This window comes from Jatropha curcas, chromosome 8 (genome assembly GCF_041381405.1).
Source record: "Jatropha curcas cultivar XTBG-Jc1 chromosome 8, XTBG_Jcur_1.0, whole genome shotgun sequence".
NCBI classification, from domain to species: Eukaryota; Viridiplantae; Streptophyta; class Magnoliopsida; order Malpighiales; family Euphorbiaceae; genus Jatropha; species Jatropha curcas.
The window spans coordinates 26,380,422-26,432,961 of record NC_143158.1 but is presented as its reverse complement, the minus strand read 5'-3'; the positions used below and the strand labels follow the sequence as shown (position 1 = coordinate 26,432,961).

At 27.2% G+C, this 52,540-nt stretch overlaps 4 protein-coding genes across 5 annotated transcripts; 2 read left to right on the top strand and 2 right to left on the bottom strand.

Annotated features, from left to right (window-relative positions):
* Positions 1-5,579: 5,579 nt before the first annotated feature.
* On the top strand, positions 5,580-7,451 carry LOC105628476 (PTI1-like tyrosine-protein kinase At3g15890). The gene is given in 5 exon segments (XM_012209886.3): positions 5,580-5,629; positions 5,736-5,886; positions 6,225-6,487; positions 6,735-7,420; positions 7,423-7,451. Coding segments are annotated over 5 exon segments (1,179 nt in total).
* Positions 7,452-11,022: 3,571 nt separating this feature from the next.
* On the top strand, positions 11,023-15,635 carry LOC105628477 (Protein kinase superfamily protein). The gene is made up of 8 exons (XM_012209887.4): positions 11,023-11,673; positions 11,979-12,097; positions 12,178-12,296; positions 13,584-14,059; positions 14,153-14,407; positions 14,490-14,647; positions 14,736-14,951; positions 15,207-15,635. The coding sequence occupies exons 1-8, from the start codon at positions 11,541-11,543 to the stop codon at positions 15,501-15,503; spliced, it is 1,773 nt and encodes a 590-aa protein (XP_012065277.1). The 5' UTR covers positions 11,023-11,540; the 3' UTR covers positions 15,504-15,635.
* Positions 15,636-16,941: 1,306 nt separating this feature from the next.
* On the bottom strand, positions 16,942-20,372 carry LOC105628478 (B-box zinc finger protein 25). Of its 2 annotated transcripts, none has more exons than XM_012209889.4 (3): positions 19,710-20,372; positions 17,762-18,064; positions 16,942-17,559 (listed from the first exon to the last, which is right to left on the bottom strand). In XM_012209889.4, the coding sequence occupies exons 1-3, from the start codon at positions 19,890-19,892 to the stop codon at positions 17,329-17,331; spliced, it is 717 nt and encodes a 238-aa protein (XP_012065279.1). In that variant the 5' UTR covers positions 19,893-20,372; the 3' UTR covers positions 16,942-17,328. The 2 variants fall into 2 exon arrangements, with proteins under 2 accessions (XP_012065279.1, XP_012065278.1); XM_012209888.4 differs by having other exon boundaries at positions 16,942-17,562; positions 19,710-20,366.
* An 18,832-nt stretch (positions 20,373-39,204) lies between these two features.
* COL5 (CONSTANS-like 5) lies at positions 39,205-40,842 on the bottom strand. The gene is made up of 2 exons (XM_012209891.4): positions 40,026-40,842; positions 39,205-39,937 (listed from the first exon to the last, which is right to left on the bottom strand). Exons 1-2 carry the CDS (start codon positions 40,746-40,748, stop codon positions 39,557-39,559), a joined length of 1,104 nt encoding a protein of 367 aa, XP_012065281.1. The 5' UTR covers positions 40,749-40,842; the 3' UTR covers positions 39,205-39,556.
* Between the last annotated feature and the right edge of the window lie 11,698 nt (positions 40,843-52,540).

Sequence of the window (52,540 nt, the reverse complement as noted above, 5' to 3'; positions counted from 1 at the left end):
ATTAACTTACGTTTCGTTAATTTTATTTATTAATATAAGTTTAGAGTTCATCTATAAATGCTATAAAATTTGAAAGAATTTAACTAAATATAATTAATTTCAAAAAATTAAAAATTTAAAATTTCGGATGAATTTTTCATTTATACTTAAGACTTTTAGAAATTGATATTATATATCCTTTCACGAGTATAGTTAGACATGACCACAGTTTCAGAACCGCCGATTTCAATATAAAAAAAATGAAATTGAAATCGAACTGTTTTTAGGCGGATTCTAGGAGGGTTTTGCAATCCCTGGTTTGCATTTTGTTATGGTTTCCAACTGAAATTAGAAAATTCATTTCAAGTTTTTTAAATTCTTTTTTAGATTTGTATCTTGAGTAAGTAATGATAATAAATATAATAAATATTACTATTGAAAAAAAAATTAAATCAATTTATTAAAATTTTTTAAAAATTATTTAAAAAATTATAATAAGACAGAAAAAATAGAGTGAAAGTCCTTTTAAAAATTTACTTTTCACAGTTTAATACCGAAACCGTCAGTTTTAAATCAAAATCATCTTTTTCAGTTTCAAAAAATGGAGAATTGGGACCGAACTTTAACTATACGATTTTGGCTACGATTTGGAATCAAAAATTATTGACTAGAGTTTAATAACGATTTTGACTTGTTAGATTTCGATTTAAAATCAAACCATGATCATGGCTATAATAATATTATCAACACTGAGGGGAGAAGAAGTTGCAAAGGCCCAACTCTAGAGATGAGAAGTGAATGGAGGCCCTATCCTTATTGAGCCCACATATCATTTTTTTTCTTTCTTTCTTTCTTTCTTTCTTCTTCTCGAGAAGTTTGCTTTGTCAAAAGTGTGGCTTAAAAGCACCATTAAAAAATTATTTTATATTTTATTTATCAATAAAGTGTAAATTAATTTTGATGGGAAAGTTTCTGTTTTCTAGAAATAGTATCTTCTTTTATACTAATTTGGTGCCAAACTAGAAAGTACATTTGGATATTTATAATATCTTTTTCCAAATATATTCCCCTTCCAATGCTAGAAAAAGAATAATTTTTGCATAATATGTAGTTTTAAAATTAAAAAGTCTTTCTTTGTTTTAGCAAATATCATAGTTGTTCAAAACTATTACACAAATTTGGAAGTAATCTTAATAAATTTAAGAAAAGATTATGTGAGTTAATTAATAGAAATTCATATTTAGCAATTATATAAATATAAACAGTGAATTGATGATGAACAAAAATCAAATTTGTGATCTTCTTTTAGATTATTTGAAGACGTAATTTAGATTAATGAATTCAGAATTCTAACTTTTCTGTCTGAAAGTCGTAAAGATCTATTAGGCCTGCGTCTGTTAGGATTGTTTAAGAGGATTAGGTACAGGGAGGGCATAGGCCATAAGGAGGACATCACAGTCAATTTGATCCTGTTAATCTCTCATCTCAATGGAGGCTAGGCACCTATGGCTGAAATGAATTGTCTTTTCTATGCAATTGCAAATATGAAGTCTTCGTATCTTATTAGCAAACTCCCTTATTATAGATGGAATGCCTCTGCTATCAGACTCAAGGCAATGATAATTGACAACCTCTTACTGATAGAAAGGGGAAAAATGTAGTCATGGGTTGAAAAAAAGAAAGGAGGTGAAAAAGAGAAAAAAAAGATGAGAAACGGAAATAAAATGTTTCACGCGTTCGAGTTCGATTAGTGCACTCTAAGAAAAGTAAAGATATCTTTTAGCTAGTGTAAATTGATCAATTCAGTTTCAATTGTATTGAATTAGTATAAATTGAATTTTTTTTATTAAAAAATCAGATCAAATCAAATTATTTATAAAATTATACGGAATCAAATGAACTCGGTTCAGATTTTAGATTTTTGACTTAATTTTTTAAATCATTTTTGTTTTTAGGATTTGAATTTTTTCCGGTTTGTAATAACAAAAATTGAACCAAATCAAAATTTCTTTAATTTTTTATTAAAACTGAAACCACTTGAATTTTAAAAAATTAAAATCAAGACCAGTCAATTTATTTGGGTTCGATTGATTTTGTATGGTCAGCCCTAATTATTATTATATTACTCTTCTTTCGTCCATATATATATGATTATATGCTTGTAGTCTTTGTGGTAGTGTGGCTTTGACTAACAAGGTGAAGCCAAATGGCAAGATAGTGTGAGATGTTATTGAATATTATAAGGTAATGAATATATTATGTATTTTTCTGTTAAAATATTGAAAAAAAAAAACATTAATTGATTAATTTTTCATTTTTTTTTTCATATGATAGCTAATTTTTCAGTTTCTTGTTCATTATTTTTGCTCCAATTGTCAGCATTTTGCTTGTGGAAAGTGATGGTTTGAGCATCATTAATTTTTATTTTATCAATTATTGAGAAAATGAGAATTGAAAAGTGATGGTAGGGATAATTTTAATAATATGTTAGATTATTGATTAAAAAAAAAAAGTGCAAAGCTACTTCCAGATCCATCTTCTTGCCATTCCAAAAGAAGGTAGCCTTATTACATTTATAGTAATTATTGCTAATTGACAATGTGATTGTAAGTCTCTAATAAAATTAATTATTTCGTTATTTATTCTAACAATTATCAGTTGTTTTTTATATAGAAACCTAATAATTGATCATGGAATATCTGCTCTATTGCTCTGTCTTTTGCTCTGTCTTTTCATGAACAAAACAACCAGCCAACCGTTTTAACTGGAAAAAGATAAAGTTTAAAACTTTTGATTGCATTCTTTTTTTTTTTTAAAACCGAAAAAAAAGGACTATTAGGTATATTAGTCACTGCTTCTGTCGATTTAAATCGCGGATCAAGTGTTTAACGTCCCAATTTAAGACACTCTTATAGGACTCACTGATGGTTTAATCCAGTGTCTTCTTATATAATTTTGCTGATTCATGTGTTTTCTATGCTTGGATTCACTTTTTAGAACAAAACCTTTTGCCAGATCAATAGGATTCGATTACTGCTTTTCTTGTATTTTTCATTTATTTTTTAAACAAGGAATATATATATATATATATATATATATATATATATATATATATATGGATTTTTGGTCTGATTTTTATTTATTTATTATTTAAATACTTGTGTTATAAAATTTGTTTCCCTTTTAATTCAAACAATCCATTTTGCATTTGTTTTTATGGAGTCCACTTTTACATTATTTTAATAAAATTATAGTATTAATATATTTTTAAAGTGAAATTGCTACATATCAATAAGTTTAGGGTACCTTAGTTCAAATTAAGAGTGCAATTGCATTCTAAAAAAAAAGGATATAATTGTAACTAGATTAATAAATTTAGAATGCCAAAGAACAAAAATCAATTTAAAATGAAATTACAACTACTCAAACAGTTTAGGATTAAGAACTCTATATAGGGTGCGAAGTAGTAATGATAATTAATATATATTCTAATAACTAATTAAGCCCAATGTTGTATTAGTTTAATGGTAAATATGAAATAACTAAATCCACTCTTATATTATAGATTTTAACAATATGCTCACAAGTTTATTCTACTGATTCTATGCATATCAATTTTTGTAGAATCCAAACTTCCAATTTTCTTGCCCAATATTAAAAAAAAGGAAAAAAAAAAAACACACCATAATATTAGTCTGACGGTCTGAAAACGTATTATTATCAATCGATAAATCTTAATTTAGGCCTCGTTTTTATAAAATAACTAGCAGAAAAATATTTTAAACAATTTTCTATTGTTTGGGGCAATCAGGAAAAACGGAAAATACTTTTCATTAAAGTAGATATAATTTTAATTCATCACTTTATATTTGCACCCAAAAATTACTCTCTTCATGTTTGTCTTAGTAGGTAAATTATAGTTGATATTTTAAAATATCTAATTTTTTTGTATGCTAAAATTTTTAAAATATTATTTACTATTTGTTCATTATTTTATTGACAAAATACATGTGCAAACAAATTAGGATAAATATCTTATCGGAATAAAAATAGTGATGCTCATATATCTTGACATGATTTTGTAAAATATCTTCCGTGAATTTTATGGTTCATAATCATAGTTATATATTATTTTATAGAGTGCAAATATAAAACGGCAGAGTATAAACCTCCCCATCTATTTCAAGCCTAATATATTAAAATATTCCGAATGTAATATCATTTTATTTTGACTTTTCTGTCAATTTTATTATAATTTCGATCTTTTATAGCAATATCACCATCACTTATAATTAAGGATGAAATTACTAATAAAAAATATTTCCATCAATTTTTAGGTCATTATGTGATGCTAATAGTAATTTGGAACATAAAAATTTTCAAAACATTTTCATTAATCTATCCAATTAATATCACACAAATAAAATTTTTAAATTTTAAAATAAAAGTACTAAGTAATTAATTAATTAATAAATTTTTATTATTTATCTGAAAATCTCAAAGCATGCATAAAAATTAACTTAATAAAATATGATTTTCAATTACTGATTTTATTTTTATATTATATTTATGTTAAGGATCAGAATTTTCTAATTCTTCTAATTTTTTAGGTTGATAATATAATCAAATCACTTTTATCTAATAAAATAAATAAACGATTTCTTAACAATTTTAATTTCACATTTCAAATATTCTATTTTTCAATATATAAATTTATCACCCACTAGATGTGAACATAATTTAATAGTCAAAGAACATTTAATTATTATTATTATTTATTTAACAGTAAGATAATACTTAAAAAGAATGAAACTATTTTTTTATTTACGATCTTATCCTTAATTATAATTGAGTGTGCCAGTGCTATAAAATGTTGAACTTAGAGTGAAATTGATAAAAAATGTTGAACTTAGAGTGAAATTGATAAAAAGATCAAAACAGAAAAAAGTTATAAAAATTTACAAAGTTCAGGTATTCTAATATATTAGACCCGTTCATTATACGGAAGCAATTCATCGGTTGGGTTTCAAATTAAATGGAACCAATAAAACTTAAAACTGAATTTTTTTTAATCAAACTGTGTACAGAATTAAAATGTTCTATCCTAGTTGGTTTTTGGATAATTTTAACTTAATTTCTATAATCGAACTGAAAATCAAAGGCCGAAATTACCCAACGTCATAAATTAAATCAAATCGATTAAACAAGATAACTAAACTGAAATGATTAACCAAAAATTAAATTAAATTAGTTGAGTTCAACTTTTCGGTTTTAACTGCTCAGCCCCTAACTGCGATGACTGTTATTACTGTCATCCTCCCCAGTGCATGTTAATCTTGAAATTAGGAATTAATCTCAAGTTATTAACTTACCTTTCTTGTTAAACAAACAGATTTCGCTTATTTTTTTTAATTACTTGGTTATGTCCGTTCAAACGACTACTTAATAAAAATCTAGCCGGCCGAAGGCGGCTAGGAATGAAATGGAAATGACAAAATTGCCACTTGTCTTGTTTAAAATAGAAACTGATTGCTCCCTTTTAGTGAAGCTCAATTGATAATAAGCTAATTCTAACACTATCAATCTCATAGTTTGCAACTATGGGAGCATCATTAGGTTGCTGTGCCAAAAAGAAGATTGATGATCATGGGTAATTAATCTTGATTAGCACTTGTTATTTTTGCTTTTAAAACTTAATTTTTGTTGTTTTCTTCTAAATAATCATGATATTAATTATATGTTTGATTTATGAATAGGGCTAATGTACTTCCTGGAGGTAGCACTTCATGGAGGATGTTTACATACAAGGAATTGCATATAGCAACTAATGGTTTTAGTGAAGACAATAAGCTCGGAGAAGGCGGATTTGGAAGTGTCTATTGGGGCAAAACTAGTGACGGTATTCAAGTAAGATTACTGTTAATTGTTTTAGTAGCGTTAGTTGTTTGAATAACTTCTCATAAAACGCTAAAAGCTGATTGTTATAAAGGTAATCTTTTATAAAACGATACCTTAAACCTTTAATGATTGTTCAAACGCTATGTTACAAAACACTATGAAAAATAGTGTTTAGCATTTTGGCCGGTCATAACGTTAAAAAACTACTTAAAAAGCTGTTGTCGAATACAACTTTAATTTTTTTAAAGATTCAGTCTATCCGATCCGGAACTATTTTTTGTAAATTATCCAAATATATACAATTAGTTTGTAAATGTGAATAAATTTGGTTTATCATAATTTTGTAGATTGCGGTGAAAAAGTTGAAAGCAATGAATTCAAAAGCAGAAATGGAATTTGCTGTGGAAGTAGAAGTTCTTGGAAGGGTTAGGCACAAGAATTTGTTGGGGCTTAGAGGATATTGTGTCGGAACTGACCAAAGGCTTATAGTGTATGACTATATGCCTAATCTAAGCTTGCTTTCTCATCTTCATGGCCAATTCAGTGGAGATGTCCAATTAGATTGGAGAAGAAGAATGAAGGTCACTATTGGTTCAGCAGAAGGCATACTGTAAGCTACAATAACACCATATCATTTTTTTTTTTTCAGTTCAATTTATTAAATTATTAATTGGATATTAATGCCGAATTGTAGTCACCTGAAGTAACATAAATTGACTGATCAAATAACAATAGTCTTAATTTAATCAATTAGTTTTATAATATTATAATATATTGACACGAATTTTTATATAGTCACAAAAATTAATTTAAATTACTTAATTATAATTTTATATATGCTCTAATGTTATTATTAGGTACTTGCACCATGAAGTCACACCCCACATAATCCACAGGGATATAAAAGCAAGCAATGTACTATTAGATTCAGATTTTGAGCCCTTAGTTGCAGATTTTGGGTTTGCAAAGCTAATTCCAGAAGGTGTAAGTCATATGACCACAAGAGTTAAGGGCACTTTAGGGTATTTAGCACCTGAATATGCAATGTGGGGCAAAGTATCAGAAAGCTGTGACGTTTATAGCTTTGGAATTCTTTTACTTGAGATTCTAACTGGAAAAAAACCAATAGAGAAATTACCTGGTGGAGTTAAACGGACAATAACAGAATGGGCCGAGCCGTTAATCGTTCAAGGTAGGTTTAAAGACCTTGTTGACCCTAAACTTAGAGGAAATTATGATGAAAACCAGCTTAAACAAGCTATTAATGTTGCTGCCTTATGTGTGCAAAATGATCCGGACCGTCGCCCTAACATGAAACAAGTTGTTAGTATGCTTAAAGGTTATGATTTTAAAAACAAGGCTATGCCCACAAGAATTGAAAGTGTTAGATATAATAAAGAATTGCTTGCATTAGACCAAACTAGTGACGATGAGGAGGAGGATGGTGGTTACCGCCGCGGTGATGGTGAGGTTGAGGAAAGTAGTTATGGTGTTTTTGGTGCTATGGAATTGCAGAAAATGCAAGATCCTTGCAGAAAATTTGGGAGAAAATGAAAATGACTCAATATATTTAGGAGACGATATTAATGTATAAGTCTCTTGTTTTTGTCAATATATGAATGTATACATGTTTGCTTTATAGTTTATGGCAAGTGGAAAGTCATGTTCTTATTTTAAATATTATTTGAATATATATTTTTAATGATATTTTTTAAGATATATAAATTAGGTATTATGGATTGTGATTTATTGTTAAAAAGAAAATTCAAAATGAGAAATTTACTCAAAATTTTAGAATTTATTATTAGAATGTGTTAATAGAAATAATGTTTTGTAAATATGAAAACATATATTCAATTTCCATAAATCGTATTTTATTGAAAGGATTAAATGCCTTTATACGGATTACACCTCTTGATTAAAAAAAAAAAAGGAATAATTTTATATGTGAGGCTAACTTGTACTCGGTAGAGAAATGGACAAGACTTAGAACTCAACCGTTGATGTCATTATCTAAAAGAAAAATAAAAAACTTAATGGTTGATCTGAATTTTCAAAATTTAACTATTAGATTATTTAATAATCTATATGTGGCCCATGTGATTAAAGGGTTGGTTCTAATTAAGGTGGCCTAAGATGATGGTTATTGGGCTTAATGAATAAGAGTCAGTTAGGTTTTAATACCTTCCTTTGCCTTATAAAAGTAAAAGGAATCGACAACTTAGGTTGAATACAGAAAGAAAACAAATTAGAGAGTGTGACGACTGCTTCAAACACATACGGTGATAGCTTGTTTGAGAGAGCTTATAAAAGAAACTCCTGTAGCTGTTAATTATTCTCTGGCCATTGAGAAAAAACTTACGGACAAAAGGTCAGAGGAAGAAACATAGATCTGCTGTTACGGTGAGAATCGAATTGCCTCACCGAGATAACCCATAACATAGATTTGCTGTTATGGATCAAGATACACTTCTGCTTATTGTCTATTTCTATCAAACAAATTTTATGAACAATAAATCTGGACTATATTAAAGATCCTCACACTATTTTTGAGTATATAAATCTAAGTTCAAATAGTGTATTTTAAATGGGTAACTAAGTCGTTTCTAAATTTACTCCAATCACCAAATCAATTATCTCACTCTAATATTCACCGTAATGTTAAAACCGAAAACGAATTGAGAAATTTGGCATTGAAAGATATCCTCCTGCAAAAGTATGCAATTATTGCAACTTTTTTCTATACACTTCACAGGAAAATTTGAGATGAAGAAAATGCTCCAAGGTTAGGTAATGTGGTAATGAAAAATAGTAATATGATGAGTGAAGCTTCTAACTAAAGTTGCAGCAAAGCATTGGAAATTGGAGTGTCAATTGTGAGAAAAGCAACCCATCCACTCCAAGAAAACCTACCATATAAATAAATGGCATCATGTGACACACAAGTAGAAGCACGAGCTAGGGTTGAATTGAATGATCAAAATAATGTGTTTTGTAAAACTATTTATCTAAATAATGTGATTTTGAAACTGTTTATCAAAATAATTCAGTTTTTGTTGATACATTTGAACAAAACATGAAAATGTATATAGTATAAGTGGATTCAGTAGAACTAAAAAGCAATTTGTTAAAAATATATTAAAATATTGTAGCTGATTTCGCTTGTTCCTATAAGTAGATTAATGTATTTGACATATATCGAATCTGCTTAGAGTATATACAGATTCAGACTGTGTTCGACAATAGCTTTTTTAAATAGCTTCTATTTGAATTAGCTTTTAGAGATTAAGGTAGCGTTTTATAATAAGTTAATTTATGTAACGTTTAATTTTTAATATTTTATAAAAAATTATTTAAACAGTTAATAATAAACGCTATTAAAATAACTAATAATTAATTTACCAAATAGACGCTCTGTAGCTAACGTTTTAATATATTTTTATACATTTACATATACAAGTGTATACAGGTTTTAATATATTTTTATACATTTACATATACAAGTGTATACAGGTTTTACGTGTAAAAAATATTAAACTATTGCAACCGAACACGCTTGTACTTTAATAGCATTTATTTTAATATTTCTTACACAAATCGCTTTTTGATTACACCGAATCTTCTTGTACTATATATATTTTTATGTTACTCGAATATATGTAAAAAAATGCTAAAAAAATATTAAAATAAAAAATCACAATAATAAAAAATTATTTTTATGATAAATAGTTTTGAGCAAGTTTGACAAAATAAATAAGTAAAATAAGTAAAAATTGAAAAATTGACTTTGTAGAAGGAAAATGGTAGTTTTATCATAAAAAGTTAGAGTACTTAATTTTGTGAAATTCATTAGGAAATTCTACCTATTTTTGTGGAATTTTGTATAATTATATTCAATTCCATAGAATTGAATTCCTAGAATTGAAATATCAAATTTTTCATTCCAAATACAAAAATATGGATTTCTAAATGAATTACACAAAATCATGAAATTCATTTATTTCAAACAAGAAGTTAAATTTTAAAACTGAACTAAACCAAATCAAATTCAAGATTTAGATAGTTTGAGTAAATTTCATATAATTTTTATAAACCCCTATTAGTTTGCTTTGCAAGAAAGCTTTCAAATTGAACTATAAACACTTCTATTATGAGCAACTTCACTTATGGGTGGATAAAAATTAGTCAAAATAATCAAACTGAACCAGACGGTTTGATTCAATTCATTTTTGAAAATATTCCATTTGATTTTTTTTTTGTTTTATATATACCAAGAAAATCAAAATTTTCTCCAATTTGATTCAACTCTAGAAAAATTATAAAAAAATAATTTCTCCCATAAAATTTAACGAATTGAATCGATTTGGTTTATTATCAAACCGACCGGATGCCTAGCTCAAACTTCATATTAAAACCCATAAACGAGTGTTGAAAATCATTTATACAAAATCAATTAGCTTATATGTGTTAGATCTGATTCTCAATAAATTAGAAGTACTTTAATTATTTCATTATGAACAAATACAGATTCACTTCTAAACGTTGACTAAGCTAAAGGATTCACTATAGTTTGAGAGTATCCAAACTGAAAAATCTTGATTTTCTCTTTTCCTTTTCTCCTTCTCCATTGAAAGTTAAGTATAAAGCTCGTCCAATAAAAATGAAGAAAAAGACACATAGAATGTGTACATTTCAAGGATATTTTCTAGATATTATATATAGTCACGTTCTCTTGGAAATATATGAAGGTATCTAGCTATGGTAGTTGCTACTTCACTGTAATGCTTGATATCAAGACAAAAACTATTATGCCATATACTTGGAGTGTATGGTCCTAGACAAACAAAAATTGTCCCACTCTGACATGAAAAAAAGAACATCTCTTGCTCTCCGGGAGTAAAATGGGACGAAATGGATCATTTTTCCCCTTAATCATAGATTTTGAGCTCAAGCCTTCAGTATAGAGTCTCTTTAAACACTTAGAAGGAAATGTTTTTGCCCCCTGTTCAATAATTTTCTTTCACAATGGCCTTTTTATTTTAATTTTTTTGTTGGCTCTTTCAATTATTTGCTTTCAATTCTGTATTTTGATTGTGTTGTATTTTTTTTTTAAAATATATACGTTATTGTTGTTTTTACTGGAGAGCAAACAAAAAAAAAAAAAAAAAAAAAAAAAAACTCTCTTCCTCTCTCTTCCATGTGGAAAGCAAAAGAAACCGTTAGTTTCCTCCCAACGTTTCATAATTCATTAATCGATGATAAAAAGGTAAGGCTTCTTCTCCTTTTTGAGAGGCAAATAACTTCTCCTACCAAATCCAACAAAGCAATACATATTTTTAGGCCAATTTTGAAGTTTTGGCTTAAACACCAAGACTTATCAAATGCATCTCTATCACCTTTGCTTATACCCCAAAGAACCCAACCATAAAACACTTAATTCTACTCTCAATTTCTTTTAAAAAGCCTCACTTTAGCTAATCACTTCCACCCTTCTTTATGCTTCTTGAACAAGAATAATATAACTATATGTTGATTGTGGCCTCACTCTCTCTACTAACCTTAATCATTTTGCTACTCTTCTGTGCTTATTATTAAGCTCTTGAGTTTCAATATATGCCTTCCATTGTCAAAGAAGCTCAAGAAAACCAAATATAACAAAAAGAATGATCTCTTCTTCTCCTGCTAAAATTCTCATAGGCATTCCTTTAGATCCAAATGAGAGTAAAGATCTTCTTTCATGGGCAATTACAGTTCTTGCTCGTCCCAACGATGAGATTATTGCCATTCACATTCTTGGTTAGTATCTTTTTATTTGCTATGATTTAATTTGTTATATTCAGTTCATTTTCTTAGTTTAGGCTGGTTGGGCAACAGCTTTTTAAGTATTTTTTCAGCGCTCTGCAACCTGTTGCCTAGCGTTTAAATTAGTTTTTTAGAGGTTAAAATAGTGTTTTATAAAAAGTTAATCCTTGTAATTTTTAATTTTTAGCATATTTTATGAAAAGCTATAACTACCAGCTACACGCTACTAAAGCAACTAACAGCAATCAAAACAGTTAATTTTGTCTAACAGATCATTAATGTTTATTTAAAAAATGCAGTTGGTGATGGGAGAAAGAAGCCAAAATTGATAAAGAGAAGACAAGAACACATTCGCCAAGCGAAAGCACATGTTATTTCTGTGCTAGGAGAATTTGCCAGGACTTGCCAATCTAAGCAGGTTATACATTATTTTCGTTAACTTGCTTCTTGTTTCTTCAACAATGTCATATGATTTCTTGATTGATAAAGCAATTCCAGGTAAATTTGGAAGCTAGAGTAGGCTTTAGCTCTAGCATTGCTAAAGGCCTAATTGATGAAGCAAAATCCATTTCTGCTGAGTATCTTCTTCTACGCGGCTTGAGAAGCAAATCGAATAGGTGAGAATTAAACCATCAAATTAATTAACCATACCATGCTTGGTTCTGAGAATTCCATTTAATCTTTTATGTGATTTTTTTAAATGATGGATACGTAATTTGCATTAATCATCATCAATGAGATCTAATTATTCAATTTCTGCCATAATCTAAAATCACCGTTAATGGAATCACTCTAAAGATATAACTGTAATAAAAAAATTTTAGGAATCCAGGAATAGAAAGGGAGACTTGAATTACATAGGTGAGAGTAGCCCAAATAATTATCTAGGAATTAAGAATTTTACTAATTAAAGCATGACCTTCCAAATAAATCAACTTCCTTATTAAAATGATTTTTAATCTTTTTCTAATTATAATCCTATACATTCCTTCCTGCACATAAAAATATGTTTGTTTCCTTTTCATTCGTCCCAAATTATAATTTTATTTTCCTCTTTTGAGTGAGGGTATTATTCTACTTTACTCTATTTAATTCGCATCTCTATTAAGAAATACACTACTATTGTCTATTACAATTAATCAAATTGTTAAGAATCTCACATCGTCTAAATACTAAATCTATCAAGAGCATATCACGGTGGCAAGTTAGTTAACTAATTGGTTAGTACTAACCTTTCAGCGTTGGTTGGCTTAAGCTCACATTGCACATTTTCACCTAATAATTAGCTCTAACCTCTTACTCAATTCACCTTTATCCTTTCAACTGTAACACAAATCTTGAAGAAAAAAAAACATTATTATTATTATAATTGCCACTTAGGTTGGTTAGTTCTACGACTTTGATAAATGGATCATTATAATCTAATATAAGGTTTATTAGGAAAATTTTAAGTGGAAAATTATGATTTAGCCATATTATTTATATAAAAGTCAAATTAGGTATACTATTATGATACAAAGGAAGTATATGAAATCATCCATCATATAAGGACATTATGCGAAAAAAAATAATATCAAGATTTAAAATAAAGAAAAAAAAGACCTTATAACAAATTTGTCTACTCTTATGGTCCGAGACAATTTTGTGTCACAATGTAAATGGGTAAATTAATAATTCATGTCAACTGATTCGTTTAAATAAAAAAAAAATCAGTAATTCATGTAAAAGAAAAACAACCTAAAAATTTTAGTTATCTTCAAGTCTTATTTATCCTTTAATAAACAAATTGAATAAAATCAATTTTCTGTGATCCAAATCAGGAAACGTGATGTATTTAATTACATATACTCTAGTGAATTACAATAGCATTAACCCTTTTTGTTTTCTTCTTTGGCATCCATTAGAACTTGGCATGAAGCTTTAAAGTATTGTTTTAAGCATGCCCCGGAAGGCTGTACAGTCGTTTCAATTGGGAAATCAGAACATCCTCGAGAAATTTCAGATTCAGAAAGTTCAAGTTGGTTAAGCAAGAACAATAGCAACGGTGAGAAAGATACAGAATCAAAAATAAAGATTCAGAACCCTTCACCAAGAACTGTACTAGATGAACTAGATGGAGAATCTCACAGCACAGAAGATGATACTATTAGCTTTGAGGGCTCAAGCTCTACAGAATCATCTTCTCCTTCCTTACCTTCAAAGTTAAAACCCGAATCAAAATCAAGAAAACAAATGTATGGATGTAAGATTATCTCTTCTTTCTTTACTTCATCTTTAAGAAAAAGAACTGCAAGTTTTTCGAAAAAAGAAAAGCAACAGCCTTTGCTCAGGTGCTTTAGCTATGAAGAGATTGCAAATGCCACTAATAACTTCCATACAGGTAATTTAATTCTCATTCTTTCTTAATTAATGTAATAAGATGTAATGTAATATTTAGTAATTGACGTTTCTTGGTTGGTTTGAGTGTTGTCAGATAATATAGTAGGGAGAGGAGGGTATGCAGAAGTATACAGAGGAGATCTTTGTGATGGGAGAAGAATTGCAGTGAAAAGATTAGCTAAGGACAACAAAGATGCTACGAAGGAGAAAGAGTTTCTTACAGAATTGGGCATTATTGGACATGTTTGTCATCCTAATACTGCAAGCTTGGTTGGATGTTGCATCGAAAATGGGCTTCATCTAGTTTTCAATTTCTCTCAAAATGGAAATCTGGCCTCTGCTTTGCATGGTAAAATAATTTAGAATCCTACTCTTTTGACATTTACAATTCATAGCTTGTTATAAACAAACTATTTTTGGATGATCATCAGGAAAAACAAGCAAATCCCTGGAGTGGGAAGTGAGATACAAGATAGTACTTGGAGTGGCTAGAGGTTTGCACTATCTTCATAAATGCTGCAAGCACAGAATAATACACAGAGACATCAAAGCCTCTAATGTTCTTCTTGGACCTGATTATGAACCAGAGGTGAATTACTAAAAATTAAATTGGAAGCAAAACTCCTTTTCCTTTCCTTTTTATTTTTTTTTTATTGGGTTTCTTTTTGTTTATGCAGATAACAGATTTTGGGCTTGCAAAATGGCTTCCTAACAAGTGGACTCACCATGCTGTGATACCAATTGAGGGAACATTTGGGTACTTAGCTCCAGAGTATTTCATGCATGGAATTGTTGATGAGAAAACTGATGTTTTTGCATTTGGAGTTCTACTTCTGGAGATTATATCTGGAAGGAGGCCTGTTGATTCATCTAAGCAAAACCTTCTCTTATGGGTATGCAACTGTTCATCCTTCTGCCAATCACCTACTTGGCTCTATAATTAAATATCCAGAGATATACTATCACTAAAAAATGGCTCTAAGAAGGATAAATGTACGCAGTCTTCCTCGAGTTTTTACAGAAAGACTGTTTTCGTAGCAGGAATGACCTCCAGGTCATGAGTAATTTTACTGTTACATCAAAATCGTGCATTAATTTAAGTTAATTGGTTATAATTAAAACGACTTATTTCTATGTATTATGTGTAGGCAAAACCTCTAATGGAATCTGGAAAAATAGCAGAACTAGCTGATCCAAAGCTAGAAGGCAAATTTAATGAAGAAGAAATGTACAGAGTAGTACTAACAGCTTCGTATTGCGTGAGACAATCCTCGATATGGCGTCCATCAATGAGTGAGGTATTAGAGCTTCTAAAGAACGGAAATGATTCTCAAGTTGCAAGAAGTTGGAGAATGCCAAAGTTTGCTTCTGATGAATTAGATGATTACTCCATGGTTTTTGGATATGAGGTTCCTGCTGATATTGCTTTGGAGGATTATTTGTAGTTGCTTTGCTTTGTCTTAGAGATCATTAATTTTCCATTTTAGAAACCCTTTTCAATTGGAAAAGTAGATTTGAGTAATGGGTTTGATTTCTTGTGACAAGAAATATATATATACAGTGGATTTTCAAATGAATATTCTCATGCGGGTTTAGATATGAAATTAATATCGAACTGAATGCTTAAATTTTCTGAAAAACACTTATCTAAACTAGATTTATAGATCTATTAATTAAATAAATCAATAAAACTAAGCATTTTTATTAAAAGGAAATTTTTAATTTCATTTATTTGGTTTATAAGTGGGCCATGACTCGATCTAGGCAAGTTGTTTTTAAAATTGATATATATACTTTTATGACTCTAAAAAGAAATCTGAATCAAGACATTAATCCTAAGGTCTCTCTATCTCTGTTGAAACTCTATGGCTGGTTCAAAAATTTTTTTTTTTCTAAATTTAAATTTCTTTTCTTCAATGGTTGTGAAATTAAAAGTAGTCTCAAATTAAATGAATTTTAGAAGTATAAAGAAAACATTAACTTTTAGTTTTTTTTTTTTTCAAACTTTATTTTATAAACATTAAACAATTGTTTTAATAGAATTTGTTTGACAATAAATTTTTATTTTATTTTTATTTTTTACTTAAGTTTCTTCTCTTTTACATATTTCAGAATCTACCCAATCCAAAGTAGAACATAAATCAAAATTGCTCGAATTGACACTCCTAGTTACAAGCCTAAAATTAATATTACACATACTTGGAGCCTCAGAGAAAAAAAAAATTTATTTGAGCATACATAATTTTTAAAATATTTTTAACTTCATCAAATTAGTCAACTTTAAGTTAAATTTTGTGAAAATAATAATTTTCAAATGAAATACAAATTTTGCATATTCTATTTTAGAATTTATTTATAAATATATGTTTTTAATAAAATTCATTGATGACAATATCAATTTAGATTATTTTTTTATGTTCACAATTTTCCCCTTAAACATCTAGATTGGTTTCATACTTTTACTAAATAATTTTTTATAACAATTACCAAAAAAATTTTATTCATTTTGGATTCCAATTTCAGCAATAATTTTTATTTGTTTTATTTTCCTTATTTCCTAATAAGTTTACAACTTAAATTATATTTTAATAAGTATTCCTAATTTATTTGTTTCCTTGTTGGGTTGTAATTTATTTCCATTTAATTTAGAATATCTAAATCTATAAATACCCATCTTCAAAAAAAAAAAAAATCTATAAATACCCATCTACTATTTGAACTTCTGAGATTAATATAGACTCTGTTATTTATAAACCACAATATCAAACTGACACAAACATAGGAAAGTATAACTACAAAGTAAGCTCAAGCATCAAATAACTTCCAGTAGAGGTCAAATTGCCTTTCCATCTATTAAATCAGGTCTAATGAAGGCTTAAAATCTGAATCAAAATTCTGGTATTAGTGCCATAATGATAGTTTTTGGCAGCCAAAAACTCGAGCAAATGCCAATCCAGAAGAATCGCAATCAAAACTAGTTGAATGTAAAAACCCCCTAAGATACGGTTCAAGACATACCTTTCGACAACCAAAAAGCACTGATCTAGTATCACAACCATTGCTATGGATAACATAATAAGATAAGGTAACAACAGTATAATCCCCGCAGTAGCTTTTATGCTTCTCCTAAATGCCTTTGAATAGCATATGTATGTACATACGTACATGCATACATACATAGAGACGTATCTACATACATCACAGGTATTTATGATAGGAAGTATATATATTTCACTAACCAAACTTCAGCCATAGAGTTTATGACCCGCTTCACCCGAGATCAGGTACAGTGAAGAACTCATCATCTTCATCAGAAATGTCAATTCTAGGCTTCTTATTAGGCATGTGAGACTTGGTAGTTCTGTATGAGTTAACATTGAGTGATGGTGAAACTGTTAGTTGGGGGACTTCAGCTGCTGCTAATGCCTCTTGAGGAAGTTGCTCACCAAAAATGCCCATATCAGCTAACCACTGGAACTCTCCCAATTCAAGTTGCTCTTTCTGCTGCAAGAAGAACCGAAAATGTTAAGAGAATGAGGAATTCAGATTTCAAAAATAATGCTTAATCAGCAGAGAAAAGAAAAACTAGCTTGCATCAGTCAATTCGGAGCTTGACTTGTTAATCACTAGAAATCAAAAACCAAGTGCGGAGCGATGCTTGCATAATTCTTTTACCAGATAATCCATAAATCAATTTTGTTACCTTATCAGTGGAAGATTCAAAATCTGAGAATCCAATCAAGTCATCAACAACCCACGGAGAGCTGCAACTCGATGGCTGTTGAACAGGCAATTTCATGGAAGTTTGTTGTGCACTCTGATTGGGTGGCTCTAAACAACTCTTCTTAGTGTCCTTGGTGCAACTAGAGCCTAAAGCAACTCGGATTCCAGTAGCTAGGAACCGCTGGTGATTTGCAGAGAGGCTACCAGCTGGATGGATAGATTCATCACAATCCTGGCATAAAAGAGCTCTATCTTCAACACAGAAAACAAAAGCTGCCTTTTCCTGTGCATCAAATATAAGAAGGAAACAATCAGTGATATAAAGTTCACAGATTTCCTCTCAAATCCTACACTTCTCAGCTTGATAAATAATAACAATAATAAAAGATCAAATCAAAATATTTGAATAAATTTAGTATCATTTCCGGCTTTTTTTTTTAATCTATACTAAAAGTTTGTATCTTGGAGAACGGGTTGATAACAGAGGAAAGCAACTTCTTATTTCCATGCCTTGTTGTAGCAAACAGTTTTTCTATTTTAAAACACCAAATAACACCAATAAAGATATCTTAATAATAGATTCTCATTTTCACACTAGTGAAAAAGAAAAAACCAAAAACAACAGCAGTATGGATTTGTTTTTACAAAAGAATAAGAATTAAAGATGTTTGAACCATAGTCTAAGGTATAAGTGAGATTATACTACACCTTTTTAATAGGTGAAGTTGGACTCAAACAAGTATCCACATAGAATCATGAATCTATTCAATGTAAAAAGCTATATAGACAAACCCATCTAAATTCATTCATTTCAAATCTTTGCTATAAAAGTACTACCTTGATGCCATAATCCATATTATGGGAGAGGTGGATTTGATGATTATGTGCAAGTGTAATGTTGGATGCACTTGCCATACCAAATAGGCAAGGGGGGTTCCAGCTCTAGATATGGCATGTTGAGGTAATTGTATGAAAACATCATCTTTGAACTGTTACTCTCTCAACAGAAAGATATTTTGATGATGTTAGGCAACTTGCGCTATAATTCTGGCGCTTGTGATGTCACCAAAAACAACTTCAGTCCAATTTAAATAACATTAATCCCATTTATTTATTTTTCACATTGATAAACCCCATCAACGAAGAAGAAGACATAACAGCGAGCAACAAAATGCTGCTTATCACATTCTTATATTGTTAAACAAGTTGTCTCACATAAAAATAAAAATACGGGAGTAAGAAAAGTTGTCTCACATGATTAAATAAGTATTTATTAAGGGACAACAGTATGCATTTTGTTGTTAAGACACCAAGTTACAAATGACCAGATCATAACCGAAGGACATCTGCTGCCTTAAATGACATAAGCTGCTACTACAAAATGATCACTTTTCTTAAAGACCATCTAAATTGCCAAACATGTACAACATAATTTCATGGACACGATATGCAATATACAGACTCTCTCTAGTGGTCAAATTTTTTGTCAAGACATCAATAATAAGAATTTTCAATCTATGGTCATCATTCAAGTGAAAAAGATCTCAATCATGCCTGCTTATGAATGATTACTTATATGTTCTTTTTTAAAAAAAACAAAAAAAAAAAAAGTTGAAATTTGCTCAAGGGAGAGAAAGCTAATGTTTTTCCTTATAGGTTCATATAAGCAAATCCCACTAATTTGGATTTAAGGCTTAGTAAGTAGGCTTCAGAACCCTTATGCCTTTCCCTTATCCGTCTTCTTGGAAAAAAAAGTGCACAAAGCATAACAGGAAACTAAATTTTCTGTTCTAATGACTTCCAACACCAAATCAATAAAACAGGCAGATAGAACCAGTAAGTGACACTAAAATAATACTAATAAAAGGACATAAATAAAATAAAATCAAAACTTGTAAATAGAAAGTATAAAAATAATTTTAACTCACTTGGCATATGTCACAAGGAGGCAACTTGTTGGAGAGGCATTGAAGAAGAAGCCTCTGGTGCTTACTTGCAAGTTTGTTGGCTGCATGCACTTCTATATCACATTTTGCACAAAGAGCTGCCTCATCTGCACAACAAATCACTGTAGCTGGAGCTCTTTCACACACGTCACACTGAATCTTCATATTCTTTAACACAGATCTTTAACTTTACAAATTTTGCTACTTTAAGCCGCTACCCACTTAGTTTTTTTCACCCCTTCAGTAGAAAGACTCAAAAGATGACCATAAAAATGAAATAGTAGAAAAATCTTTCAAGAAACCATGAGACACCCACATTCAGGAGAGTTTATCGAAAAAAAAAAAAAAAAAAATCTTTTGTATCTTGAGTCTTAGAAAGAAAATTAAAGAAAAGGATATAAGAAATCACAGAGAGAGAGGAGAAAAGGAAGGAAAAGAAAAGAAAGAAGACAAAGTACAGGAAAATATAAGAGAAAGGAGAAGCACTGTTTGTTAACAAGGGAGAATATCAGACTGGAGGGTGATTGGCGGAGAATCCAAGAGGAAGAGAGCTTGAAGATAAGAATTAAGAATATGGAAATCAAAATCAAGAAATGTGGTCGATACAACTAAGTTTCGTGGGGTCGACAATGTGTGGTTGTGGTGATTGTCCAGCGAGCAGCAGCTATGTCCTTGGAAAATTTTCAACGTGTTGCTTTTATAGTCGTCGGCCCGAGTCTCTTTTGATAAGGGAGGGAATGAATCCGATTTAATTAAAAAAAAAAAAAAAGAAAAGTATCTTTTTGAAATTTATTTTAATGTAATTTAGCTTTATATTATTTCAAAAACTTAATATATTATTTTCAGTATATTAGATATCTAAGGATTTTAATTTTTTAAAGACTTAATTCTTTTCATATAAAATATGTTTCATGGTTTCTAATGTTTTGAATGTTTAAAAAAAATATTAACTTTCTCAAAAAAAAAAAAAGAAATTTCTTAATTAAAGAAAAACTAAGTAAAAGTTGAGATTTTTCATTCAATTTTGTCCTTGTATTGATTACCTATAGTTGAAGTGTAAGCTAAACTATGGTAAGAAGACAACTGTGTTAAAGGTACAAATGCAAAAATATTACAATAAAATATTAATAATAAATGTAATTAATGCGTGACGTGACATATAGCACAAGAAACAAAACTATCAACATCCGCTTAACCAAAATAATGATATTTGGTTGCAGGTAACTAGATAACACATAGCATGCATGTATGTTATTTATTAGTTTTTTTTCTTTTATTGAACATTACAGTGACATACTCTCTCAGCCTCATTTTGTTTGCTTATTTATTTTTTAAATGTTTTAAAATATTTATAAGATTTTTAAATTTATACATGTGAATAATTATTATTCCTATGATAATCTTTATGATCTTTCATTAAATGAATTATTTTTATTAATATTTTAATAAATTAAGGGTAAAAAGGATAAAATAATTTTTATTGACTAAATTCTTAATATGTGTATTTTATCAAATCACGCAAATAAAATGGAATTGAAGTACTATTATATTATCTTCCTTTTAATTTCGGATTTTCAAAGACCAAAACCCAAAGGTGTTCTTGATGAAGATAAATAGATAAATAAAAAAAAAGAAGAAGAAATAACAAATAATTTTTCAAGATTATATTTCCATATTTAATATTGTTTAAGCTATTTTACAATTTACTCTTTATTGATGTCTACATCCTCGTAGCTATATATTCCCTCTGTCTTATTTTATTTATTTTTTTTTAGATGTTTCAAAATATTTATAAGGTTTCTAAATTTAGATATATAAATATTTATTTTTTTCATTATGACCTTCATGATTGTTTATTAAATAAAGGAATTTTATTAATATCTTAATGAGTTAAGAATAAAAAAGACAAAATAAATTTTCTTAACTAAATTCTTAACATGCGCGTTTTGTGAAACCATACAAATAAAATGAACGACGGAGTAATATTTAATAAATATTGTCACAACAAAATGGCCCAAGTCCAAAAGTGAGGAAAAGGCCGTGGCCTGCCAAGTCCATGAGGAAGATTCTATTTCAATGGGCCATTGTTTTAAACTCATCTAAAGTTAGAAGTTTTTAACTATAAAGCCCATAAAAACCCTAATGTCGAACAGTTGGACTCATTGTTTGTTTAAAAGCCCATGAAAACTAAACAATTACATCCATTCAGTTTTTTTTCTTGCAAATTTGTAAGGGCGGTAGGAGACTTTCCTTCTACATTTTCGGCTTTGGCCAATTTCGACCCTTTGATTTTCCAAAAACCTCAAATTAATCCAAAGATTCACCTTCAACCCTTTTATATTAGGCAATTAAATTGTCATTGCTGTTGCGACTTCCACGTTGGTAGCCTTACCTTAGTTGGGACCTCTGTTGCTGCTACTCAGCAGTGGAGCTAGGATAATTATTTTAATACAGCCGAACAAAATTTTTTTAACTTTTTTAGGGGACTGAATATAATTTTTTATATTTTAAGGATTTTTTATATTGTAAGGATCAAAATATAATTTTTCACAATGAAAATTTTTAAAAAATTTTTTGGGGTAGCCGAGGCAGGCTCCCTTAGGCCTCGGTTAAGCTCCGCTCCTGCTGCTACCTTCAAGGTTGCAATCTCCATCATGGATGCCGTTAAGATTGTGTCCTCTAAAAAGAAGTTCACGGGTGACGTTAAACTAAAGAAAACCTTTTAGACCTAATTGTACTTCTTAAAAATCACGTAGACCAAAATGGCCTTTAAGCTTTACCTTTTTCTTTGTATAAGTTCTTACATTATACACAAGTCTTTTTCTTTATCAGGAATGATATATTACATCAATATATAGATTACACCAGGTGTGTTTACTCACGGAAAACAATTTTTTTATTTTCTGTTTTCTATAAAAACAATTTTATTAGAAAATGAAAAATTAGAAAGCAGAAAATGGAAAATGCATTTACTTGGTAACAATAAAAAAATTATATTTTAATTTAAACACTTTACAAACATTATTCATAACTTTCATAATTAAAATAAAATATTATAAAATAACTTTAAAATTTTTTTATTTTTTAAATTTTTATTATCAATTATTTATAATAATAATATCAATTTTTATTATTTTGTAAATTTTTTTAAAAAATAAAGGATATAATATATTTGTAATAATAAAATTAATTATATATTAAAGCATAATATAATTTTTATGTTATTTAAATATTTTTATTTTCAATAAAAATGTTTTATAGAAAAAATTATTTATAGATATTATAACTTCAAGTATGAAAGTGTCATTTTATAAAAATGAAAAAAAGTTGAAAAATATGCATTTTGTTATAAAGAAAAACCGTAAAAAACAACTTAAAACTGTTTTCCAAATTTCAATTAAATTTAAAAAAATTCAGAAACTATTTTCTAATTTTCCAATAGAAAACTGATTGATTTGAATATAAAATTCTATTTTCCAGTTTTATTAAAAAATTTTTATAGAAAACTATTTCAATTTTCTACTGTTGAACATACCCTGAATATTTAGAGATGCTCTCATCATTCCTAATAATATGGCTGGATAACAGCTGTAAATATTAGACATTTCGAAATGAAAAAAAATTCTATCTAAAATTGAAAGTAAAAAAAAGCACAAGAGTCCTTAGTTAGAATCAGCCTTAACAATAAAAGCTAATAAACGTATAATTATCTTTTCATTGGAATAAAAAAAAAAAATAGAACAATAATAACAAAAATGTCAATTTTTTAAATGATGATTAACTATTGACTAAGACCATGAACAATATCTATTGACTAAGACCATGAACAATATTAAAAATACAATAAATGTAAACAAGTAGGGTGAGCATTTGATCCAATAAAAATTTATTAAGAAATCTAAATTTTTTTAAGATACAAATCAAATGAAGCCGAATAATATATAAAATCAAATTAAATCAAATTGATTCAATTTAGTTCAGTTTTGTTTTAGTTTCTTTTGAAAAAATTTAATATTTTTAGGTTTAATAAAATTTAAATTGAGATAAAAAAAAAATAATCATGCTAAATCAATTATGGAATGATTGTAAATTAAAGTAAATCAATTCGATTAATTTTATCCAAATTGGCTGAGCCCTACTAACATGTGACAGTTGAATTGCTAAGCACCGTAGGCTCTAGTAGTTACTCGGTGGTGGTAGAAAATTGGGCCCAACAAATGTATAATAATATAATAGAAAGGGCGAAAAAATAAGCGGTAGTGGACAAAGACAATAGTGAGTAAGTAGAGAGAAAGTGGGGATTGGGATGGACCACTGGTGCGCGACAAGGGCTAACCCACGCCAGAAGATGGCGCACGTGAAGGAGGTGTGGCTGGACCCACCTTTTAAGTGACCCTTCTCCACATGCACATCCACTTCCAAACCGACATCTTCCGTCGACTCTCTCTCTCGATGTACAGTTTCTCGGTCGAAATTTATAAATTCGTCTTTATATATAAAACAAATATAATACGGTAATACTCTTATATATTAAATATGGTACTCTAATATAATATGTTAATACTATTATATGGTAATATATATATATTTTTTTTTGACAAAAAAAATAGTATTTTTTTATTATTTATATCTCAAATATATATATATATATATATATATATATATATATATATATATATATATATAATATGATAATATTATTTGATAGATACTAAATAAAATATATATTAAATATGATAAGAATATAATATCTATAAGGGTTTTAATTTTATTGGTTAAAAAAATAATGGTAATTTAATTTTATAATATTACACGTTATATTAATAAACCATATAATATATTGGAAGAAATATTTTTCAAAAACAAAATAACCATAAAATTAATTATATTCTTAGAGATTTTAGGAAAAAAGAAAAACAATCAAAATTATAAATAATGCTCTAAAATAATTATTAATATATTAATAATTATAATATCTAATACTCTGATTTCTCATATTTTAGTAATATAAACAGTTCATGATATTATATTATATATGAAAAAACTATATTAATTAAATTTAAATTGGTATAATAAATTTAAATTGATTGATAAATAAATTTATTTTCATGAAATAATGATGCTCTAAAATAATGATTAATATATTAATTATTATAATATCTAATATTGATTTCTCATATTTTAGTAATATAGGCAGTTTATAGTATTATATTATATATGAAAAATTAAGTTAATTAAATTTAAATTGTTATAAGAAAATTTAAATTAATTGATAAGCAATTTTATTTTCATGCAAATTTGGTTATCAAATATAATAATGTTTTATTATTATAAATATAATATTTTCTTAACAAGTTATTTAATTATAGAGTTCTTCTAGCTTTCGTTTCTATTTATCAGGAGCTTGAGTAGCTGATGAACTTTTTCTGATGGAGTTTAAAGGTTTCATTTAATAAGAATATTCATCGGTTATCTTGATCAAGGAAGAGCATGCCAAAAAAAGAGGGTGCTATGAGTTTAAAAAACCTTCCTTGTTTTAATCTTGTTATGCTTGAAAAGCAGGGTTTGACATACTTTCAACAACCCAAGCACTCTTTCTAATAAGATTCTCAAAATTAAATATTTTTCATCATAGAGTTTTTTAAAAGGTAAGGATCATAAAAATTTCAATTTTATATGGGAAAGTCTATTATCGATATTTTTAAACACTAATTTCGCTAAATAGCGGGTGATGATAGGTCTTTTTACATTTGAAACGATTCTTAGCTTAACATGGCGAATAACTTTTTTTTTTTTTTTAATCTCATAATTTTTCATAATTTCAAGATTAGAAAGCATATGATTTAATTGATTTTAACTTTAAATATTGAGAGAGAGTTCAATATTGCAACAAGTTTTCGCTTCAATGACTATCATATGGTCTATATTCCTTTTAGTTTGTTTAATGTTGTTGATTCTTCTATTTGGCTGGCTTTTTCAAGATCAGGTTTATATATTATTAGAACATCATATTATTTTTATATCTTAGTAGCGTTTATATATTACTACAATAGTTATTAACTATTTTAGTAACGTTTAACAGTTAGCTCTTTGAATAGTTTTTCATGAAACGCTAAAAACTAAAATGTTATATGAATTAACTTTTCACAAAATGTTATTATAACATCTAAAAACTAATACAGACGCTATGTTATTAAATAATTTTTTAAATAGTGCTTAGCGTTTTGACCAGAAGCTATTTAAAAAGATGTTGCCAAACACAACATTATCAACATGGACTTATGTTAGTAAGTTTGGAGTATGATATGTCATGATCTTAGTGTTGAATTATATTTATCTACCCAAAAAAAATTTGAATTATTCCAAAATATAAATTCCTTTATTCTACTTGGTTTAAAGATCCACAGTTCATATGTACACTATGTTTGGAAAGATGAGATCTTAAAGGTACCTTTAACAAAATGCCCATAACTTTTTGTACCTTTTATTTCTTTTGTCCTTGTAATAGGTTTATTTTAGTGTTTACACAAGAAAAAATCTTAAATTTAATTTTGCTTTATCAAAAATACACCTAACAAATGGCGACAAATTTTTGTTTTTTTATTTTTTCCTTTTTTTTCCCTCATATAAGGGATATTTTTACCTTTACATATAAAATTTTGGGATATTAAAAATGTTGGATATATAAATTCACCCATTTACTTTATATGGAAAATCTTGTAGCAATTTGAACTTTATATAATACCTATTATGCCCCCCTAAAGTTATGAATTTTAGTAACGTTGTACACCTACTGAAACTAGTAACAAATAGTTTTTTTATTTTTTTTGACTCGTATATGCAAAATATCAATTTGATACGTGGCTATTATAACTTTTGAAATAATAATTTTTATATTTTTCAACTATATATTCAACAAAATTTAATCCTCTAATTTTATAAATTGAAATATTTAATATAAAAATTTTGCAAGTCGATATATTTAAATAGATGAAATTATATAAATTGAAATGTTCAATGTAAGTCGGCAAAAGCTGAAGAAGTCACAAAATTTATTCATTTGGATGTTAGAAAATGTTAATTCTAGGGTGACATGAATTCAAAAATTTTTTTGTCCATAATTTTTTTTTTTTTTTTTTTTTGCAACATTTTTCATCTCTTGTTATCTCCACTAGAAAAAAGTATTACTGTCAACATTCCCTTTTATCTACTGCTTTTTAAAACTTATTTTATCCACAATTATCTATAGTTTTGAGAAGATTAAAAAATGTTAGTAAATTCTTTTTCGATTTTATTCTTATCTCTACCAAACACAACAACTATTTTTCTATAATTTCGTAAAATCTATCTAATCACCTCTCTCACACTCTCCTCAATTTAGTGTTTGATGGGGAGATAATTATTGAGATTAGAGTATTTGAGTGAAATAGAATAATTTAATCAAATTAAAGGTAATTTATATAATGCAATTACTTTTTTACTTACCATATAAAACTTTAAATGAGTAATAAAAATAATAGGTGGAAGCAATTATTTAAGGAATTGAGAAAATGGTAATTTTGTCAATTTGAAATTGTGACATATTTAATCATACGGCTGGGGAAGTATTATATTCATGGGTGTAATTTTTTCTTTTGTTTTGCTTTTCTACGAGGAGTATTTCAGTCTTTACATATAAAATTGTTAAATTCTGAAAATATCATCTATTAAATTTTCAAAATACTTGCCAATCTTCCCAATAATGAGTATGATAATATCATAAGAGATGTTAAACCTCTTCTTAGCGTAGGCGAAGATTTTCGACCAAAGTGGATTCGACAACAAGCTAATACGGTAGTTCATGCTAATAATATTACTAGAACAACTAATATTACCGTACAAGGCCTTAAGTATACCACTAATAATCACATTGTTGGAAGTGAAAAGAGTATCAAGGGCACAAATATTGGGAGGTCACCGGTGAGCTCTCTTTTTTTCTTCCACAGGCAGCCACCGGTGAGTTCTCATCGGTAGTCACCTATTTCCGTTTTTGTTTGTATTTTTTGCAAATGATCCTTTGATCTGTTTACATATCTGAGTTATTATCGTCCAAATATTGAGATTTATTGTTGTCTATATATTGAAATTTTTTGTTATCAGATCTAGTTTTGAGTTATTGTTATCATCACTGTGGTGATTTTATCTTGCGTCTTTTATTATTTGGATAGTTATGCATAAAAAAGTGCAGATCTCTTCTCTAATAGAAGGATGAAATTTGAAGGTAATCAAATTGGATTTGTAGGAAGATCGTGAAATCGAACAGTAGCCATAAATAGCCACCAAGTAGAGCAATTGATCGCCTATAAAACAAATATTGTGATCAGTCAACTTGATAAGATACTTCAAATAAAAATTGTGTTTTTTATTCTTTATATAAGTGATTTATTATTAGACTTTCTATATAAAAATATAGAAACTTATTGATCTGTATCATACATCTGTATATAGTTTCTAATTAATAAAATTTCTAATTTGATTTTTCTCAAAAAAAAAAAAAAAAAGGCACAGATAGCACATTATTTTTATCGACACCTAGATAAATACATTGGATGAAAATTAATAAAATTGATTAAAATAAAATTAGACTATTTAATTAAAATTGATTAAATAAATCATATTTAATAATGAATTTAAGTTATAGTAATAACAATTAATATCTAATAATTAACAGGTAATAAAATAGCGTATAATGACTAAAAGAATTAATATTATCAAATATTGTCTTAAATATAATACACCATCAATAATCACATTGTTAGAAATGCAAAGACCAGCAGGATACACCTAATATATTATTTCTTATTGTAATTTTGATACATAGCTAATAAATTGGGTGAAAATTGATAAAATTAGACTATCTAATTAAAATTGAAATTTTTTAAATAAGTTATTAACTAATAATAATTCCAAACTTTTAGGGAATCCTTAATTTAATTGGTTTGGTACATAACTAGAATCATAGAACCAATCTAAATAAGTTTTTTCTATCTTTATAAAATCAATTCACCTATATATATACATCCACTTATATTATTAATTAATATATGTTGTGTCTAAAAGCAAGATAAAGCTTAAATATAAAAGTTAGCTTAAAGTGCTTTAAAAGCAAACCAATTATAATCATCTCTACACACACCAGGGTACAATCTAGTGATAAGTACATAAACGGCTTGATAATAAATCTAGATTCGAACCTCTCCCTAATACTAAAAAAAAAAATTTATAGTCATCTCTACTATAATTAATATTTTCCTATTTGTTTTAAGTAACTATCTAACTAGATGGTCCCTAAAAGAATTGCATCCACTAATTGTTAATATTAATATTAGATCCCACTAAGAGATCCTACCTAATGGCTAATGGGTGCTTGAAAAAGACACAAATACTGTGAACCTTTCTTAAATTAAATGCATTCACAATATAAGTAGGTATGCTCTCGCCAAAACACGTCAGAGATTTAAGGATGTGTTCGGCAATAAATTTTTTTAAATAACTTTTAGCATTTTAAATTATTAAAACGCTAAACGTTATTTTTTTAAAATCTAATGTTAAAAATTCAATCTGAATTGTTTAGTTCAATTTTTGATTAGTTCCGACTTCCGATTAATCCTCACCCCTAGTCTAGATACACCCAAATCGTTGATGGTGGCTGCCTCCAAACTCATTTTAACATCTTAGTTGGAAAACTAGAATTTACAATTTGCAAAATTGTTATGCAATTTTGGAAAATATTGTTTATAGTACATAAAAAAAATGCATGGATGGATGGTTTCATTTTTTTGTAAGATACTAAAAATTATTATTGATCAAATGTGGTCTTAGCAGTTTTTATAAATTATGAGTAATGGGAATTATTTTAAGAGGAGACTATCTTTGCTATTTAATCTATAATATTATTTTAATTTTTACCCACTTGATCTCAAATAAATTAAATTTAAAATATTTCTGATAGAAATACTAAATTTTTATCAATATTTGGTCTCGATGTAAGGCATAAATAATTAATTTGATATTTAATGTATAAAGATATCTTTGTCTTCAAAAATAAAATTGTAACTTACAAGTATAAAAAAAAAAAAAAAAAAAAAAAAAAAAAAAAAAAAAATCTATTTGGTGTTGTAGAGGAGAAGAAGACCGACAATCTTTATCCCAGTTCTTGAACTGAAAAAAGGGAAATTGAAAAATCCAAATTTGTCAACAGATAAAGATGTCAAAAGGCTACAGTTTGATGCAACCAAAAAGTGCCTGAAGGTTTTTTTTTTTTTCTTTTAAGAAAAATAAAAATTTCATTAAAAAACATAATATAAATATGAAATATTATATGAATAAATAAGTTTTTATATTTTTGTATAAAGAATAAAAAACTTTAGCTTTATTTGAAGAATTCAATTGAGTTGATAGAGCGATAGATTCGTGCCATTGACGGCACGCCTTATTTTTTGACTAATATGACTATTATTTAACTTTATGGTTTTTCGACAAATCTAATTTAAAAACTTCAAAATTAATATGTATTTCGACTTGCATATTATCCAAATAACGAATGAATCAACGCAGATAAAATTACGATGAAAATAATCACAGTAATCTTAAAAAAAAAAAGAAAAAGAATTAAGCAAAACTCAAGATGTATCAAAACAGAATAGATCTGATGACATATCCTCAAAATAATTTATTAAAACAAATATATCTGAATATTTACTCAAAATTTGTATCAAATGACCTAAATTTAAGAATTATTCCAGAAAAACATAAAAACAAAACTAAAAGAATATAAATGAGAGGGAGAGTGGATGACGCCGCGGTCAACGAGAGTACTCACCTGTGGCCGTAAAAAAAAAATAATGAAAGAAAGGTAGAATCACGATTTAAAACTAAGTACTGATAAGATTCGCCTTAGGATAATATACAATTAGGTTTTCTTTTTCTTTTTTGAGTCCTTAGATGGGTTGTGGTACATGTTGAATATTTTAATTTTGTCACTCTTTCTATAATGTCATAATTTTTAAGGGGCGGTTCTGACAAGTTTTGATTGCATTTACAAATTGTAAAAGTCGCATTTAAATTCATCATAATACAAGTTTGGTCAAGAGGTCAAACGGTTTGAAAAATGCGTTGATGCATGTGTGTATATTAGATTAAAGTGATTTAGATTCGGTTTATGTCTCACTTATAGACCAAATTAATAAAAATTTATTTTTTTATTAAAATGAGAATGTTTTTTACTATACACTAAAAGAAAATAATACAGTTATAACAATTTTTAAAAAATCATTTTTCATTAATTTAGTTCTTAAAAAATTTACAAATCAAAATATCCGTAAATTAATGTGATTTCCAAATGTGTAACACGATAGGTCATACCACCTGTTACATTTCAAAGTACCACCAATCAATTTCCATTCATATTGATAATACACACTATCTCTTAGTGCATATCAATTCAAATCATTAAAACTTTTACTATCACAACTCAAGCCCAGGGGTCCTGACCAAAGCAGTCAAACTGAGACCTTAGTACAAAAGATGAAAAATTAAAAGATGATAACAAATTTAATTTGCTATGCTCTTTTAATTAATGTTTTCTTAATTTTTAAAAACTTTTGAATTTTTTCTTTTGAAAAATAAAGAAAATTCTTGAACTGAAAGTAATTTTTTTAAGTATTGGAGAAAGGATATTCAAATCTAAAACTATTATCGAGTCATAATACACTTATTACTAAACTATATCTTAATGTGCTGAACTGAAAGTAATTTAGATGGTTTGAAAGGTTGGGATTGACATTATAACAAGATTTACTTCAAGATTAATTAATTAAATAAATATTGTTAGATAATATTTTCATATATGTGTATATATGAATTCTAACATAAAATATAATGTAATTCTTAAATTTTTTAGCATACACTAAAAATTATAATTTTTACAAGTTACCACAGTTTGATTAGTACGAAATATTTGATCCAAAATGCAAGCCCTGTTTTGATTTGCAATTGAGATTATAATGATCCTATTTGATAACATTTTTTAACATAGCTTTTCGTGTTTTGAATGTATTAAAATATTATTTATAACAGTTGTCGGCATAATATTTAATACTAATATTTAGAATTTGAAGGGGTGGATTATGAAATATTAAAACATTCGATGAAATACTATTAAGATAGATCTAACAGTCGTTAGAATAATTAACAACTATTAAAATAGCTAAATTAAAATTTCAATAATTCTAAAAACATAATCCAATTAGGGATTTACAATATCACTATTTCTTATGAAAAAAAATCATTGTTGGTGTTTTGAACACAATGACATATATGTATATTATTTGATTTTTATATCCCGACAAGAAATATCAAATCTTTGGAAATCTTTTGTTATAAATAGAGATGTTAAATAAGGCAAATCCGTCGTGTCACAAAAATACCAAACTATCCCTTTTATTGCAGCTAGTTATAATATTTGTGAAAAATGGATAATTTAATGAAACATCCCTTTTACGTACTATAAAAGGCAGTGTTTTGATGACATTTTAAACATTATTTTCTTAAAAAACCCCAACCATTTGGCCCATTTTTAATAAATACGATTCGATTTTTATTTTCACAGAAAAGAAAATTAAAAATTTTCAGTTCAATTCAAAATCTAAAAAATAGATCTAAAACTGTTTAAAAATAACTAAAAAACTGATAAAATAGACTAAACCGTACAAATTCATTTTAATTTAATTTTTATAAACTGTTCGGTTGGTTTGAGTTTTTATTTTAAAATTTTTTTATTTATTTAGTTTGTTCTATTCAAATCAAATTCAACCAAATATATTTTTGTACATAAACAATGGATTAATTACATTTTTAGTGTCTGAATTTTTAATTTTTCTATATCGTGTTTGAATAGAAAAAATTTACAACTAGTTATCTGAACTATTAAAATAATTACAACTAAGTGCATTTGACTGAATTATTTTACTGAAAATTAAAATTCACCATTTTACTAGGTAAATGATATCAAATGTAAATTTTCATGTGATTCATCTATATTTTTTCAATTTTTTTATTTATATCTATTCTTTAAAATAAAATAGTCTTAAGAATTCCTTCTAATATTCTTTTAAATTCCAAAACAATATAAAAAAAGTAAAAGAGATAAAAATAAATAAGAAAGAAAGGAAGTAACCTGGAAAAATAAATAAACTAAAACAACGAGATAGAATAATTCATTTTGATTTTTCAAAGAGAAATTCCAGCTAGATACACTTCAGTATATAAAATTTACAATTTCGTCTATTTAAACACTAAAATAGTAGACTAAAATAGAAAATTTTAAAGAGTTAAAACACTAAATATGAAATTAACCCTATACCAGTTGGCAAATATAAAGCTAATATGATATAAAAACTACACCTAATACTGTGTTTTTTTTTTTTTTTTTTGGAAATATGTTGCTTTTTTTATATTGTACAATCTTGCAATTGAAGTAGATTTAAAATTTCAATATATAAGTTATTACAAGATCCATTAAAAGGCAGCCCAAATTGAATATTTAATAGAAATTCAAATTGAGAATCTAACACAAGTATAAAAGAGTTAGCTCAGTTAATCACTAAAATTTTCATCTCATTGATCAGTATTTAATTCGTAGAATCTAGATTATAAATAAAGGTTTGTTTTTTCATTTTTAAAGTCTCTAATCTCAAATAGATGGACCATCTTTAACTAGATAAAGATAAATAAATAAATAAATAGGATATGTGAAAATTGATTAAGTGAAATTGATTAGTAAAACAAATCTAACATAATATATTTAAGTGACTTGGAAGAAGAAGTCTAAGGGGTTGTTTCGCGGTATTAGCTATTGTAATAATCGGTAGCAGTTAGCTATTAGTGATAGCTATTTATATACCTATTTAAATTAGAATTATCCGGTAAAAATAGTTATTGTTTAATTTTAAACACTAAAGCTACATATTATATGTTTAATATTTTATAAAAAAACTCATTCAACCTCTAAGAGCTGTTACTCCTCTATTTGCAGCCAAAAAGGGAGGGAAGGGGTGAGATAATGCATTAAACTCTTAAAATTTAAAATTTCTCAAATTATAACTTCCTATTTTAAAATTTTAATTTCCCGCATTTACATCAACTTTTGAGCATTTTCAAATATATGCGCACAAATATAACGAAAATGTGGAGTTAGAATTTTTATTACTCTCACCATGCTTTTTTCTAAGTTACAACAAGGTAACCTAAATGCGCAGTTATGAAAGTTGCCACAATTTTTTTTGAAGAATATGAGATAAAATTTTTATTAGTGCTCAATTAAATTACAAAATTACATTAAATTAACGGGAGTTAATGAAATTCATGTATATATTTACAAAGTGTAATATCAAAATAAAATGGTCTTTTAAAATTAAGGTGCAACATTCCAATTTGTGTTCATATTATAGATAATTACATAAACTGTCACTTATATTGTGCTCACATCCATCAAGTCGAGCACACTGTTAAATTTCACTTCTATTTTTGTCTGTCACTTTTCAATTTCAGTGAGTAATTTTCACACAGATAACAGAGTTCACATAAGACATTTTGAATTTTTTCATCTGATGTCATTTCCAAAATTTCTATTTGAAGTAAAGTTTTTATATATAAAAAAAAAAAACATACGAATTGGAAAGTTTCTCTATAAAAAAAGAACAAAGAAAGTATAAAAATTATGATACATAACGGTACAATTAATAGAGATAGAATTTTAATTTAGTCAAAATGCTAAAACATTGTTCAAAAGTTATTGCGGAACAGTCCTAATACATGATTTGAAAGAATGTAAAGGTAAAATGTAATTGGTATGGGTAGTGATCAATCATCAATCCATTTTGACATTCATATGATTCATGTATAAGAAGTGACTCTGCACCAATCTTTTACAGGTGGAGAAATGCCAGATTGCCCATTTTAGCAACCATAAAAGTCTGTAGAAAGCCCACTTCTTGTTTGCTCTATTTACCTTTTTGGGAATAACCTGTCTTAAACGTGAACTTCTAAGAAAGTTCCATAACAGCTGGAAACTTGTCTTTTTAGGGTATATTTTTCATCTTTGGATTAACCATTTCACTTATTTCAATTCTTATTATCCATATAAAATTCAATAAATGTTCAATTTGATTCTAAAATTAATTTTTTTTGACCAATTTTAGATATAGAATTTGATTGTAAATCATTTTGTCTCTTTTTTTTTTTTTTTTGGCTAAAAAGAATAAAATATCAAGTTTTATTCTCTTAAATGTTTTCAACATAATACAAGATATTTAAAAATTTTTTTTCAAAAAAAAATAAATCTTCTTTGTAGAAAATGAAGAAGAAAAATAGAATCTATTTTTTTATTTTCACATTTCTCAATTCAAACTTTGTTTTAAATTATTAGATTTGAATCTTATACACATATCTATATGTCAAGGAAAAGGCTTCACATGTCTATATGGAGGTCTCTCCCCATTGAGTATTACTTTTTTATCTTTTGTAATTTTTTTTTAAAATTTCCAATATATTTAAACATGCACTATTTTTAATAAGCAAGTAAGTTAATTTGCTTAAGTGATTTGTATTAAGTGAAGTTTCTATCTCTCTTTTGCAATAATTTAAGTTATTATTAAGTGAACTTTTTATCCCCTCCATTATATAATATAAAGGAGAATTATGGATTTCTTTTGGTTGCTAAAATTCTCTAAAAGTCTCTAAAATTTTAAAAGTAAAATTCTCTAAAATTTTAGCATTTCATTTCTCCTTGGTCGAGAAAATTTTACCTTTTAAACATTTGAAATTTAATTATTTTCTTTTAATTACTCTCTCTGTCTCGGAACATAAATTGTTTTTGGTTTATTATTTTATTCCAAAATATAAGTCATTTTGTGTATTTCAAGAAGCAATACATGTTGCCCTTATTTACACTAAATACAATAAATACTTCACAAATAACTATTGGTTTTGAGATAAAGGATAATTTAGTCAAATCACCTTTGAGTTTGTTATAATATACGAAAATTAATTATTTCCTTAATCCTTATGCAAAAACCTTAAACGGTTTATATTTTAGGATAGAAAGAGTACTAGTTAACCTTTCTGTCTTCCTTAAAAGTTTAAATTTAATTTTTCAAATTTAATAATTATTATTACGGTTCTTCGCCTTCCTACTTTTCTTAAATGTTTAAAATGTAATTTTCTAAATTTAATATTCATCACTATAATTTGACATTGATATTAAAATACTAAAAGAAACCTATATTATTGTTGCTAAATCCTTGGCCTTCCTAATAGAAATTCATCAAATTTCCCTTCCTTTTTATTTAAAAATTGAACTTAAAATACTAAAAATTCCCTTTTCACTAGGGATCAGTTGATTGCAGTTCTTCTTTTAGATTATCACTTTACAATAGACAAAAGAAATTATAAAATTTCCATGTCTTAGCCAATCAATTTCAAGATTGATCTTTTATAGTTTAGAAACAAGAAGATGAGACGGTGAGTAGTCTTCTTCCTTTTTTTTCTTCTTAGTTTATTTGTTTATGATTTTTAATTTTTGAGTAAATTATTTGGGTATAAATTTTATTTTTCTTCTCATTATAAGTTAAATATTTCCATGCCAATAATATTTGAAATCTTTTAAATTCATTTTATGATTTGTATGACTCCAGTTGAATGATTCATATTAAATTGAATTTATCGTGAGAAAGGGATGCCTATGTGTTTTTTTAGCAAATTAAAATTTCTGATATTTATATAGAATATATAAAGAAAAATTTTAAAGTTCTTTCTTTGTTCACTAATTTGGTTGAAATTTTAATTTGGTGCTTTATTTTGTCGGTTAAAAGAAGAACATTATAATCTTTTATTGTCTTTTTTTTTTTATTATTGTTTTCTTAGTTTTGTTTTTCCAATTTCATTAACATTTTGTATTTTGCTAATTTTAGTTTAGTTTTATTTATTTTTGCAAGGATTCAAGTGTGTGCAATTCGAGATTATCTAAATATATTTTATGCAATAAGAATTAATTATTATATTTTAATATTTTATTTAATTACATGCTCAGAGTCTGGTTAAATCTCAAAAATCAAAAATCAAGTATTTAAATAATTTTAAGTCATTTACAAATTCACTTTATTTCTAAAAATAATTACAGCCACTTCTTTTTAAAAAGTTGATTTTTTTTTTTAATTTACTCAACATGCTATCTCACACTTACACTTAAAACAAAATATATATATATAAGTATTATAAAGCGGGATTCACCTAGTTTTAAATAATTTTAGTTCTTATGATTTAATAACAAAGTAAGTTAGTTTTGATAATAAGTTAATTTTGCTTCATTGAGTTTATTTCTCTATATTTTGTAGTTTTCCTTTTTTTGGTTATTATTAAGTGAACATTTTGTCTACCTTTTTTCAATAATCTTAGTCATTATGACTAAATTGCAAATAAGTTATAAATTAGCTCACTAATATTCAAATAAAACCTTTTGCATAAGTTCCAATAAACTTTTGCGTTTAGACATGTTGAAGATGGTTTGCATTTGTCAAATGAGCATAATATATTATTTACAACCTATTACTTTTTTTTTTTTTTGAAGATTCCAACCTATTAATTTAAAATACACAATTGCTTGAAAGAAATGATTATATAATTCTATTGGTGTCAGCTAAGATTAAAAATTCAAAATATTCATATATTACTCTCTCTGTTTTCTTTTTTTTTTTAATAATTACTCTCTCTGTTTTCTAAATACTTATCAGATTTGAGAAAGTATTATGTTTTTAAATACTTACTCCTTCTGTCCTAAAATATAAGTCATTTAAAGTTGTTGCACAAGAATTAAGAAAACTATTAATTCTCCTAAATTACAACACACTCAAGGGTAATTTGACTAAATTATCATTTATCTCAAAACTAATAGTTATTTGTGAAACTATTTATTGCAACTAATCTAAACAAAGGTAATGGAAAAACATCATTTATTATTCCTTAAAATACTTAAAACGACTTATATTTTGAAACAAAATAATCACCGAAAAATGACTTATATTTGGAACACATGGAGTATCATATTTGTGGATTTCATAAATAATAAATTACCTTTTCTAACTTTCTATTTATCATTTATTGTTTTCCTTTGCTCTTCTTCTACTCATCTACACTTATCTAATTTCATTTATGTAATCTTAAGTTTTTTTTTTTTTTTTTATTAACTAGGAGTTTTAATCTCCTTCGAGCCATAGAGCATATGTAATTTTAAGTTTTTTTTTTTTTTATAACTGTTTTATTTTTTTTAACTAGAAGGTTTGATCTCCTTCGAGCAGTAAAGCATAAAGGTTTTTTATCCTCTTAAAAAAGTGCATTTTCTGAAAGTTAAACTTGTGTTTTCATTTTTTTACAGAGATTGAAGTTGGTTGCTGTCCCAACCAATAGCTTATTGATTAATCTTAAAGTTTTTTTAGTACTATATTATACTAGTTGAATATGATTCCATTCATTTTCATTTTTATTAACATTTTAAATTAGTATAAAATACCTTTTTTTCATCAGCTAAATACTACTACGGAAGATTATTAATTATTATAACAATTAATAACTATTAATATAATTAATTTTATCGAATAGGCTTTTATACCGTGAAATTGTGAGCACTTCGTAACGAGTGGAATCAACTCCCCCCACTCAACTTATTAAAAATTAAAAAAAAAACAATACTTTGTAAATTTTTAAACTTTTTATACTTTTGACCCCATTAAAATAAAGTATTTAAATCATTGTATTTTAATTGTTTATAAAATATACTTTATAAATTAAATTTACTCCATTAGATTTAATATTTAGATATTCGTCCAACTAATTTACTTTTTTTATATATTTTCTTCTTTCACCATTAAATAATCAAATCAGATTAATTCTAATTGAATAATAAAATCAAAGTGATTATATGAGGTTTGATTTAATTTGATTTTATAATCAAAATCAATTTAGTTAGGCTAGTTACAAAAATGAATTCAGATTTTTTTTTTATTTTCTTTGTAAACAAAGCTGAATATATTAAAATAACCAAGGTAGTATTTGGGTTAGTTAAAAAAATTGAATTAAAATAGACCTGATTTTAATAGATTTTGTTTAGTTTTTTTAATCAAATTGATTCCTTTAGAAATATAAAAATTGTGATCTCGATTATTTCAATTTTGGTTCGAGTATTATTAATAAAATCAAATGATTTATTTAATTCAGTTTTAAAATATTGTTATAACTAAATTAACTTAAAGCAAAATCATATTTAGATTTTAGGAGTTTGAATTCTTTGAGCTTGCTTATTTTTTAATTATGGATTTTTCAATTAAAATTTTTTATTAAAAAACATGAAACATGACAAGTCCTAAGAAGTAGAACTATGATAATATTGAAAAGGAAGAAAGAAAATCTTATACTAAAAGAAGGATAGAGTACAAAAGCCCTTAAAGAAAAAACTACATGGGCTCTTTTGACTGTCTCTTGAGAGTAATTCATCCCCTCAAAATCCATAAAAAGCAAACGACACTAATTTACACCAACCGACATCCTTAAATTTAATCCACAATTAACCAAAACAGAACACTAACACTAACACTAACACCACCTCAGGATTATTCTATTTCTAGTTGCAAAAACAAAAAAAATAATAATCGTAATAATTATACTTGCCAAATTATAAGATTATTATCATAGTAATTACTTGATTACCTCCCTAAACCAAACCCACCTTCGTCGTTTAGTCAAAACGAGGGAACGACGCCGTATCGTGAATCACTGATAAACCCAACCGAGGAGGGAGAGCCATATAGATGGTTCATATCGGATTCAATTTCTGTTCGTTTCGCGAACCGGCCTTTGATTCTTGGTCTCGTTTCGGCATAAGCTTTTCGGGAAGCGTAACGTATAGTCTTTTCAAATTTCCGGTTCTTTCTTTTCTCTCTATACCTCAACACCCGCGCTTCACGGTCAATCCCAGGCGCCTGACTTGCTTGGCTTGCGGTTGCCGAAATAGATACGTTGGGACCGGCAGAATTATTTATGTTTTGGCCAAAAGGGTAAGATATATCGGACATAGAGTTTCCATCTGGTACAACTCCTACATCAACCGATGATGAAGAAACCTGAAAAAGAAGATATATAAAATGAATAAAAATGAAAAGATTATTAGAATTTCAAGTTACAACGGAGAGAAAATATATAGATACATACACTTTGGCTAATAGACTGAGTTGGATAGTTGAGGGAAGAAAGCTTTGATCTACAGAAATCAACGTCATAACAAATTTCGTTGTTGATAATTGGCATCGGAGATGGTTTAGTTTGCACTGGAACGACGCTGTCAGTAGCTGCGGTATGGTGGTTCTGATGAAAATCCATGTCAAGAAATGGATCCATTACAGGAAAAAATAGATCCGAAGACTTCATTTCAGGATTTTCAATCCCTAATAGTTTCGAATTAAGGCTTGGAGGATTCGGTAACAGCCACGAAACACTGTCCATGTCATCCTCTTGTTGTTGGTGGTGATGGTATCCGGCCGCGGAGCCACCAACTAAAAAATTAAACGGCGATGATTTAACAATGGAGTCAGCGGAGTCGAAGAACGGTTCAACCGGAACTCGTTCATGCCGGCGAGCGAGTGGGTTAGCGGAGTGAATATCATCATCGCACGTGACACAAAGAGCGGCAGCGTCGGCTTTGCAAGTGACGGCAGCAGGTGCTTGCTCACAAACCTCACACATCCAAACGCGCTCGTGTCTAGAAACGAGCTTATTGGCGCCGTGGATCTTGGAATCGCAGTTAAGGCAAAGGTAAGCCGAGTCAGCACGGCAAAACGCAGCAGCAGGTGCCGTTTTGCAGGAGTCACAACGTCTAGCAGAAACGCTAGACCAACCGCCGGCTAAGCTCTTTAACGTTTCGAGTTCAATTCCCATGGTGCTGGAAAAACAAAGAAAAAACGTTTTTTTTTTTTTCAGAGTAATGGGGAAGAGTGGGGGCTAGTGCTTGTAGAGCTGGGCATTCTGATCGCTTAGCAATTGATTTTTATCTATCTAGTCAGAGGGGAGGAAATCTGGTAAGGACGAGTGGGAGAAGGACACGTGGATGAAGTTCTAGCCACGCAAAATTGTTTTTAGGACAATTATTTTATGGGTTTTGGATTTTAATAATGTTTGTGACAAGTAATTGTCAATGTGTCTGTGCCGACGTGGGACCCACAGCCATAAGGCAAGAGTGGAGAAGACGGTCAAGTGACAGACAGTTTCATGTAGATGTTATTTTGTAGTGAGAAAGGGCCATATTCTTGAGGGTGGGGGCAATAGGCAAGGGTTAGCTTGGCTTTTTCCTCCAATCCCAATTTTTTTGGATTTTATTATTGTTATTTATTATTATATTTCAGTGCGCAGGAATGTAAAGTATAATCATATTTTAAAAGAAAAATTAGTATTTTAACTAGTAATATAATGATAAACAATTATATCTTAACTTTAACATTGCAAAATAACTATTTTACCCGCACTTTTGCAAATTAACTTTTACAAATTAGTTGTAATTCTAGAGTTTTATCAGGTACAAGTGTTTTCACCGATATGGTGAGTTCAAATAAACTATTTCATATTGTATAACATACAGTAGATTTCAGCCCATCGAATTTCTCAACGAATAAAACAATTAGTTGTAATTCTATTATTTTGCCAAAATTCAAATGAAGATGATTTATTATATATCATTTTTCTCAGTAGCTCATTTTCAAACTCAACTCTACTGTGATTTTTCATAATTCTTTTGTCAATTGTAAGAAAAAGATGGTGATATAATTTTGATTACATATATAGAACTAAAATTGATATGTGTAAATTAGAATAAAATTATTTATTTAGAAATTCGGATATGATTGTAATTTTTTGGAAAAGGTTCGGAATTTTTCCTTTTTTTTTTTTTTTTTTTTTTTTTGTCATCAAGCCTAAATTTTATGGTTAGCCAAAAACAAGAAGGTGCATTCTCTGATTATATTAGAGTAAAGGCATGGTGTTGGTTGGGAGACAGAGAAGAAAGAGCTCAAAATGTAACTTCTATTTTTGGAGTTAAGAATAAGTTTAAACTTTGCTTTAATTATTCTTTAGAATCTTGATGTATTTTTTAGATTGAAATTAAAATATAATTAAAGATAAACTTAACAAACTATTTACTAGTTATATGTTTTTTTTTTTTAAAAAAAAAAGTAAACATATTCATTGTGTCTCATAATATAAATCGCTTTGGGGTAACTGTTTTGTCCCAAAATATAAATCATCTTGAGTATTTTAAGGACTAATAAATAATTTTATTTCAATTTTATTCTTATTTATATTAGGTATAATAACTTTTTTTTCAAGTTACCACTAATTTTGAGATAAAAAAATAATTTGATCAAATTACCTTCTTTAATCTTCATGTGAAAACCTTAAACAATTTATATTGTGGGACAAAACGAGTGATAAATTATTTTTAAATGTACTAATGATTGAACATATTTAATTTATAATGGACATAAATCATACAGAGTTATTTATGTAAACACATATTTATATTTAAATAATTTAATGCAAAAAACAACTATTGATAATAAAAATTTTATTTTAGTATATAATAAATTTAATTGTATATTAAACAAAAAAGATTGAAAAATAAATAATATGAAAAAAATATTTTCATTAATAGATAGCTAAATAAAACTCTTAAATACCAAATAATAAAATAAAAGTGTACAAATTTATCACAATCAAACTTGGGCAAAGTTGAGAGCGAGACTTCCACAGGTGTAAGACCTATAAGCTTATAGTAAGCCTTTTTTTTTTTTTTTTTCTTTTTTATTTATGAGAAGGTTCAATGAGTTATATAATAGAGGATAGTCCTCCTAATAACTTGTTATATTGATAAATATTCATATGATCGAGAATTCTTGAACTTCACATATTAGTGAGAAGATCAATTAAATCGCATCTGATTAAGGCTTATAGTAAAAACACTTTCTAACTAATTAAATTATACTTCAATAAGTTATATTTTAACACCTAAAATTGCATTACAATCTTTTTTTTTTAAAAAAAATGTTATTGTAATACTATTGATGTCATGTAAATCCATCCATCTATCTATATATATCTATATAAATATATAAAAATAGAGGTATAAAAGCTGATATGACATAAAATTAAATATTTAAAGTAATGATTTGGCATTATTTATTTGCATTTTTAATTTAATTAATTCTTTTTAATTATTTTGCAGGTGTGTTACGTTAAATAATTATTATTAAATTGTAATATTAAATAAAATCTTGAGTGATTATATTAATGATATCAACCAACAGCGAGGAATTGAAAAGGCAATCCAGAGTCAAGAAATTTGTATAGTTTTTCCTTTTTAATATAAAGGATTTATTGTTTAGAATCATCTTTTACAACTTTATGCTTTATATTTGCTTTTATTTTACAACTTTATGCTTTATATTTATTTTCATTTAGTTTCTTTTTTTCCTATGATGTTTGTTTTAATTCTTAATTTAATTTATAAGATTTCAAATATAGAACCCATGTTTTATAGTTTGCATTGCATTAAAAATATATAAATTTTTATTGTATTTAAAATTCTAAATTTCAATTACATGTCAATCAAATTTAAAATAAAAAATATTTTGTAAATTTAAATATACATAAATTAGATTCAACAATTCATCATTCAATCAAATTACTAAGGGGATTATTTGAATGACAAAAGGAAAAAAATAATTAATATACTTCCTAAAATTTTTTATCAAAAGCAATGTTTCACGACCTACGCATTGCGGGCTCACAACTAGTTTTTATATAATACTCAAAATGTTTGGACAATTCAAACACTTAGCTTTTATTATATCAAGTCTAAAGGTTGATTGTTAAGTATGAGCACATCTTCTGAAGTTGCAAACAAGTTTTGAGAGACTGTATTCAAATCAAAAGGAAAAACTGTGGTAATGACATTTGTAGATTAAATTCTAGAGTTGTGAACTATCCCTAATTAAATGAATTCAACTTTAGAAATTATGGCTCCAAAAATTTCATTTTTTTAAGCGTAAATTTTGACAAGCAAAATAAAGAATTTGAGATTGAAAATTTTGGTTTTGAACTTTCAATTTTCACATCAATTTTTTCAATCCAAATTTGATATTGAAACTTTTAGTGCGCAATTGCTATGTAACAATCCACCTTTTTTTTTTCATTTAAAGTCTAAACAAATAAAATGTGTTATTTAAGTAACATGTTCTCTCTCTCATCATTTATCACCTCTTATAAAAAATTGAAAAGTATTTTAATATCTTTTCAATGGTAAATTAAGAAGAAATTCACAAAAAAATCACCTTCTTAGTCCTACAGAAATTTTAACTTTCTCTGTATAAATTGAACGGAAGGAGTAAATGTTTAATAAGAAACAAAGAATGAACATAGAGTTAATTTTGCAGGAAGAGTCTGAACTTTATGATATGCACTTAAGAGGGATGAACTTTGATTTGTAACTTAAACATGCTTAAATTTTAATTTTATATTACTAAATGCCTTTGACTAGTTTAACCCTTTTTCAATAGTCGAAAAGCCATGTCGCTGACGCATACCGTTTTTTATTATCTTTAATAGTCAACATTATTTATATTTTTTAAAAAAAATCATATAAAGACCCCATTTATTATTAAAAAATAAATATCATCTCTTTTACAAACATATAAGCTCATATGTATTTTGTCTCATCATCTCTCTCAAAAAACAAATCTGAAACAAAAAAAAATTTTCCAAAATTCATAGACAACAACAGGAAAAAAAAAATTTAATCTAAAGCAAAAACAAACAAAAAAGAAAAAAAAAATTCAAATAACTCAAACCTCACCCGAATTCTAAAATTATCTAAACCCAGCATACAAACATTATAACAATAATTATTCAGCATCCACCCAAATTCTGAAATTGAGACCTACTGCTACTATTACTATTATCGGAACTAGAATTTGCTGCCACTATGTAGGGGCAGACGCAAGCTAGGGTCAAGGGGGCCACGGCCCCTCCCCCACTTCCGAAAATTTAAAAAAAAAAAAAAAGAATTTTTAATGTAAAAATTTTTTGAAAAAAAAAAGTTTTATCACCCATAATTAAATAAAATTATTTTTTGGTACCTCTAACTATTTGGGCTTGTCCGCTACTGCCGCTGTGTTACTGATAAGTGGTAGAAATATTGTAAGATAAATCAAAATAAAAAGAGATAACTTTGGAAATATTACCGTTAAGTTCTTGAATCAAAGCTACACTTTTTACCATGTTGTTGGAAGTTCTCGATTGGTGATTCTTGTATACTTATTCAATCAAATTTATGTTTCATGTTCAAAAGTGATTGGACTTGCCGGAAAGTGGAGGTGAAAGTTGACCAGACCTCATGGTCTCCTTCATTGTGTTCGGCGTTGCAGTGCTTGTTGTTGGTGCGTAGATCGCTAGAGAAAACAACAAGAAGAAAGGCTCAAATATTGTGGGGTTGGGTTGGGGGGGCAGCATAATTAAAGGGAGCTAGGGAAAGAATGGGGAAAAGAAGGGAAATGGAGATATTGAGTTTCATCAAACATATGAGAGAAAATAGAATAAAGTGAAAAGGTGAGGAAAAAAAATATAAATTTGTAAAGGATAGGGACTTCAAATATAAAAAATAATAAAAAGATGTCACTGGCATGACTATCTAGGGATTTTAACAAAAATAATATTTTTGAAAAAACTATTTACAAATCGAATGCTAAATGAAAACTATTTACCAAATTAATGTTTGTCTTACTATGGAAAGAGACTGTTACACTTAAAATTGACTATTTCAGTGCAATAGAAAAAGTAATCCAGAAAAAGTCCGTATTGACAAGTAGTCAGCAAAATGGTAGAGGAACAAATAACAATTTTTATTGTGTATTGAAATCACCAATTCAATTGATTGGTGGTTGCAATACCGAATAAAAAATTTTAAATTTTCCAATGGTCTTTTCACTAAGATATACGATTAATTTTGTGATTTAATGCAAATATGAGATGTGACCACTAGTCAGCATAAAAGTACATGAGAGATAGTATTTTGTTAAGAGTCCATCAAGTCAACTAATGGTTTCAATAAAAAAAAAAAGTATTGGTTTACTCAATGTATTTTTTCGCCAAAATACATATCATCTGGTAGTTTTGTGCATAAATATTGCAAGTTAAGTAATAAAAATATAAGCTTCCTTACACAATTATAAATTATCAAGAGTAATAAAGTGGTTCGAGTTAAACTTGTATTATGTTAAAAATATATTAATAACTAATACATGAAAAATTAGTCATATTAATATCTACCTACATGTCCTCCTGTACCACATCTTGGAAGCCTCCTATTATGATGAGGGTTTTGGCGTACTGCATTTTCTCTAATACATTGATATTCTTCTCCACGCTCAATATTTATATTGACACTCATGCGAGAAGCTTGGACCATATTCATAAATGGTTTTTGTGGTTGGAAAATTTTAGATAAGTCTGCTGATCAGATGTCATCGTTTTCTTAAAGAAGTCATTAAATGAGTGCCTAATTAATATGAGATATAGATCCATCACCTGTGCCGAAAGATGCCACGAAAGTATTGAAACCACCAGATGATATGTGTGTTTTGGTGAAACAATACTTTCAGTAAATAAATACTTTTTATTAAAATCATTAGTTAAGGTAATGGACTCTTAACAAAACACTATTCTCTCGTGTACTTTTTGCTCACTAGTGGTTACATTTCATTTTTACACTAAAACCACCAAATGGATTGTGTCTCAATGAGAAGGTCATTTGATAATTTAAAATTTTTATTTTGTATACAAAATAAAAATTATTGTTTATTCTTCTAGTTATATTTTATTGACTGTTTATTAGTATGAGTTACTTTTTCTATTCCATTAAAATCACCAATTGAATTTGTAGTTTTAGTGCAAAATCTTTTTCAATGACATGACAACCATTCGATTGATAAATAATTTTCATTTGGTAGTAGATTTGCAAAAAGTTTATTTAAAGCATTATTTTTGTCTACATCCCGCTTTCGGCCATTAGAAATAAGTTAAATCAGTCAAAGACATTTTAGTGGTACATAAATTAAAAGTTAGGTGTTTTTAGGTTACAGATTGAAGTTCAAACCCTCTCCGTACCATAAAGTTTAAGTCCTTGGGGTGGAATTAACCCATAAAATTAATTAAATGGAATGAGAGATATAATTTTTATTCATGTGCTTAGTGTAAAATTAATGTAAGATTAAAATACTCTTTTTTTTATTAAAGAAAAGAGAAAAATAAAATATCCAAATGATAAAAAATAAAAGGCAAATATATGATATCTCGAAATATCTTCACATAATAATGTATCAAAATAAAAAATCATCTCTCTTTCTTCCAAAATCTAGAAGCTATCTTTTCTTATTCTATGAACGGCCACCGATAAGTGGTCACTTCTTTTCATTTTTTGCTTTTTTTCAAAAAATCCTCAAATATGTATTTTTTAAAATGATAAATTTGAGTTGTTATTGGCGAAATATTTAGATTCATTGTTTTTCATATTTTGAGATTCTATTATCAGATTTAATTCTAAATTATATTTAAAATTTTTAATTTAATTTTTTCTAAAAAGAACTTCATATGGAATTACTATAATTGCTACTGAACAAAGAATTAAAAATAGAAATTTACTATTCCATGTACTAAAGGAATTTGGCGATAGAATGGACAAGATTCTAACTCCTCCTAGTCAACTAAACTCTGTGGTGCTGCATGCTAGCAAGGATCAATTGTCATTTAGTCAGTAGTAAACTTTTATTTTTCCCTTTATCTTTTAGGAATTTTAAAAAGTCGTCAAATATTTCTTTTTACTTAAAAAATTATGAAACCAATCTAAAAAAATTGAAATTCCTCAATTTTATTTTTCTCATTGTTTAAAAGGAATTTAGATTACGGGTTAATGTTTAATTTCAATCATTCATACACAACTTCAAAAAAAAAAAAAAAAAAATCAGTATTAGAGGCCAATAATCAAATCTCAGAAGTGATAAATTTTCTCTTCAATGCTAAAAAAAGGAAAATTAAAAAAATTAAATTTCAGCATAAGGTTTATAATTTTTTTCTAAACAATAAATCACTGGGTCATTGAGCCCTATTATTTTGGGTTTTGTATCTTAGAATTACTAAAAACATGAAAAAGAATTACAAATCTTTAATATTTTGTTCAAAGTTGAATCGATGTTATGTGCCATAGGAAGAACAGATTCCCCATAAAGACTACAGAGAGAGAAGAGAGACATAAAATTAGTCTTTAAGTTCAATTTATTTTTTTATCCTTTTTATTAATCACAATTCTATTTATGGATATAGAATGAGACTACTTCTCTCTTTTACCAATTTTATAATTTTTATATGGATATATCATTTCTTATTCAAGGAAAGCCGCTAAATAAGATGGAAGACCACTACGGCAATGTGGTAGGAATAGCCTCCCTAATGAATAATATTCACTAAATTTATAATATATTTTATAGTGAAAACGCTGAAAATTGAGATCTCAAATTTTTTATATTTATTATAAAACGTAAAAAAACTAATCATACTACACTGTATATATTTTTTAGCTAGGTCTAAGCCCTAAATAGGTGTGCACTACAGTTTTTTTTTTTGGGTAAGTTGCTGAACAATGATTGTAATATTTTTAATTAATAGTCTAAAAAAAAAAAGAATTAGATTAGTGGAAGATGGAAAATGGAATGGGATGAGTTGGAGGAATTAATTAGGACAATAAGAAGCCAAAAACAAAGAACGCGTCAGGTTGGCTAAACTGAAATTTAGGTAACTGATTGGTTTTGGTATCAAAGACATCATGTCGTGCGTTGGCATCGAATTGTAAAAGATAAGGTTGCCCTTGACCTAATAATAATATAATAATAAAATAATACCACCAAATCAAAATACACATTGTAAAAACTTAAAAATAAAATTTATAAAAAAATTTATTTGCACAAATAGATTTTACATTTTGAATTTTATATTTTAAAATTTTGAATCATATATATGTGACATTGTGTGTATTTTACAATTTATTAATTGTAAACAATTAATGTTTTCAAAAAATAAATAAATAATAAATAACTTTAGTGCGCCTTTCTCTTTGGCCATGATGATTAAATTTATCGTAGATGGCAAAGTCAACCCCATTTAAATCCAATCAAATCTGAAATTTATGGATTTTAATTGTGTTTGAGTAAAGCTTGAAAATTTTGCTTTGGATAATGGGTATTACTATTGTCCACTCAAACCCGAAATATAAAACCAAAGAGGTTCAAAAATTAACAAAATTAAATTTTATTCTTAATTAACTATATAAAATTACAATTTTATTTTTATTGTAATTTAAATTTCAATTTTACAAACAATGAAGCAAAATCTAATAATAGAAAATTTTTTTTTATTAAATGTTAATTAGATCTCTAAATTTTAGATTGCAATTAATTGGTCCCTTTAATTTTGGAAATTTGATTAATCAAGTAATTCATTTATTTGAATTGGCTAATTTGTAAAGTTGGAGATCCACTTAACTGTAATCATAATTAGAAATTAAATTAATAAAATGATTTAGTAACTTCAAGCTTCAAATTTTAACTTTTTGCCTATTTGAAAATATGAAAATAATATTGCTATAAAAATTTTTTAAGACAAATTTTTGTGGGACTAAACCATAATAATTGAGACGTATGCTTGTTGGCAATGACTAGAGTCAACAACACTACACCCATCATAGTGATAGTTTAGGGGAGGACATGGCCGGTGGCCCTACTCAAAAAAAATCTAGGCTTTGGACCTATGTTTTTAATAAACAACTCAAAATATGATATATGATTTTTCCACAAGATTTTGCAATTATTTTCAATTATTTTGAATTTTAAATTTAAAGATAAATACTAAATTTTTTTTGTATGTAAAAATATATATGAAAAACAAGAATACAATTGAATATAATTCGATTAAATTATTTATAATCATCACATTTACATTATTTAATAAAAGGTTAATAAATTTACATGATTTTTGGCATAATGAAAACTTAGCAATTTTACTAAATAACAAATTCAGATTGTATATATATAAAAATTTACGGCTATATATATATATATATAAGAAAAGGAAGTGGGCCTTTAATTGCCTAAATTGAAATGTATATAAATTATAAATAACTTATTTGTTTCGGTTATTAAAGAATTTATTTTTAGTTCTTTTAAACACTTGGGAGAGAACACTTTTCCTCTTTTGTGAATGTATCCGTCGCGAATTCAAATTAACTCGGCCAGTGAATTTCAAACACCGGATTATTAAAAAAATAAAAATAAAAAAAACTTATTTTTAGTTTATTTTTTCCCTTTACAAGAGGCAACTATTAGGTCTAAAAAAAAAAGAAGTATTAGCTTTTTGAAAATGTAGTCCTGTTTTATCATATCAAATTTTAAAGGAGAACAGTTTATATTGGTGTACCTCTTGTGTTTGGTACAAATAACTGTTTGATTAACCGTTTAATATAAAATCACAAAAAATATATGAAAGCGAAGAACAAGGTAAAGACAAGCGATGGATATAGGTGTTATAAAAAAAATTATAAAATGTTAAACATTAATAAAGATAACGTTTCATAAAATATTGTCTCAAACTCTAAACGCAAGGGTAATATTGTATTACTCGAACGTTATAATTAATTAAGACAGTGTTTCATCCCTATCAAAACAGTAAACACTACTTCAAACACTGCTGCAGAACAGAATCTAAGTATTAGGTGAAATTTTTCTTCTTTTCTAAAGATATTTTTTATGACAACTCAGGATTAATGAAAAAAATTTCAATTTGTGTAATTATTTTGATTTATTCTAACTTTTAGTACCTTTTGTTTTGTAGAGTAATTATATAAAATTATTCTTATATTTCTCTATGTATAATTGAAAACAATAGTCAAATAATTAAATATTATCATACTTAAATCTGAAAACCTTCACCTACTTTCGGTTTATATATATTTTATAGAACTTATTCCTTTGAGAAATGTTTATGAAATATGCTATATTTAATAAATCATGTTTGAAATGGTAGATTAATTAGAATTTTGATGGATATTCTGGATGAAAATTAATTTTTCTTTCAAGTGCTATTTTTTATTATTGGAGTCTTCCTTATTACATATATAAAAACCGAAGTTACCAGCAAACATTAAAAAATAGAATTAGCAATACTATAATTGAAATATTAAAAAACTGAAAATTTTTATTGCGTAGCAGTTAAGATGGAAATCGTACTAATAGTGAAAAGACATGGCTTTAATGCTAAGGTATACTAAAAAAAAAGTTGCAATGCTAAGATATGTCTTATTAAGTATTATATGAAGCCTTTTACTAAGGTATATAATAGCAAAAATCATGCATGGTATGACTTAGAGGTGTCAAAATGGGGTGACATATCAGGTTCGATACAGATTCACCTAACACACAATACAATTAGAGTCAACCCGAACACCACTAATTTAATAACTATATTAAATTTATTGACATGAATACGATACGAAAATTAGGTAGATGATATGAGCACGACACGTTTAACCTGTCTAATATCAAAAACAAGTTAAGTAGTCCCATTGACTCGTATATAACCTGTGTAACCTGCTTATAATATTTTTAAATTTTAACCTATTTAACTTCAATCATATTGAGAAATAAGTTTTTATATATAAAATGCATAAATTCTTCAAGATTCATAACTAAAATAAAAAATAATACAACAATAAAATTTAAATAGGTTTTAGTTGGAGTATTTATATCTAACACTAAAATTACCTCTTACTTTTAAATAAACGGGTCGTTCGCCTAACCCACGTGTCAACCGCGACACGATACGTTTATATTCGTGTCATAAATAGGTGATTCGTTTGTGACACGAACCCGTTTAATCTCAACATTAATCTATTTATTTCGCGTGTTAGGCGAATCATGTTCGCGTGTCATGACCGTTTTGACACCCTTAGTATGACTTGCATCAAAAAATGCACGCACACTATTAATGTATTTTTCAACAGTGATAATAATTTTGAGAATTTAACTAATTATATTGAAATAAGAAATTAAGTATTTTTTATTTTATGTTTATGATTTATTATAAATGATTGTTTATTTATTTGATATATTAATGTATTGTACTTATTTAATATAGTATGTCCTAAGCACGTGGATATCCTATTTTTTTAAAATTATCTATAGCATACGTCCCTGTATCTCGTGTCCCATATCCATGCAACCTAATTCCTGATATATGAGATTAATCCATACACCAAACTAATTAATTAAAGTTTTTTTTTATTACCAAGAAAAAATGAAGTGTTTTTTTTATTTGTTTTTGTGTCCTTTTTATTAATGAATGATCAGAAAAAAATAATAAGTAATTAATTTTTTTTTTCAAAAAAAACTTATATTACTTTTTTTTATATAAAAGAAAATTAAAAATAATAGAAGAAAGAAAATGCAGAAAGTAAAGAGTTGGGATTAGAAGCCAATTCTTCCAATGGTCAATTTTCGTCAAAGCGCAACTCTAAATGAGAGAAAGAGTATATTGGATTAAAAAACTCATGAACAGGGAACAAAAAAATTAGATCTGGCTAA

Coding starts and splice junctions, on each gene's coding strand:
- COL5 (XM_012209891.4), bottom strand. CDS start 40,748: ATGGGAATTGAACTCGAAACGTTAAAGAGCTTAGCCGGCGGTTGGTCT. Junction 39,938..40,025: donor CTCAGTCTATTAGCCAAAGT/GTATGTATCTAT, acceptor CTTCTTTTTCAG/GTTTCTTCATCATCGGTTGA.
- LOC105628477 (XM_012209887.4), top strand. CDS start 11,541: ATGATCTCTTCTTCTCCTGCTAAAATTCTCATAGGCATTCCTTTAGAT. Junction 14,408..14,489: donor TCTGGCCTCTGCTTTGCATG/GTAAAATAATTT, acceptor GATGATCATCAG/GAAAAACAAGCAAATCCCTG. Junction 14,952..15,206: donor AGCAAAACCTTCTCTTATGG/GTATGCAACTGT, acceptor TATTATGTGTAG/GCAAAACCTCTAATGGAATC.
- LOC105628478 (XM_012209888.4), bottom strand. CDS start 19,892: ATGAAGATTCAGTGTGACGTGTGTGAAAGAGCTCCAGCTACAGTGATT. Junction 18,065..19,709: donor CTCCTTGTGACATATGCCAA/GTGAGTTAAAAT, acceptor TTTGATGCACAG/GAAAAGGCAGCTTTTGTTTT. Junction 17,563..17,761: donor TTGAATCTTCCACTGATAAG/GTAACAAAATTG, acceptor TTCTTCTTGCAG/CAGAAAGAGCAACTTGAATT.